This window comes from Cervus elaphus, chromosome 10 (genome assembly GCF_910594005.1).
Source record: "Cervus elaphus chromosome 10, mCerEla1.1, whole genome shotgun sequence".
Taxonomy (NCBI): Eukaryota; Metazoa; Chordata; class Mammalia; order Artiodactyla; family Cervidae; genus Cervus; species Cervus elaphus.
The window spans coordinates 17,295,965-17,361,503 of NC_057824.1; the positions used below are offsets into that span (position 1 = coordinate 17,295,965).

At 55.4% G+C, this 65,539-nt stretch overlaps 3 protein-coding genes across 3 annotated transcripts; 2 read left to right on the plus strand and 1 right to left on the minus strand.

Moving 5' to 3' along the window:
- The first annotated feature begins 8,276 nt into the window (after positions 1–8,276).
- Positions 8,277–12,750, plus strand: LOC122701304. The gene is made up of 7 exons (XM_043914110.1): positions 8,277–8,406; positions 8,526–8,567; positions 10,152–10,190; positions 10,333–10,389; positions 10,745–10,771; positions 10,947–11,006; positions 11,486–12,750. Exons 2-7 carry the CDS (start codon positions 8,553–8,555, stop codon positions 11,654–11,656), a joined length of 369 nt encoding a protein of 122 aa, XP_043770045.1. The 5' UTR covers positions 8,277–8,406; positions 8,526–8,552; the 3' UTR covers positions 11,657–12,750.
- Positions 12,751–20,873: 8,123 nt separating this feature from the next.
- LOC122701306 lies at positions 20,874–49,100 on the plus strand. Its single transcript, XM_043914112.1, has 16 exons — positions 20,874–20,916; positions 21,050–21,081; positions 21,640–21,697; positions 22,426–22,464; positions 32,487–32,543; positions 32,899–32,925; positions 33,100–33,159; positions 45,278–45,316; positions 45,443–45,496; positions 46,324–46,350; positions 46,528–46,584; positions 46,881–46,919; positions 47,061–47,117; positions 47,480–47,506; positions 47,682–47,741; positions 48,438–49,100. The coding sequence occupies exons 4-16, from the start codon at positions 22,462–22,464 to the stop codon at positions 48,603–48,605; spliced, it is 675 nt and encodes a 224-aa protein (XP_043770047.1). The 5' UTR covers positions 20,874–20,916; positions 21,050–21,081; positions 21,640–21,697; positions 22,426–22,461; the 3' UTR covers positions 48,606–49,100.
- Positions 49,101–51,665: 2,565 nt separating this feature from the next.
- Positions 51,666–55,847, minus strand: ZSCAN10 (zinc finger and SCAN domain containing 10). Its single transcript, XM_043915615.1, has 5 exons — positions 55,617–55,847; positions 55,036–55,303; positions 54,753–54,817; positions 54,516–54,573; positions 51,666–53,345 (listed from the first exon to the last, which is right to left on the minus strand). Exons 1-5 carry the CDS (start codon positions 55,845–55,847, stop codon positions 51,775–51,777), a joined length of 2,193 nt encoding a protein of 730 aa, XP_043771550.1. The 3' UTR covers positions 51,666–51,774.
- Positions 55,848–65,539: the final 9,692 nt, after the last annotated feature.

The window sequence follows — 65,539 nt, forward strand, 5'->3', positions numbered from 1 at the left end:
ACCGGAGGTAAGACCTGGAAATGAGGTGTGCAGCTGAAGCAAGTGAAAACCGCTCCGCCGTGTCTGACTCTGTGACCCCATCCATGGACGATGCAGTCCGTGGGATTCTCCGGGCCAAGATCCTGGAGTGGGTTTCTTTCTCCAGGGGGATATTCCCGACCCAGGGATCGAACCCAGATCTCCCTCATTGTAGGTGGATCCTCTACCCTCTGAGCCACCAGGGAAGCCTGCAGCTGAAGCAAGAGCGGCTCTGTGGTCTCCCTCCTACCCTGGAGTTCTGAGCTGGCTCAGGGAAGGATCTGGACCTCCTGGGTGTGGGAAGGGAGGTTCAGACAACTGAACGGGCTCCTAAGGGGCAGGGGATGCCGGCTGGGGTCTGGTGGACCCAAGAGAGACTTTCCCTGAGGAGTGGGATTCGTAGGTTTGTCCCCATGGGGTGCACACAGGTGGCCCATCAGGAGGGCGGTTCCTCTTCAAGAATATGAGACACTGAATCGTGTTGTCCTAAATTCACACAATGAAGTCCTAACCACCAGCATCTGGAGGTGGTCTTTACAGGGAATCAGGTTAGCATGAGGTGGTTAGGGTGGGCCCTAATCCATTATGACTGGTGACCTGATGAAAATGGGGAATTAGGAGACAGATACTTGTCTAGGGAGGGTGCCATGTAGACCTGGAGACAGCCGTCTGCACGCCTAGGAGAGAAGCCTGGGACACATGCTTCCCTCAGGGCTCTCAGAGCAACCACTAGTTGCTGACGCCTTGATTTCAATTTCTAGGCTCCACTGTGAGAATAAATGTGTGTGGCTGAGACCGGGTCTGTGGCTCTTTGTTATGGCGGCCCTGGGTCTCTAAGACAGAGGCAAGGCCATGGCTGTGTTGGGCTGTGAGGGGCTGTGGTCTCAGGGGAGGTGGGCCAGGCTGTGAGAGTCAGGCCCTGTGGGGATGGCCAGGGCCAGGGAGACCCCTGCCATGGTGCCTGAGGACTGGGGGCCCGAGCAGGGCTCAGGAGACCCTGGTGAGCGGGGCCCAGACGGTCAGCAAGGCTCGCTTCAGCGCCTTCAGAGGGGACACATCCTGTGTGTCAGGCACACAGGCCCGGCCCCTGCCCTGGGTGCCGGGGCCCCGCGGAGAGTCTCCAGCTCAGGCTCCCTGCAGGTCCTGTGACTTCCTGAGGGCAGGGCGGCTACAGAAGCTTCTCTGGATGTGGAGTGGGGTGCAGTCTGATCCAGGGCCCTGGTCGGCTCCCCCTGAAGCTTCCTCAAACTATGGTCCCAATTCTGGACACTGCCCCGTCCCTCCCTGCACTCAAGCTGATGGTGGGGGGATGCGGCCCAAATTGGGCTCAGGGCTCCCAAAACAGCTCAGGGAGGAGGGCCCTGACCTGGGACTCCGAGTGTAAGGGACACGCCCTCCCCGCCGTGGCCCCTCAGACCTCTGGCTCCATGTCTTCCCCTCCTTCTGTCTCCCCCGCCCCCGTTTCTGCTTCAGTTTCTGTCTCACTTTCTGTCTCAAACAGACACAGCTGACCCTGGCTCCTCCCTAGCAGGGATTCACCCTCTCCGCCCCTCCCTGGCCAGTTTTTAAGTCGCTGGCTCTCAGGAACAGCGGGCAGTGCTCAGCCAGAGCTCTGGGTGCAGGATCTCAGGTGAGGGGCTCTGGGGAGTGGGGCGTGGGGGTGCGGGAGACCTGCAGGTGGAGGACAGTCCAGGGCGGTGGGCGAGCCTGCTTCTCTGAAGCACTGTTCCTCCCACTCTTCCTCCACCAGGTCCCAGAGGGAGGACCCTAAGCCACCATGTGCTTCGCTAAGGTGAGTGACTACGAGGGATGAGGGGAGAGTGGGCCTGGGGTCTCATTTGCAGTCTGTCCCTGCTCCCAGCAGCTCAGCCCCAGCCCTGCTGACTGCTCTGCGAACAGCAGATGTGTCCTAGGCTCCCTGGGTGCTGGGGTGGTCCCTGGGGAAAGTGAAAGTGTGAGTCACTCAGACTCTTTGCGAACCCGGGGACTATAGCCCACCAGGCTCCCCGGTCCGTGGGATTCAGGCAGAGATGCTGGAGCGGGTTGCCACTTCCTTCCCACTGGGGAAGAAGAGGGTCAGAACATGCGACCTGTGCCAGCAAAGCACCCAGTCTCACAATGTTCCTGGTCGAACGCTCTGCTGTCACCATCCTGAATATCTGGATAATTGGTGGCAAACACGCTAGTTTCCTGTTGTTCTGAGCCACTTCCTTCTGTAGCCCGTCCTGGCTGTGGGGCTGGGGCTCCTGCTGGGAGGTCGGTTTTGGGGGCAGCTCAGTGTGGGGGCCTCTGTTGGGACCGAGGAAGGAGCAATGGACCAGGGTGAGTGTAGGAATTAGAGTCGTCATGCCCATGGGGCAGTTAGACATGGAGCGTATGCGGTGTCAGAGTTTTCAGCCATCCTCAGCCTCTTTCTAATGCTTATTCGTATTTATTGAATTTCTTTTGTCTCAGGGATCTTAGTTGCAGGGTGTGGGGTCTAGTTCCCTGGCCAGGGTTGGAACGAACCCCCCTACACTGAGTGCTGGGAGCCTTGGCCACTGGACCACAAGGGAAAACACCCCAACCCCACCCCGATCCTTAGGATAGCCTGGAAACCCCCGTGTGGCGGGGCCTGACCACATGTTCCTGGACACTGAAAGCATTTCTCTCAGGGCCCGGATCAGCAGCTGAAGCCATGCTGAGCTCAGAGTCTATTCGTTCCCTTTGGGGTGCCCTCCGCCCTCTGTACCAATCCCCCGTCTCAATTCTGAGGGTGACCAGATGCTCAGGGGCTCTGGGCCATGGAACACCGGGATCTGGGATTGGTCATCACGGGTGACCCAGGCCGAGTGCTCGGGCGCAGTGAGAGGACGATGCTGGCAGCTGAGTGTCCCCCGGACCCGCGAGGTGTTTCCCTGCCCAGTCACATGTGATGCGGGGCTGACAGGTTGGGCCCCCGGACACAGGGTGTGCAGATGGGAGCCCTGCACGCACTGTGAGCCGGACTGACCCCCAAGGTCCAAGTGGGCAGCGGGGACATGCCAGATTCCCGCCGTTATGTGGAGTCTCCCGAGGGGTCAGTGGGGCATCTCCATGATTCATCAAGTGTATGGAGGGGAAGGGGCTGGGGCCGGGGGTCTGCAGGGTCAGAGGTCGGGAAGACTGGCCGCTGTCACCGTCAGCGGCTCAGACAGGACAGGACAGTGCCAGCTCCTCCCTGGTGAGGTCTCAGCGGGGCCACGGAGGGCTGGGCATCTGGGCACCATGTTGACCCGCCTACTCCAGGGCAAGGGGCATCCTTGGGTGAGTGTGTGTGCGTGTAAAACAGGTCTCAGTGGTTACAAGGTCAGAAGCCTGAGTTTCACTGTTTCCTCCACAGGGAGTCCCAAATGACGTGGCTTCTCTCAGGAAACAAATGGTAAGAAGCTCATCTCCACATATAGCTGGGGGCTCGGGAGGCCTGGGTTCTTCTGGGCGAAGCCGAGAACGTCCTTGCCCACTTGGGATCCAGCAGGGAGAAGAATCGAGCTTCTTTTACTCAAATCCCTCTGTGTTCACAGCACACCAATTTGGATCAGTTCTGTGATTTGCTGGAAAATCAACCAGAAGAAGCACAGGTGGGTCAGTGTGGCCCACCCCCGAACCCTCCCCAGGTTGAGGGAGGTGGGGTGGGGTCACAGTCACGGTGATGATGAGGGTCACAGCTCAGCACCCAGTCCTTTCACTGGACAAACGCACACCTGTGTGGCAGGTGAGTGCACAGGGAGTGGATACGGAGGCCCAGGGATGCTGAGGGAGGTGTCCGGACCACAGGGCAACGAGGGCAGGGCAGGAATGCCAGACGCATGGTCCCCGGGTTGAGGGTTAGGTATTGGGGTGACTGGGCAGAGATGAGAACCAGCTGGGGCTTGGGGTTCAGGTGAAAGTGAGACAGGGTGGGGGTGTTTTAAACAGAGTGCTTTTATCTCAACAGGTGGAGGCAGCCCAAGGAGAGATGGAGGTGAGTTTGGCCCTTGCCCCCTGCTAAGGGTAGTCCTCAGAGTTGGATCAGCCAGGGTATGGGGTCTGGGGCCCTGGCCCCCTTCAGACTCACCCGGATGCACAGGGGTCGGCAGTAGGGACCCCTGACCTCAGCAGCGGGGCGGGAGTACAGACTGCATACCTCCTCTCCCCAGGAGGCACTCATCAAGGACGTCGTGGAATACCTGGAAGGTCACATTCAAGAGAACCTTCCAGTGAGTTGGAGCCACTGTCTCAGCGCCTTCCTTCCCGTCCCCTCTGGCTTCTCTTGTCCTTGGTGCTGGCACGTGTGCACAGAGCTCCCTGGAGTGGGGGGTGAAGGGGGTCCCTGAAATCTCAGGTGGTGCAGCCTTGCTGGCATTGGCCTCCCCACTCAGCGCACGGGGGCCAGAGCCCTGGACTCAGCTTCCTGCCTGATGAGCCCCGTGGGCCTGGTGCTGGGTTCAGAGGCCAACCACCTACAGGCAGGTACAACCAAGCATCAGGGTTTGTTCTTCGAAGGGAACCGAGGGGCCAGGCCCAGTCTCTGGGAGGAGTCCTTGTATCTGCGGAGCTGTTGGCTGGAAATCAGGCAGTTTCCTTTCCTGGGTTTCTGAATCTCTGTGTCTCCCAAGGACTGGGAGGCCTCGGTCAGGGCAGGATCAGAGTCTGCCTTGCCCGAGGTGGGTTCCTGAACAGCCCCCCATCCCTGCAGGAATCCCAGCAGGAGTCCAGTGCCTTGCTTCTGGAAGTACGGCAAGAAGTACGCCACAGAATCCAGAGACCCTCGGTCTCTGCCTCCCTGGAGGTCCAGAATCCGGAAGAGAGCATCTGGGCCAGAGCCTGGCGGCGGTTCCTGGGCTTTCTGCAGAGTCTGCGGCAATGGTGTTGGGATGTGCTGACCTGGCTGTGGGAGAAGGCGGCGGCCATCCTAGAGGCCATCTGCTGTGCGGTGGAGGCCGTCTGGGGATTGCTGAGTGGTTTCAGCTCCTCTGTGGGGCAGCTCTTCGGAAACCTCATCCAGGTCTAGGAGCCCCAGGTCGTTCTGGAGGAGCCCCACCTCATCCAGAAGGCCTTGCTCGTTCCCCTTCCTGCAAACCATCTTCTGAAGAGACCTTTACCCTCCTGCTCACCCTTGACCCTGACCCGTCCTTTAACTGCCCTCATTGCCTGTCCTGCAGGGAGGACACCACAGCATCAGGCCAGGTTTTCCTTCTCCAGGGCTGACCTGCTGTCAGGGAGGCGGTTGCTCTGCTGACCCGGGGCTGTGGGAGAGGCTTGGAAGCCAGGAGGCCCCAAGGACCACGGTGGCTTCCGTGGGTCAGCCTCCCTCAGTGTCTCTGCCTGTCGCTCCAGACCTGTCAGGTGGGGCGGTGAGCTGATTCTCGGTGAGGGGGACCTCTGAGGGCTGGCTATGGGTCCAGCAGGAGGAGGCATGGTGGACCCTGACCCTGATGTTAGTATCTTGGTGCCCTCAGCATCCTAAGGGACCCAGCTTGCTGTCAGCTCAGGCCCCAGCAGGCAGGAGACCAGGAGGAAGGCTGTCCCTGTCTCCTGGGCCTGCCCCTTCCTGTCTGAGGAGGACAGCAGCCTGTCTGGCCTTCCTTGTGGCAGAGCCCCATTCCGGCCACACCCTTTCCCCTTCACATCCAGGGGGTCCCTCTGACAGGCCTGAGGCTGGATCGCCTCCCTCTGGCCTGAGATCCCCACTGCAAGGAGCCGCCCCCTGCCAGGCCCTGAGCAGCCTTGACTTCCTGGCCCTATCCTTGCCTCACCTCCCCATCAGTATGCGAGTCTCTCAGACTTTCCCCTGCGTCCTCCAGTGAGCCTGTGCTCAACCTCCACTTGCCTATTTTCATGTTTTCTTTTCCATAATGACCTTACATCTGATATACTACTTCTCACGATGGAGATGTTGCTCCATGTAATAAGGTTTTTTTGGTTTGACATTAAATTTATTCCCCATTTAATGTCCATATGAGCTTGTTTGTTGTAGTTTTTTTCACCTTAAATCTTTTCTCCATTTCAATGCAAGTTACATGAAATACATTTTCTAAACATATCCCCTCCCAAAGAAATGTTTCAGTTTTAGACCGATGATACTGGATATGTGCATGTACAATATAAACTCGGGAGATAACAGAACAAAATCCAATAATAATATGGAGGAAACAGTCCTCCACGGTATAGGAGGGAGTGATTTTAATGCAATGGGTTTAATTTCCCAGGATTCTGGGCACAAGTTTCTTTCTTCCTATGGAAAATTCTGAAACAATGAAATATTACTTATATAAATGTCAGTCATCTCACTTCTTTGACCTTTTAACTAGCACATGCAAATTAGAGACAGCAGTTTTCAGTGGTTATTTGCTGTAAAGAAGAGGTTTTGTACTCCATTTAGCATAGGATATCCATTTGAAAGCGCTAGGTGGTGTTTCATGGGACCCGAGGAACTCTGGTCCTTTATGTCTCAGCTCAGAAAGAATTCAGGGAGAGGCAAAAGGAGGCTGGCAGGCTACAGTCCATGGGGTGGCCCAGAGTCGGACACAGCTGAGTAACTGACACTCACTGACCTGTGAGACCCCATCTAATCAGCAGGACGCTGCTCTGCATCACCACGCCTGCACAATAGTCCTTGGCTGCTGGCCAAGCTCCTCTCCCCCTAGGGTCTCTGCACAGGCTGCTCCTATTGCCTGGGATGCCGTTGTTTTTCTTCCAGGGCAGCCCTGCCCCTCTATTTCAAGCCAGGCCCCCTCAATGCCCCACCACACTGCCTGGCACATGGATAGGGCTCAGGAAGCGATAACACCTTGATATGCTGTGTGCTGTGGCTCAATCGTGTTCCCCTCTGCAGCCCCGTGGACTGTGGCCCACCAGGTCCCTCTGTCCCAGGGATTTCCCAGGCAAGGATACTGGAGTGGCGTGTCATTTCCTTCTCCAAGGGATCTTCCGAGCCCAGGGATTGAACCCAGGACTCTTGCATCTCCTTCATTAGCAGTCTGACCCTTGACCACCTGTGCCACCCATGCTGGGGTTTCTCCCAGTTCCTCAGGCTCATAGCTGACCTATCCTTTCTCCCGGAAACGTTCTTCCTAGGAGTCTTGCAGGAGTCCTAAACCCAAACCTGTGACATGTGGTGACTCCTGTAGCCCTGTCTTCCTCCCAACACCTAAACGACTGAACCTCCCAGCCGCAGGCTGAGAGCTTTCCCTGCCAGATGTGCCCTAGAAACACCTCTATTTTCCAAATCCAGTTGCCCCCCAAATTCCTATGCTGAGGTCCTCTGAATGCCACGTCATCTGGAGGTGGTCTTTACAAGGAATCAAGGTAAATGAGGTCCTTAGGGTGGGCCCTAATCTATTATGACTGGTGACCAAATAAAAATGGGGAATTAGGAGACAGATACTTGTCTAGGGAGGGTGCCATGTAGACCTGGAGACAGCCATCTACATGCCTAGGAGTGAAGCCTGGAGCACATGCTTCCCTCAGGGCTCTCAGAGCAACCACTACCTGCTGATGCCTTGATTTCAATTTCTAGGCTCCACTGTGAGAATAAACGTGTGTGGCTGAGACCCGGGTCTGTGGCTCTTTGTTGCTGCGGCCCTGGGTCTCTAAGACGGAGGCAAGGCCATGGCTGTGTTGGGCTGTGAGGGGCTGTGGTCTCAGGGGAGGTGGGCCAGGCTGTGAGAGTCAGGCCCTGTGGGGATGGCCAGGGCCAGGGAGACCCCTGCCATGGTGCCTGAGGACTGGGGGCCCGAGCAGGGCTCAGGAGACCCTGGTGAGCGGGGCCCAGACGGTCAGCAAGGCTCGCTTCAGCCCCTTCTGAGGGGACACATCCTGTGTGTCAGGCACACAGGCCCGGCCCCTGCCCTGGGTGCCGGGGCCCCGCGGAGAGTCTCCAGCTCAGGCTCCCTGCAGGTCCTGTGACTTCCTGAGGGCAGGGCGGCTACAGAAGCTTCTCTGGATGTGGAGTGGGGTGCAGTCTGATCCAGGGCCCTGATCGGCTCCCCCTGAAGCTTCCTCAAACTATGGTCCCAAGTCTGGACTTTCCCCCATCCCTCCCTTCGCTCGAGCTGATGGTGGGGGACGCGGCCCAAACTGGGCTCAGGGATCCCGATCCAGCTCAGGGAGGGGGGCCCTGACCCCGGACCCCGAGCGTAAGGGACGCGTCCTCCCCGCCCCGACCCCTCAGACCACTGCCTCCATGTCTTCCCCTCTTTCTGTCTCCCCCACCCCCGTTTCTGCTTCAGTTTCTGTCTCAGTTTCTGTTTCAAACACACACAACCTCTTTCCCAGCAGGGCTGGATGTGCTGGGAGGGGCTCCGCCCCTCCCTGGCCGCTCTTAAGTTGCTGGCTCTCAGGGCAGCGGTGCAGTGCTCAGCCAGAGCTCTGGGTGCAGGATCTCAGGTGAGGGGCTCTGGGGAGCCCGGCGTGGGGGTGGGGGAGACCTGCAGGTGGAGAACCGTCCAAGGGGTGGGCGAGCCTGCTTCTCTGAAGCACTCTTCCTCCCACTCTTCCTCCACCAGGTCCCAGAGGGAGGACCCTAAGCCACCATGCGCTACACTAGGGTGAGTGACTATGAGGGATGAGGGGAGAGTGGGCCTGGGGTCTCTTTTGCAGTCTGTCCCTGCTCCCAGCCGCTCAGCCCCAGCCCTGCTGACTGCTCCGCGCACAGCAGATCTGTACCACCCTCCCTGGGTCCTAGGGTGGCTGCTGGGGTGGCCGCTGGGGAAAGTGAAAGTGTGAGTCACTCAGTGGTGTCCAACTCTTTGTGAACCCGGGGACTGTAGCCCCTGTCCATGGGACTCTCCAGGCAGAGATGCTGGAGCGGGTTGCCATTTCCTTCCCACTGGGGAAGCACAGGGTCCACACATGGGACCTGTGCCATCAAAGCGCCCAGTCTCACAATGACCCTGGTCGAACACTCTGCTGTCACCATCCTGAAATTCTGGGTAATCGTTGGCAAACATGCTTTGGTTTCCTGTTGCTCTGAGCCCTTTCCTTCTGAAGCAGGTCCTGGCTGTGGGGCTGGGGCTCCTGCTGGGAGGTCGGTTTGGGGGGCAGCTCAGTGTGGGGGCCTCTGTTGGGACCGAGGAAGGAACGATGGACCAGGTTGCATGTAGGAATTAGAGTCGTCATGCTCCTGGGGGAGTCAGACATGGAGCATCTGCGGTGTCAGAGGAATGAGCCATCCTTGGGGCTCCTTCTAAAGCGTGTTCATGTTTATTGAATTTCTTTTGTCTCAGGGATCTTAGTTGTAACATGTGGGGTCTAGTTCCCTGGCCAGGGTTCCAACCGAACCCCCTATACAGAGTCCTGAGAGCCTTGGCCCCTGGACCACAAGGGAAGATACCCCACCCCGATCCTTTCCACATCCTGGAAACCCCTGAGTGGCGGGGCCTGACCACATGTTCCTGGAAACTGAAAGCATTTCTCTCAGGGCCCAGATCAGCAGCTGAAGCCACACTGAGCTCAGAGTCTATTTGTTCCCTTTGGGGTGCCCTCTGCCCTCTGTACCAATCCCTCATCTCAATTCTGAAGGTGACCAGATGCTCAGGGGCTCTGGGCCATGGAACCCCAGGATCTGGGAGTGGTCCTCAGGGGTGACCCAGGCTGAGTGCTCAGGCCCAGTGAGAGGACGATGCGAGCAGCTGCGTGTCCCCAGGACCCGCGAGGTGTTTCCCTGCCCAGTCACGTGTGATGCGGGGCTGACAGGATGGGCCCCCGGACACAGGGTGTGCAGACGGGAGCCCTGCACGTGCTCTGAGCCGCACTGACCCCCAGGTCCAAGTGGGCAGCGGGGACACGCCAGATTCCCGCCGTTATGTGGAGTCTCCTGAGGGGTCAGTGGGGCACCTCCATGACGCATCAAGTGTCTGGAGTCTGGAGGGGAAGGGGCTGGGGCCGGGGGTCTGCAGGCTCAGAGGTCGGGAAGACTGGCCGCTGTCACCGTCAGCGGCTCAGACAGGACAGGACAGCGCCAGTTCCTCCCTGGTCAGCTCTCAGCGGGGCCACGGAGGGCTGGGCATCTGGGCACCATGCTGACCCGCCTACTCCAGGGCAAGGGGCATCCTTGGGTGAGTGTGTGTGCGTGTGAAACAGGTTCGGTGGTTACAAGGGCAGAAGCCTGAGTTTCACTGTTTTCTCCACAGGGAGTCCCACGTAACCTGGCTTCTCTCAGGGTCCGAATGGTAAGAAGCTCATCTCCACGTATATCTGTGGGCTCGGGAGGCCTGGGTTCTGCTGGATGAATCCGAGAGCGTTCTGGCCCACTTGGGACCCAGCAGGGAGAAGAACCGAACTTCTTTTACTCAAATCCCTCTCTGTTCACAGCACAGCCGTGTGGATTATTTCTGTGATATGATGGGAAATCAACCAGAAGAAGCACAGGTGGGTCAGTGTGGCCTACCCCCGAACCCTCCCCAGGTTGAGGGAGGTGGGGTGGGGTCACAGTCACGGTGATGATGAGGGTCACAGCTCAGTGCCCAGTCCTTTCACTGGACAAACGCACACCTGTGTGGCAGGTGAGTTCACAGGAAGGGATACGGAGGCCCAGGGATGCTGAGGGAGGTGTCCGGACCACAGGGCAACGAGGGCAGGGCAGGCATGCCAGACGCATGGTCCCCAGGTTGAGGGTTAGTTATTGGGGTGACTGGGCAGAGATGAGAACTAGCTGGGGCTTGGGGTTCAGGTAAAAGTGAGAGAGGGTGGGGGTGTTTTAAACAGAGTGCTTTTTTCTCAACAGATGGAGGCAGCCCTATTCGAGATGGAGGTAAGTTTGGACCTTGTCCCCTGCTAAGGGGTGTCCTCAGAGCTGGATCAGCCAGGGTATGGGGTCTGGGGCCCTGGCCCCCTTCAGACTCACCTGGATGCAAGGGGGGCGGCAGTGGGGACCCCTGACCTCAGCAGCGGGGCGGGAGTGCAGACGGCACACTTCCTCTCCCCAGGAGGCACTCAGCGAGGACATCGTGGAGTACCTGGAAGATCACATTCAAGAGAACCTTCCAGTGAGTTGGAGCCACTGTCTCAGCGCCTTCCTTCCCCTCCCCTCTGGCCTCTCTTGTCCTTGGTGCTGGCACGTGTGCACAGAGCTCCCTGGAGTTGGGGGTGAAGGGGGTCCCTGAAATCTCAGGTGGTGCAGCCTTGCTGGTATCAGCCTCCCCACTCAGCGCACGGGGGCCAGAGCCCTGGACTCAGCTTCCTGCCTGATGAGCCCTGTGGGCATGGTGCTGGGTTCAGAGGCCAACCACCTACAGGCAGGTACAACCAAGCATCAGGGTTTGTTCTTCGAAGGGAACCGAGGGGCCAGGCCCAGTCTCTGGGAGAAGTCCTTGTGTCTGTGGAGCTGTTGGCAGGAAGGCACGCAGTTTCCTTTCGAGGGTTTCTGAATCCCAGCGTCTCCCAAGGACTGGGAGGCCTCAGTCAGGGCAGGATCAGAGTCTGCCTTGCCAGGGGCGGGTTCCTGAACAGCCCCCCATCCCTGCAGGAATCCCAGCAGGAGTCCAGTGCCTTGCTTCTGGAAGTACTGCAAGAAGTACGCCGCAGAATCCAGAGACCCTCGGTCTCTGCCTCCCTGGAGGTCCAGAATCCGGAAGAGAGCATCTGGGCCAGAGCCCGGCGGCGGTTCCTGGGCTTTCTGCAGAGTCTGCGGCAATGATGTTGGGATGTGCTGACCTGGCTGTGGGAGAAGGCGGCGGCCATCCTAGAGGCCATCTGCTGTGCGGTGGAGGCCGTCTGGGGATTGCTGAGTGGTTTCAGCTTCTCTGCAGGGCAACTCTTCGGAAACCTCATCCAGGTCTAGGAGCCCCAGGTCGTTCTGGAGGAGCCCCACCTCATCCAGAAGGCCTTGCATGTTCCCCTTCCTGGAAACCATCTTCTCAAGCGGCCTTTACCCTCCTGCTCACCCTTGACCCTGACCCGTCCTTTAACTGCCCTCACCGCCTGTCCTGCAGGGAGGACACCACAGCATCAGGCCAGGTTTTCCTTCTCCAGGGCTGACCTGCTGTCAGGGAGGCGGTTGCTCTGCTGACCCGGGGCTGTGGGAGAGGCTTGGAAGCCAGGAGGCCCCAAGGACCACGGTGGCTTCCGTGGGTCAGCCTCCCTCAGTGTCTCTGCCTGTCGCTCCAGACCTGTCAGATGGGGCGGTGAGCTGATTCTCGGTGAGGGGGACCTCTGAGGGCTGGCTATGGGTCCAGCAGGAGGAGGCATGGTGGACCCTGACCCTGATGTTAGTATCTTGGTGCCCTCAGCATCCTAAGGGACCCAGCTTGCTGTCAGCTCAGGCCCCAGCAGGCAAGAGACCAGGAGGAAGGCTGTCCCTGTCTCCTGGGCCTGCCCCTTCCTGTCTGAGGAGGACAGCAGCCTGTCTGGCCTTCCTTGTGGCAGAGCCCCATTCCGGCCACACCCTTCCCCCTTCACATCCAGGGGGTCCCTCTGACAGGCCTGAGGCTGGACGGCCTCCCTCTGGCCTGAGTTCCCCGCTGCAAGGAGCCACCCCTGCCAGGCCCTGAGCAGCCTTGACTTCCTGGCCCTGTCCTTGCCTCACCTCCCCATCAGTATGCAAGTCTCTGACTTTCCCCTGCGTCCTCCAGTGAGCCTGTGCTCAACCTCCACTTGCCTATTCCCATGTTTTCTTTTCCATAATGACCTTACATCTGATATACTACTTCTCACGCTGGAGATGTTACTCAGTTGATATAAGTAGTAAGGTTTTTTGGTTTGGCATTAAATTTATTCCCCGTTTCAACATCACTATGAGTTTGTTTTTTGTTGTTGTTTTTAGATTAAATCAGTTCTCATTTCAATGCAAGTTACATGAAATACACTTTCTAAACATTTCCCCTCTCAAAGAAATGTTTCAGTTTTTGACCAATGATATTTGATATGTGCATGTACAATATAAACTGGGGAGGTAACAGAACAAAATCCAAGAAAAATATGGAGGAAACAGTCCTCCATGGTGCAGGAGGGAGTGATTTTGATGCAATGGGTTTAATTTCCCAGGATTCTGGGCACAAGTTTCTTTCTTCCTATGGAAAATTCTGAAACAAAGAAATATTACTTATGTAAATGTCAGTCATCTCACTTCTTTGACCTTTTAACTAGCACATGCAAATTAGAGACAGCAGTTTTCAGTGGTTATTTGCTGTAAAGAAGAGGTTTTGTACTCCATTTAGCATAGGATATCCATTTGAAAGCGCTAGGTGGTGTTTCATGGGACCCGAGGAACTCTGGTCCTTTATGTCTCAGCTCAGAAAGAATTCAGGGAGAGGCAAAAGGAGGCTGGCAGGCTACAGTCCTTGGGGTGGCCCAGAGTCGGACACAGCTGAGTAACTGACACTCACTGACCTGTGAGACCCCATCTAATCAGCAGGACACTGCTCTGCATCACCACGCCTGCACCATAGTCCTTGGCTGCCGGCCAAGCTCCTCCCCCCTCCCCCCCTACCCTGGGGTCTCTGCACAGGCTGCTCCTATTGCCTGGGATGCCCTTGTTTTTCTTCCAGGGCAGCCCTGCCCCTCTATTTCAAGCCAGGCCCCCTCAATGCCCCACCACACTGCCTGGCACATAGGTGGGGCTCAGGAAGCGATAACGCCTTGATATGCTGTGTGCTGTGGCTCAATTGTGTTCGCCCCTGCAGCCCCATGTGGCCCACCAGGTCCCTCTGTCCCTGGGATTTCCCAGGCAAGGATACTGGAGTGGCGTGTCATTTCCTTCTCCAAGGGATCTTCCGAGCCCAGGGATTGAACCCAGGTCTCCTGCATCTCCTTCATTAGCAGTCAGACCCTTGGCCACCAGTGACATCCATGCTGGAGGTTCTCCCAGTTCCGCAGTCTCGTAGCTGACCTATCCTTTCTCCCAGAAACGTTCTTCCCAGGAGTTTTGCAGGAGTCGTAAACCTAAACCTGTGACATGTGGCGACTCCCGTAGCCCTGTGTTCCAACACGTAAACGACTAAAGCTCCCAGCCCCAGGCTCAGAGCTTTCCCTTCCAGCTGTGCCCGAGAAACACCTCTACTTTCCAAATCCAGCTGCCCCCCAAATTCCTATCCTGAAGTCCTCTGAATGGAGGATGTCATCTAGAGGTGGTCTTTACAAGGAATCAAGGTAAACGAGGTCCTCAGGGTGGGCCCTAATCCATTGTGACTGCTGACCTTATGAAAATGGGGGATTAGGAGACACATGTCTGGAGAGGACGCTGTGTCGACGTGGAGATGCCTATCTACCAGCCTAGGAGAGGCCTGGAAGACAGCCTTCCCTCAGGGCTCTCAGGGGAACCATACCTGCTGACACCTTGACTTCCACTTCTAGGCTGCACTGTGAGAGAAGAAATGTCTGTTGTTGATACACGGGTCTGGGGTTCTTTGTTATGGTGGCCCTGGGCCTGGAAGACATACGAGAAGGCCATGGAGGTGCTGGGCTGTGCGAGGCTGTTGCCCCAGCAAGGAGGCTGGCCAGGCTGTGAGCGACAAGCCCTGTGGGGCCGGCCAGGGCAGGAGACACCAGCCAGTTCGCTTAGGATCGAGGGGCCAGAGGGCTCAGCGCCCAGACGGCCTTCATTCCCTCCTGAAGGCCCCGGCTGTGCGCCAGGCAGCCCAGGCCCCTCCTGTCAACAGCCGTGCCAAGCTGTTTGGGTCTTTAGGGACGGGCCCCACCGCCCACCCCGGGATGCTGAACCCCAGCCTGACTCTCCAGGCCCTCTGTGATGTTTGTCTCCCTGTTCTGCGTCTGTGAAATCCCAAGCACCCCACATTGCTGGGGACCCCACATCAGCCCTGAGACCACCCCTGGTCGCCCGGCCCCACGTCCTGGGCGGCATCACTGGTCACACGTAGATGATGCTCCACAGTCGGCCTCGTGCACCTTCTCTCCGGTCAGCACACTGGATCCAGAACCGCCCAGTCTCAGGGGGACGCCCTCCTGCACCTGAAACACCTTTCCCCCCTCCACACCTGAGCCCCTGCCGCCCTCTTGGGAACTGCTTGGCTCCCATCAGCTCATGCTGGTGGGATGACAGTGGACTGGTCTCCTCTCTGTCTGGGGTCACTGCTTCCTCAATGTTCCTGGGTGATGAGTGCGTGGAGCCACCTCATTGACCATCCCGCACCCCAGACTCATCACAGAATTCAGGAACTAAAAATCAGTGCCTCTGCAAATCTGCTTCTGGAACATCCACACAGGATGACCCATGAAGGGCGTTGTCTGGTGGTCCACTGGTTAGAATCAGGCACTTTCACTGTCATGGCCTGAGTGAAATTTCTAGTCCCAGAACTAAGATCCCTCAAGTTGCTTGATGTTGCCAAAAAGAGAGAGCGAAAAACCTGGGGAATTTAAAAATGCAGATTTCATGTCCTCACTCTGAATCTACATACAGTGGGGGTTGGGGACAGAAATCTGCATTTGAAGAAGCTGGAGTGGTGGGGGAGGGGAGTGGTCCTCCTGTGCAAGGGAGCTGGGCCAGCAGTTGCATTTCTTTGTCTTGTGGCTTTTCTGTGTCTCTGCCAAGTTCTCCACCCAGGGGCCCACCTTTTCCTGTTTTCTACAGAGCACAGCTCATGGCCTGGGTGAGAGAGTTTCACCCCGCATGGGTGGAGTCATACTCTCCATTTCTGAATCTGTCACACAGCCTCAGCAGGCCCACAAGTGCTACACAGAGGTGACCCAGGGGGCTTGGAACCCAGCGTGGTCACGACCAGACCAGAAAGAGGATGACACCCAAGTGTCTTCAACCAGCCATGGACCTGGGAATTCAAAGGCCCCAGAAGCCATGTGGGCCTCTGTCAGGACCCTTTCTAAGTAAGAGGAGGAGGAAACTTGTATTCGCAAAGCTTGTCAGCTCTGAAACAGGACAATAAAAATAACAGGAGAGAAAAGCCTTCATTTCCTCGGAGCAGTGATGGAGCCAGGCTGAAGTTTGGTGGCAGGAACATGACAGACGCGGATCACTGTTTTACAGAAGAGGCTGGAATCCAGTATTGATGGTGGACAGGGTGGCTGAGAATGAATTGGGAGAGCAACCAAAGTTGGTTGGAGGGGCCCAGAGAGGGATGTCCCATGTGACATCTGAGGCTCCTTTCACTGCAACAGTGGACACTTCTCCAGCCTCTCAGAGTTCATGAAGCCTGCTTCACAAAAATGCCACATCGCAAAAAAAAAAAAAAATGCCACATCGCATTGAATTATGTTACTTAAAGAATAGTACAGCTCTAGGAGTTGGTGATGGACAGGGAAGCCTGGCATGCTGCAGTCCATGGGGCTGCAAATAATCAGACATGACTGAGCGACTGAACTGAATCAAACAGTAATGTTTGATTAAAAATGTAAAAGCTTTTGTGTTTCAAAAGACACCATCAGAAAAATGAAAAGACAACCCACCAAACGGGGACAAAAATTTTGCAAATGGTATATACTGTCGGGAGCCGCCAGGACATGCCCAGGCCATGACAAGGTCACGAGAAGAGAAAGGAACCTGCAAGGCAGCTCTTCCCCTCGAGGTTGTCCTGGGGGCCCGGTATGTCCCTTTGCTCCTTCTGTCTCACTGTTGTTGGGCTTTATATTAATTTTTGGAAATATAATATATAGTAATAGGCCTCCCTGGAAAAGTCCAAGCCTTTTTGGAAATGCTCATGATTGCTCTGGCTCAGGACACGACCATAAACATCAAGTTAAAGAAGAAAAGGCCACAGGCATAGTTTGGCTGCTTGCTTAAAAGATTATAATGTTCTAGAATAGAAAAGAGTAGAGGCATTTAGATTGAGAAGTAGATATACTGCTTCAGTTTACTTGCTCGTTGGTTGAGAGGGTTTTCGTTATTGCTATTTCCTTGCTGCTATTTGTCCATTGTTTCCCTTTCTTTAAACAACATGGAAGATCATGGGTATTTTTGTAGAGTTAGGAAAGGGGGTACATAGGATTTCAATAGAAGATTTATATTTACCAGCTTCACTGCCATTATCTCACTATTAATAGAGGTGTTCTGCTGTTTTAGAGGTGTTTTTGCTGTTTAATAGTTAATCATTGTAAATTGAGATTTTGTGGTTTCAGGTAAAGAAAAATATCAGGTTTTTCTCATGGTACTATTCTCAGAAATGTCAAACATGTTACTGTGACCCTTCCCATGTATTGTTTTATTGTCCAAAGAATTTACACTATACCTGAGATTTGTAGGACATTGTTTTTGTTAGAGTGAAAATGTTAGGCCATTGAGGCAAGAAGACTATGTCCGAGACATTTAAGAATAAACCCTGTAATCGGAAACGTTCTAGATGAATGTATAGGGGAAAAACATGGGAAGGAAAAATATTGACAGGAGCACAAAACAATATCTGATGTAATATGTGGTGACTTAAGGGGGAGGTAATGTTCATTGTATAAAAACTGAGCTGTCCTAAAAATAAACAAAAAGTTACCTCTTGTACACAACCGTCTGTGTGTGTGTGTCTGTCTTCTTCCTTGCCGACGCCACTCATCCCTTGGGTATTCCTGGTCCTGCCGGGGCTGGACCTCGGCAATATTTGATAAGGGATTGGTATCCAGAACATAAAACTCTCCTGACAACTTATAATAAAAAGACAAATAACCCAGTTTAAAAACGTGCTAAGGATCAAAGTATACATTTCTCCAAGAAATACATGAAAGGATGCTCAACATCATTCGTCTCTGGGGAATTGCAAATAAAAATCAGAGTGAGATACCACTTCATGCCCACTAGGATGCCCAGAATTAAAAAGTTGTGATAGTAAATGTTGATGAGGATGTAAAGAAATTAGAACTTTGATATACTGTTGCTGGCAATGTGAAGTGGTTTTATGACCTTGGGCAATAGTCCAGTGGTACCTCAAAAAGTTCAAAGCAGACTTAGGGGTTGCCTGGTAGTGGGCCCTGAAGGATGATGGCTTAGGGGTGCAGAATGGCTGCTTGAGGTTGTTAGGTAGTTAGAATAGGAAACAGGAGTCCAGAATGGTGGTAGCTAAAAGACAAGGAAGGGAAAAGCCCGCAAAAATGGTCCGAGGACTGGAGTGAGGACCTCAGGTAGAACAAACAGCACTCCTGGCTAGCTCAATTTACATAGGGCAGGCCTGGGGGGAGGACAACACATATAAAAGAGGACAAGACGTAAAAAAAAAGAAGACATATAAAAGACATATAAAAAAGGTCTCTCTCTCTCTCTCCCGCGCGCTGGTGCGCTGCTCCATTCTCTTCTCTTCACTTCTTCGTGTCGGCATGCTACCACGCCTCGGGGATGGATTTTCCTGCTATTTTCTAAATAAAATAGAGCTGTAACACTGATCTAAGAGCTATAACACGGTCTGTCCAAGACCCAAGAGCTGTGCCGCACCGAGGGCTTTAATGTCCGTCACTCCAAATCTTTGTTGTGATGAGACAGAACCGAGAAACACACGCTCGCCTGACAAGGTGATGAAAAGTGTTCTGAGATTGATTGTGGTGATGGCTGAATAGGTTTCTGCATTGAACTGGGCACCTTGCTGGGTGAATTGTATGGTATGTGAATTATATGTCAACTAAAACTCTGAAGAAAACGGCTCAGTCTGCAATGAAACATAAAATGCCTTCAGATGATTGTACTCTGGAGAAAGGCATGGAGAGGCTGAGCACCCCATCTTAGGGGCCAGGTGTCTGGAAATGAGACCTGGAAATGTGACTTGCAGCTGAAACAGGATCAGCTCCCTGTCTGCCTCCTGCCCTGGAATTCATAGGAGGCTCAGGGAAGGGTCTGGTCTTCCTGGGTGTGGAAAGGGGGTCTCAGACAATTGAATGGGCTCCAAAGGGGCAGAGGATGCTGGGTGGGGTCTGGTGAACCCAAGAGAGACTTTCCCTGAGGAGTGGGTTTTGTAGGTCTGTCCCTCTGGGGCCCACCCTGAGAGCCCCTTACAGAGCCTGGTTCCTCTGCAAGGATATTAGAGGTTGACTTGTCTTCCCCCAAATTCCTATGCTGAAGTCCAAACCACCAGTACCTTGGAATGTCACCTTTCCTGGAGGTGGGTCTTTTCGGGGAATCAAGTTAAAATGAGGTCTTCAGGGTGGGCCCTAATCCATTATGACTGGTGACCTTATGAACATGGGGAATTAGATACTTGTCTAGGGTTGGCACCAGGTGGACATGGAGACAGCTATCTACACGCCTAGGAGAGAAGCCTGGAACACATGCTTCCCTCAGGGCTCTTGGAGGAACCAAAAGTTTAGTTGCTAAAAGTTTAGCAAGTGCTGACACCTTGATTTCACTTCTAGGCTCCACTGCGCTGTGCGTACTTAGTCGCTCAGTCATGTCTGACTCTTGGCAACCCCATGATTGTAGCCCACCAGGCTCCTCTATTCATGGGGATTCTCCAGGCAAGAATACTGGAGTGGGTTGCCATTCCCTTCTCCAGAGGATCTGCCCAACCCAGGAACTGAATCCAAGTCTCCTGTATAGGCGGGAGCCACCGACTGCACCACCAGGGAAGCCCAAGAATACTGGAGCGGGTAGCCTATCCCTTCTCCAGGGGGTCTTCACAACCAAGGAATCCAAGCCGGGTCTCATGCATTGCAGGCAGATTCTTTACCAACTGAGCTACCAGGGAAGCTCCTATGGGTGGTTAGGGGTCCTCAACGGTCAACCCAACTTACCTGTAGGCAGGTTTAGTTTTTCAGTTTCAATTATCAGCTGCTAGCATTTTCAGGGTGAATTAGTTACCAACATTCCACAGGAACAGCTTTCCTGTATTAATCTAACATCTGGGATTTTAAGTTTTATTCAATTTTAATTAAACAGGCGAATACACTGGAGGATATTGTACTGAACACGCGGGTAGACTCGAGAGGAGAAATCACTCCAGGGTGAGACTCGTTGACCTTGCCCACAGTTGGCTCTAATAGCTGCCTTTCCCCCACAACATACACACACACACCCCCCGACAGACAGACAGACAGACACACACAGACACACACACCCTGACAGACACACACACCCTGACACACAGTGAGCCTTGGATCCGCCGGGAGAGAACAAACGTGTGTTGCTGAGACCCGGGTCTTGGCTCTTTGTTATGGAGGCCCTGGGATCTCTAAGACAGATGCAAGGCCATGGCTGTGTTGGGCTGTGAGGGGCTGTAGTCTCAGAGGGAGGTGGGCCAGGCTGTGAGAGTCAGGCCCTTTGGGGATGGCCAGGGCCAGAGAGACCCCACAACTGGAGCTTGGGATTGAAGGGCCCCCCATGGGGCTCAGGAGACCCTGGTCATTGGGGTCAGTTGGTCCGTAAGGCTCCCTTCAGACCCTCCTGGGCTCCATCCTGCGTGTCAGGCCCACAGGCCCGGCCCCTGCCCTGGGTGCCGGGGCCCCAGGGAGAGTCTCCACCTCAGGGCCCTTGCAGGTCCTGTGACTTCCTGAGGGCAGGGCGGCTACAGAAGCTTCTCTGGATGTGGAGTGGGGTGCAGACTGTTCGAGAGCCCTGGTCGCCTTCCCCTTTATCTTAACTCCCAGCTGGTTGACATCCTTTTCTGGAGCTCCGCAACCTTCCTCAACGTGCTGTCCCAAGTCTGGACTTTCCCCGGCCCTCCCTGCCCTCAGGTTGACGGGTGGGGCTGAGGCCCTAGCTGGGCTCAGAGATCCCGTCCCAGCTCAGGGAGGAGGGGCCTGACCAGGGATCCTGAGTGTAAGGGACACACCCTCCCCACCCTGGCCCCTCAGAACTCTCGTCACCCCATCTTGCCTTCCTTCTGTCTTGGCCCTGCTCTAGTTCTATTTCTGTCAAACACACACAAACACAAACCCCCGCCCAGCCCGCTTTCTCTGCTCTGCGATGGTTCCACCCTCCCCACCCCTCCCTCCTCTGCCCTGAAGTCTCTGACTCTCGGGGGACACTGAGTCCGGGCGGCTCAGCAGTGGACTGCTAGCTGGGGCTCTGCCGCAGGGTCTCAGGTGAGGGGCTGCGGGGCGCCTGGGCTGAGGGAAGAGGGGAGACCTGCAGGCAGAACATGCTCCAGGGTGGTGGGCGACCCTGCTTCTCCAGAACACTTTTCCTCACACCCTTCCTCCCACTGCGTTACAGTAGCCGAACCCTGGAGCAGCATGGCTAACGCCAGGGTGAGTGAGGGCAGGAGACGGGGGAAGGTTGGGCCCTGGCGTCTCCTATTTCCCCTGTCCCCTCTTCCATCAGGCCATCCTCCACCCCTGCTGACTGGGCCACTTGCACTTCCCTCTGTCCCACCCTCCCTGGGCTGAAGTGAGGGACCTTCCCGGGAGACTTGGGCTTGAAGGCCTGTGACCCATGCAGCCGACAGGGTCCTCTCTCACAGCGATCCGGGGCGGAGGGGTGTGCTCTGCTGTCTCTAACCCGACATTCCAAACAGTTACTGACACAGACCATATAGACGCCTGTTGCTCTGAGCCCTCTCCTTTATTTCTTTTGGAAAGTTCTCAGCTGGACTTCAACTATTTATTGTCTCTCCATTTCTAAAAGGGTTTGTGCACAAAGATTTCTCTCTCTCTGTCTCGTTCTCTCTCGCTCTCTCTATTTTAACTTTTAATTTTGTGTGGGAATAGAGATGATTAACACAGCTGTGATAGTCTCAGGTGGTCAGCGAAGGGACTCAGCCATACATACACATGTACCCATTCTCCCCCACACTCCCCCCGTCCTAGATCCCGTTCCTCACGCAGCGGGTCCTGGCTCTGGGGCGGCGTTCCTGCTAGAGGACAGGTATGGCAGCAGCTCTGTGGAGGTCCTAGTGGGCCATTCTGGGCTGAGAGGACTGAGGAACCAGAGTCATGGACAGAGGAGTCACTTTAGGAATTAGAGTCGACATTCTGGTGAGGGAGCTGCACATGGAGGGTGTCCGGGTCAGAGGAATCAGTCGTCCCTGGGGACCCTTTCTACAGCCTGGAAACCCGGGGGTAGAGGCGTGTGGTGTTTTTCTGGAAACTGAAGGCATTGCTCTCAGGGCCTGGATCAGGAGCTGAAGCCACGCTGAGCTGAGTCTATTCTTTCCCTTTGGGGAGCCCTCTGCCCTCTGCCCCACTCCCCCACCTGAGTTCTGAGGGTGACCAGATGCTCAGGGGCTCTGGGCCATGGAACACCGGGATCCAAGAGTGGTCATCAGGGGTGACCCAGGCTGAGTGCTCAGGCGCAGTGAGAGGACGATGCGGGCAGCTGAGTGTCCCCCAGACCCGCAAGGTGTTTCCCTGCCCAGTCGTGTGTGATGCGGGGATGACAGGATGGGCCCCCGGACACAGGGTGTGCAGATGGGAGCCCTGCATGCACTGTGAGCCGCACTGACCCCCCAGGGCCACGGAGGGCTGGGCATCTGGGCACCATGCTGACCCGCCTACTCCAGGGCAAGGGGCATCCTTGGGTGAGTGTGTGTGCGTGTAAAACAGGTCTCGGTGGTTACAAGGTCCGAAGCCTGAGATTCATGGTTTCCTCCACAGGGAGTCCCAAATGACGTGGCTTCTCTCAGGGCCCAAATGGTAAGAAGCTCATCTCCACGTATATCTGTGGGCTCGGGAGGCCTGGGTTCTGCTGGGTGAAGAAGAGAACATTCTGGCCAACTTGGGACCCAGCAGGGAGAAGAACCGAGCTTCTTTTACTCAAATCCCTCTCTGTTCACAGCACAGCCATGTGGATTATTTCTGTCCTGAGATGAGAAATCAACCAGAAGAAGCACAGGTAGGTCAGTGTGGCCCACCCCCGAACCCTCCCCAGGTTGAGGGAGGTGGGGTGGGGTCACAGTCACGGTGATGATGAGGGTCACAGCTCAGCGCCCAGTCCTTTCACTGGACAAACGCACACCTGTGTGGCAGGTGAGTGCACAGGAAGGGATACGGAGGCCCAGGGATGCTGAGGGAGGTGTCCGGACCCCAGGGCAACGAGGGCAGGGCAGGCATGCCAGACGCATGGTCCCCGGGTTGAGGGTTAGTTATTGGGGTGACTGGGCAGAGATGAGAACTAGCTGGGGCTTGGGGTTCAGGTGAAAGTGAGACAGGGTGGGGGTGTTTTAAACAGAGTGCTTTTTTCTCAACAGGTGGAGGCAGCCCAAGGAGAGATGGAGGTGAGTTTGGACCTTGCCCCCTGCTAAGAGTACTCCTCAGAGTTTGATCAGCCAGGGTATGGGGTCTGGGGCCCTGGCTCCCTTCAGACTCACCTGGATGCACGGGGGGTGGCAGTGGGGACCCCTGACCTCAGCAGCGAGGCGGGAGTACAGACTGCACACCTCCTCTCCCCAGGAGGCACTCAGCGAGGACATCGTGGAATACCTGGGAGATCACATTCAAGAGAACCTTCCAGTGAGTTGGAGCCACTGTCTCAGCGCCTTCCTTCCCCTCCCCTCTGGCCTCTCTTGTCCTTGGTGCTGGCACGTGTGCACAGAGCTCCCTGGAGTTGGGGGTGAAGGGGGTCCCTGAAATCTCAGGTGGTGCAGCCTTGCTGGTATCAGCCTCCCCACTCAGCGCACGGGGGCCAGAGCCCTGGACTCAGCTTCCTGCCTGATGAGCCCTGTGGGCATGGTGCTGGGTTCAGAGGCCAACCACCTACAGGCAGGTACAACCAAGCATCAGGGTTTGTTCTTCGAAGGGAACCGAGGGGCCAGGCCCAGTCTCTGGGAGAAGTCCTTGTGTCTGTGGAGCTGTTGGCAGGAAGGCACGCAGTTTCCTTTCGAGGGTTTCTGAATCCCAGCGTCTCCCAAGGACTGGGAGGCCTCAGTCAGGGCAGGATCAGAGTCTGCCTTGCCAGGGGCGGGTTCCTGAACAGCCCCCCATCCCTGCAGGAATCCCAGCAGGAGTCCAGTGCCTTGCTTCTGGAAGCAAGGCAAGAAGTACGCCGCAGAATCCAGAGACGCTCGGTCTCTGCCTCCCTGGAGGTCCAGAATCCGGAAGAGAGCATCTGGGCCAGAGCCCTGCGGCGGTTCCTGGGCTTTCTGCAGAGTCTGAAGCAGCGGTGTTGGGATGTGCTGACCTGGCTGCGGGAGACGGCAGCGGCCATCCTAGAGGCCATCTGCAGTGCGGTGGAGGCCGTCTGGGGATTGCTGAGTGGTTTCAGCTTCTCTGTGGGGCAGCTCTTCGGAAACCTCATCCAGGTCTAGGAGCCCCAGGTCGTTCTGGAGGAGCCCCACCTCATCCAGAAGGCCTTGCACGTTCCCCTTCCTGGAAAACATCTTCTCAAGCGACCTTTACCCTCCTGCTCACCCTTGACCCTGACCCGTCCTTTAACTGCCCTCACCGCCTGTCCTGCAGGGAGGACACCACAGCATCAGGCCAGGTTTTCCTTCTCCAGGGCTGACCTGCTGTCAGGGAGGCGGTTGCTCTGCTGACCCGGGGCTGTGGGAGAGGCTTGGAAGCCAGGAGGCCCCAAGGACCACGTGGTCAGCCCCGCTCAGTGTCTCTGCCTGTCGCTCCAGACCTGTCAGATGGGGCGGTGAGCTGATTCTCGGTGAGGGGGACCCCTGAGGGCCGGCTGTGGGTCCAGCAGGAGGAGGCAGTGGTGGACCTTGACCCTGACGTTAGTATTTTGGTGCCCTCAGCATTTTAAGGGATGCAGCTTGCTGTCAGCTCCCGCCCCAGCAGGCAGGAGACCAGGAGGAAGGCTGTCCCTGTCTCCTGGGCCTGCCCCTTCCTGTCTGAGGAGGACAGCAGCCTGTCTGGGTGTTCCTTGTGACAGAGCCCCATTCCGGCCACACCCTTCCCCCTTCACATCCAGGGGGTCCCTCTGACAGGCCTGAGGCTGGACCGCCTCCCTCTGGCCTGAGATCCCCACTGCAAGGAGCCGCCCCTGCCAGGCCCTGAGCAGCCTTGACTTCCTGGCCCTGTCCTTGCCTCACCTCCCCATCAGTATGCGAGTCTCTCAGACTTTCCCCTGCATCCTCCAGTGAGCCTGTGCTCAACCTCCACTTGCCTATTTCCATGTTTTCTTTTCCATAATGACCTTACATCTGATATACTACTTCTCTCGCTGGAGATGTTACTCAGTTGATATAAGTAGTAAGGTTTTTTGGTTTGACATTAAATTTCTTCCCCATTTCAACATCAACATGAGTTTGTTTTTGTTGTTGTTTTTAGATTAAATCATTTCTCATTTCAATGCAAGTTACATGAAATACACTTTCTAAACATTTCCCCTCTCAAAGAAATGTTTCAGGGTTTGACCAATGATATTTGATATGTGCATGTACAATATAAACTCGGGAGATAACAGAACATAATCCAAGAAAAATATGGAGGAAACAGTCCTCCATGGTGCAGGAGGAAGTGATTTTAATTCAATGGGTGTAATTTCCCAAGATTCTGGGCACAAGTTTCTTTCTTCCTATGGAAAATTCTGAAACAAAGAAATATTACTTATGTAAATGTCAGTCATCTCACTTCTTTGACCTTTTAACTAGCACATGCAAATTAGAGACAGCAGTTTTCAGTGGTTATTTGCTGTAAAGAAGAGGTTTTGTACTCCATTTAGCATAGGATATCCATTTGAAACTGCTAGGTGGTGTTTCATGGGACCCGAGGAACTCTGGTCCTTTATGTCTCAGCTCAGAAAGAATTCACGGAGAGGCAAAAGGAGGCTGGCAGGCTACAGTCCAGGGCAGCCCTGCCCCTCTATTTCAAGCCAGGGCCCCTCAATGCCCCACCACACTGCCTGGCACATGGGTGGGGCTCAGGAAGCGATAACGCCTTGATATGCTGTGTGCTGTGGCTCAAATGTGTTCGCCCCTGCAGCCCCATGGACTGTGCCCACCAGGTCCCTCTGTCCCTGGGATTTCCTAGGCAAGGATACTGGAGTGGCGTGTCATTTCCTTCTCCAAGGGATCTTCCGAGCCCAGGGATTGAACCCAGGTCTCCTGCATCTCCTTCATTAGCAGTCAGACCCTTGGCCACCAGTGCCATCCATGCTGGGGATTCTCCCAGTTACGCAGTCTTGTAACTGACCTATCCTTTCTCCCAGAAACGCTCTTCCCAGGAGTTTTGCAGGAGTCGTAAACTTAAACCTGTGACATGTGGGGACTCCCGTAGCTCTGTGTTCCAACACGTAGATGACTAAAGCTCCCAGCCCCAGGCTCAGAGCTTTCCCTTCCAGCTGTGCCCGAGAAACACCTCTACTTTCCAAATCCAGCTGCCCCCCAAATTCCTATCCTGAAGTCCTCTGAATGGAGGATGTCATCTAGAGGTGGTCTTTACAAGGAATCAAGGTAAACGAGGTCCTCAGGGTGGGCCCTAATCCATTGTGACTGCTGACCTTATGAAAATGGGGGATTAGGAGACACATACATGTCTGGAGAGGATGCCGTGTTGACGTGGAGATGGCGATCTACCAGCCTAGCAGAGACCTGGAAGACAGGCTTCCCTCAGGGCTCTCAGGGGAACCATACCTGCTGACACCTTGACTTCCACTTCTAGGCTGCACTGTGAGAGAAGAAATGTCTGTTGTTGATACACGGGTCTGGGGTTCTTTGTTATGGTGGCCCTGGGCCTGGAAGACGTACGAGAAGGCCATGGAGGTGCTGGGCTGTGCGAGGCTGTTGCCTCAGCAAGGAGGCTGGCCAGGCTGTGAGCGACAAGCCCTGTGGGGCCGGCCAGGGCAGGAGACACCAGCCAGTTCGCTTAGGATCGAGGGGCCAGAGGGCTCAGCGCCCAGACGGCCTTCATTCCCTCCTGAAGGCCCCGGCTGTGCGCCAGGCAGCCCAGGCCCCTCCTGTCAACAGCCGTGCCAAGCTGTTTGGGTCTTTAGAGACGGGCCCCACTGCCCATGCCGGGACGCTGAACCCCAGCCTGACTCTCCAGGCCCTCTGTGATGTTTGTCTCCCTGTTCTGCGTCTGTGAAATCCCAAGCACCCCACATTGCTGGGGACCCCACATCAGCCCTGAGACCACCCCTGATCGCCCGGCCCCACGTCCTGGGTGGTATCACTGGTCACACGTAGATGATGCTCCACAGTCGGCCTCGTGCACCTTCTCTCCGTTCAGCACACTGGAACCAGAACTGCCCAGTCTCAGGGGGACGCCCTCCTGCACCTGAAACACCTCTCCCCCCCATCCACACCTGAGCCCCTGCCGCCCACTCGGGAACTGCTTGGCTCCCATCAGCTCATGCGGGTGGGACGACAGGGGACTGGTCCCTTCTCTGTCCGGGGTCACTGCTTCCTCAATGTTCCTGGGTGATGTGTGCGTGGAACGTGAGCCACCTCATTGACCATTCCCGACCCCAGGCTCATCACAGAATTCAGCATCTAAAAACCAGTGCCTCTGCAAATCTGCTAATGGAATACCCACATAGGATGACCCATGAAGGGTGTTGCCTGGTGGTCCACTAGTTAGAATCAGGTGCTTTCACTTTCATGGCCTGAGTGAAATTTCTAGTCTCAGAGATAAGATCCCTCAAGTCGCCTGATCTTGCCAAAAAAAAGCAAAAAGAGAGAGAGAGAATGACCGTGGAAACTTTAAAGTGCAGATTCCATGTCCTCACTCTGAATCTACACTAGGGTCTGGGGACAGGAATCTGCATTTGAACAACCTGGGGTGGTGGGAGTGGGGAGTGGTCCTCCTGTGCAAGGGAGCCGGGCCAGCAGATGCATCTGTCTTGTGGCTTTTCTGTGTCTCTGCCAAGTTCTGTAACCTCTTCCTGTGTTTACAGAGCCCAGCTCATGGCCTGGGTGAGAGAGGTTCAACCCCCATGGGTGGAGTCACATACCCACCATTTCTTAATGTGTCACCCAGGCTCAGCGGGCCCACAGTGCTGCCCAGAGCTGACCCAGGGGGCATGGAGCCCAGCGTGGTCACAACCAGTCCAGAAGGAGGATGACAGCCAGGTGTCTTCAACCAGCCAGGGACCTGGGAATTCAAAGGCACCAGAAGCCCTCTGGGCCTCTGTCAGGACCCTTTCTAAGTATGAGGAGGAGGAAACCTGTATTCACAAAGCTTGTCAGCCCTGAAGCAGGACAATAAAAATAACAGGAGAGAAAAGCCTTTCTTGGAGCAGTGATGGAGCCAGAGACTGAAGTTTGGTGGCAGGAATGGGACAGACCCGAATCACTACTTTACAGAAGAGGCTGGAATCCATCATTGATGGGGGACAGGGTGGTTGAGAATGAGCTGGGGGAGCAACCAAAAGTTGGTTGGAGGGGCCCAGAGAGGGATGTCCCATGTGACATTTGAGGTTCCTCTCACTGCAACAGTGGACACTTCTCCAGCCTCTCAGACTTCATGAAGCCTGCTTCACAAAAATGCCACATCGCATTGATATGTTATTAAAAGAATCGGAAATAAATGATACAAATTATTAAAATATATAGACATAAAACTTTGTATTTCAAAGGGCAGCACCAGAAAAAAAAAGACAACCCACAGAATGGGGGCAAAAAAATTGCAAATGATTCATGTGGTAAGGGCATGGAGCCAGAAAACATTTACTACCCTTGTGTGTGTGCGTGCACGCTCAATGCTGTCTCCATGGCCCCATAGACTAGAGCCCTCCAGGCTCCCCTGTCCATGGGGTTTTCCAGGCAAGAATATTGGAGTGGGTTGCCATGTCCTCCTCCCGGGGATCTTTCCTGACTCATGGATTGAACCTGGATCTCTTGCATTGCAGGCGGACTCTACCGCTGAGCTACCGGGAAAGCCTCGGGAAATCGTCTAGTGGTAACTCAGAAAGTTAAAAACAGACTTAGGGATTGCCTGGTGGTGGGCCCTGGAGGATGCTGGCTTAGGGGTGCAGGATGGTTTCTTGAGATGATAAAAGTGTTCTGAAATTTTCGGTGGTGATGCTTGAGTAGTACTGTGCATTGAATTAGGCACTTTCCTGGGTGAATTGTATGACATGTGAATTATATCTCACCAAAACTCCATAAAGAAAAGGGTTCAGCCCACAGTGAGACACGAAAGGCCTTTCAGGAGGTGGCCTTCCTGAGACAGATGTGGAGGTGCCCGGTGTCACCTCTCAGGGAGCCGGATCACCGGAGGTAAGACCTGGAAATGAGGTGTGCAGCTGAAGCAAGTGAAAACCACTCCGCCGTGTCTGACTCTGTGACCCTCTCCATGGACGATGCAGTCCGTGGGATTCTCCGGGCCAAGATCCTGGAGTGGGTTTCTTTCTCCAGGGGGATATTCCCGACCCAGGGATCGAACCCAGATCTCCCTCATTGTAGGTGGATCCTCTACCCTCTGAGCCACCAGGGAAGCCTGCAGCTGAGCAAGAGCGGCTCTGTGGTCTCCCTCCTACCCTGGAGTTCTGAGCTGGCTCAGGGAAGGATCTGGACCTCCTGGGTGTGGGAAGGGAGGTTCAGACAACTGAACGGGCTCCTAAGGGGCAGGGGATGCCGGCTGGGGTCTGGTGGACCCAAGAGAGACTTTCCCTGAGGAGTGGGATTCGTAGGTTTGTCCCCATGGGGTGCACACAGGTGGCCCATCAGGAGGGCGGTTCCTCTTCAAGAATATGAGACACTGAATCGTGTTGTCCTAAATTCACACAATGAAGTCCTAACCACCAGCATCTGGAGGTGGTCTTTACAGGGAATCAGGTTAGCATGAGGTGGTTAGGGTGGGCCCTAATCCATTATGACTGGTGACCTGATGAAAATGGGGAATTAGGAGACAGATACTTGTCTAGGGAGGGTGCCATGTAGACCTGGAGACAGCCGTCTGCACGCCTAGGAGAGAAGCCTGGGACACATGCTTCCCTCAGGGCTCTCAGAGCAACCACTAGTTGCTGACGCCTTGATTTCAATTTCTAGGCTCCACTGTGAGAATAAATGTGTGTGGCTGAGACCGGGTCTGTGGCTCTTTGTTATGGCGGCCCTGGGTCTCTAAGACAGAGGCAAGGCCATGGCTGTGTTGGGCTGTGAGGGGCTGTGGTCTCAGGGGAGGTGGGCCAGGCTGTGAGAGTCAGGCCCTGTGGGGATGGCCAGGGCCAGGGAGACCCCTGCCATGGTGCCTGAGGACTGGGGGCCCGAGCAGGGCTCAGGAGACCCTGGTGAGCGGGGCCCAGACGGTCAGCAAGGCTCGCTTCAGCGCCTTCAGAGGGGACACATCCTGTGTGTCAGGCACACAGGCCCGGCCCCTGCCCTGGGTGCCGGGGCCCCGCGGAGAGTCTCCAGCTCAGGCTCCCTGCAGGTCCTGTGACTTCCTGAGGGCAGGGCGGCTACAGAAGCTTCTCTGGATGTGGAGTGGGGTGCAGTCTGATCCAGGGCCCTGGTCGGCTCCCCCTGAAGCTTCCTCAAACTATGGTCCCAATTCTGGACACTGCCCCGTCCCTCCCTGCACTCAAGCTGATGGTGGGGGGATGCGGCCCAAATTGGGCTCAGGGCTCCCAAAACAGCTCAGGGAGGAGGGCCCTGACCTGGGACTCCGAGTGTAAGGGACACGCCCTCCCCGCCGTGGCCCCTCAGACCTCTGGCTCCATGTCTTCCCCTCCTTCTGTCTCCCCCGCCCCCGTTTCTGCTTCAGTTTCTGTCTCACTTTCTGTCTCAAACAGACACAGCTGACCCTGGCTCCTCCCTAGCAGGGATTCACCCTCTCCGCCCCTCCCTGGCCAGTTTTTAAGTCGCTGGCTCTCAGGAACAGCGGGCAGTGCTCAGCCAGAGCTCTGGGTGCAGGATCTCAGGTGAGGGGCTCTGGGGAGTGGGGCGTGGGGGTGCGGGAGACCTGCAGGTGGAGGACAGTCCAGGGCGGTGGGCGAGCCTGCTTCTCTGAAGCACTGTTCCTCCACTCTTCCTCCACCAGGTCCCAGAGGGAGGACCCTAAGCCACCATGTGCTTCGCTAAGGTGAGTGACTACGAGGGATGAGGGGAGAGTGGGCCTGGGGTCTCATTTGCAGTCTGTCCCTGCTCCCAGCAGCTCAGCCCCAGCCCTGCTGACTGCTCTGCGAACAGCAGATGTGTCCTAGGCTCCCTGGGTGCTGGGGTGGCCCCTGGGGAAAGTGAAAGTGTAAGTCACTCAGACTCTTTGCGAACCCGGGGACTATAGCCCACCAGGCTCCCCAGTCCGTGGGATTCAGGCAGAGATGCTGGAGCGGGTTGCCACTTCCTTCCCACTGGGGAAGAAGAGGGTCAGAACATGCGACCTGTGCCATCAAAGCACCCAGTCTCACAATGTCCCTGGTCGAATGCTCTGCTGTCACCATCCTGAATATCTGGATAATTGGTGGCAAACACGCTAGTTTCCTGTTGTTCTGAGCCACTTCCTTCTGTAGCCCGTCCTGGCTGTGGGGCTGGGGCTCCTGCTGGGAGGTCGGTTTGGGGGGCAGCTCAGTGTGGGGGCCTCTGTTGGGACCGAGGAAGGAGCAATGGACCAGGGTGAGTGTAGGAATTAGAGTCGTCATGCCCATGGGGCAGTTAGACATGGAGCGTATGCGGTGTCAGAGTTTTCAGCCATCCTCAGCCTCTTTCTAATGCTTATTCATATTTATTGAATTTCTTTTGTCTCAGGAATCTTAGTTGCAGGGTGTGGGGTCTAGTTCCCTGGCCAGGGTTGGAACGAACCCCCCTACACTGAGTGCTGGGAGCCTTGGCCACTGGACCACAAGGGAATACACCCCAACCCCACCCCGATCCTTAGGATAGCCTGGAAACCCCCGTGTGGCGGGGCCTGACCACATGTTCCTGGACACTGAAAGCATTTCTCTCAGGGCCCGGATCAGGAGCTGAAGCCACACTGAGCTCAGAGTCTATTGGTTCCCTTTGGGGTGCCCTCTGCCCTCTGTACCAATCCCCTGTCTCAATTCTGAGGGTGACCAGATGCTCAGGGGCTCTGGGCCATGGAACACCAGGATCTGGGATTGGTCATCAGGGGTGACCCAGGCTGAGTGCTCAGGCCCAGTGAGAGGACGATGCTGGCAGCTGGGTGTCCCCCGGACCCGCAAGGTGTTTCACTACCGAGTCACGTGTGATGCGGGGCTGACAGGATGGGCCCCCGGACACAGGGTGTGCAGACGGGAGCCCTGCACGTGCTCTGAGCCGCACTGACCCCCAGGGCCAGGAGGGCAGCGGGGACACGCCAGACTCCCGGGTTATGTGGAGTCTCTTGAGGGGTCAGTGGGGCACCTCCGTGACGCATCAAGTGTCTGGAGGGGAAGGGGCTGGGGCCGGGGGTCTGCAGGGTCAGAGGTCAGGAAGACTGGCCGCTGTCACCGTCAGCGGCTCAGACAGGACAGGACAGTGCCAGTTCCTCCCTGGTCAGCTCTCAGCGGGGCCACGGAGGGCTGGGCATCTGGGCACCATGCTGACCCGCCTACTCCAGGGCAAGGGGCATCCTTGGGTGAGTGTGTGTGCGTGTAAAACAGGTCTCAGTGGTTACAAGGGCAGAAGCCTGAGTTTCACTGTTTCCTCCACAGGGAGTCCCACATGACGTGGCTTCTCTCAGGAAACAAATGGTAAGAAGCTCATCTCCATTTATAGCTGGGGGCTCGGGAAGCCTGGGTTCTTCTGGGTGAAGCCGACAATGTTCTTGCCCACTTGGGATCCAGCACGGAGAAGAACCGAGCTTCTTTTACTCAAATCCCTCTGTGTTCACAGCTCAAACATGTGAATCAGTTCTGTGATTTGCTGGAAAAGAAACCAGAAGAAACACAGGTGGGTCAGTATGGCCCACCCCCGAACCCTCCCCAGGTTGAGGGAGGTGGGGTGGGGTCACAGTTACGGTGATGATGAGGGTCACAGCTCAGCGTCCAGTCCTTTCACTGGACAAACGCACACCTGTATGGCAGGTGAGTGCACAGGAAGGGATACGGAGGCCCAGGGATGCTGAGGGAGGTGTCCGGACCACAGGGCAACCAGAGCAGGGCAGGGATGCCAGACGCATGGTCCCCGTGTTGAGGGTTAGTTATTGGGGTGACTGGGCAGAGATGAAAACTAGCTGGGGCTTGGGGTTCAGGTGAAAGTGAGACAGGGTGGGGGTGTTTTAAACAGAGTGCTTTTTTCTCAACAGGTGGAGGAAGCCCAAGGAGAGATGGAGGTGAGTTGGACCTTGACCCCTGCTAAGGGTAGTCCTCAGAGCTGGATCAGCCAGGGTATGGCGTCTGGGGCCCTGGCTCCCTTCAGACTCACCTGGATGCACGGAGGGCGGCAGTGGGGACCCCTGACCTCAGCAGCGAGGCGGGAGTACAGACTGCACACCTCCTCTCCCCAGGAGGCACTCAGCGAGGACATCGTGGAATACCTGGAAGATCACATTCAAGAGAACCTTCCAGTGAGTTGGAGCCACTGTCTCAGCGCCTTCCTTCCCCTCCCCTCTGGCCTCTCTTGTCCTTGGTGCTGGCACGTGTGCACAGAGCTCCCTGGAGTGGGGGGTGAAGGGGGTCCCTGAAATCTCAGGTGGGGCATTGAGAGGGCCTTGCTGGTATCGGCCTCCCCACTCAGCGCACGGGGGCCAGATCCCTGGACTCAGCTTCCTGCCTGATGAGCCCCGTGGGCCTGGTGCTGGGTTCAGAGGCCAACCACCTACAGGCAGGTACAACCAAGCATCAGGGTTTGTTCTCGAAGGGAACGGAGGGGCCAGGCCCAGTCTCTGGGAGAAGTCCTTGTGTCTGCGGAGCTGTTCGCAGGAAGGCACGCAGTTTCCTTTCGTGGGTTTCTGAATCCCAGCGTCTCCCAAGGACTGGGAGGCCTCGGTCAGGTCAGCACCAGAGTCTGCCTTGCCCCGGGCGGGTCCCTGAACAGCCCCCACTCCCTGCAGGAATCCCAGCAGGAGTCCAGTGCCTTGCTTCTGGAAGTACTGCAAAAAGTACGCCGCAGAATCCAGAGACCCTCGGTCTCTGCCTCTCTGGAGGTCCAGAATCCGGAAGAGAGCATCTGGGCCAGAGCCCTGCGGCGGTTCCTGGGCTTTCTGCAGAGTCTGAAGCAGCGGTGTTGGGATGTGCTGACCTGGCTGCGGGAGCCGGCGGAGGCCATCCTAGAGGCCATCTGCAGTGCGGTGGAGGCCGTCTGGGGATTGCTGAGTGGTTTCAGCTTCTCTGTGGGGCAGCTCTTCGGAAACCTCATCCAGGTCTAGGAGCCCCAGGTCGTTCTGGAGGAGCCCCACCTCATCCAGAAGGCCTTGCACGTTCCCCTTCCTGGAAACCATCTTCTGAAGAGACCTTTACCCTCCTGCTCACCCTTGACCCTGACCCGTCCTTTAACTGCCCTCACCGCCTGTCCTGCAGGGAGGACACCACAGCATCAGGCCAGGTTTTCCTTCTCCCGGTCTGACCTGCTGTCAGGGAAGGGGTTGCTCTGCTGACCCGGGGCTGTGGGAGAGGCTTGGAAGGAAGGAGGCCCCAAGGACCACGGTGGCTTCCGTGGGTCAGCCTCCCTCAGTGTCTCTGCCTGTCGCTCCAGACCTGTCAGGTGGGGCGGTGAGCTGATTCTCAGTGAGGGGCACCCCTGAGGGCTGGCTGTGGGTCCAGCAGGAGGAGGCATGGTGGACCCTGACCCTGATGTTAGTATCTTGGTGCCCTCAGCATCCTAAGGGACCCAGCTTGCTGTCAGCTCAGGCCCCAGCAGGCAGGAGACCAGGAGGAAGGCTGTCCCTGTCTCCTGGGCCTGCCCCTTCCTGTCTGAGGAGGACAGCAGTCTGTCTGGCCTTCCTTGTGGCAGAGCCCCATTCCGGCCACACCCTTCCCCCTTCACATCCAGGGGGTCCCTCTGACAGGCCTGAGGCTGGACCGCCTCCCTCTGGCCTGAGTTCCCCGCTGCAAGGAGCCGCCCCCTGCCAGGCCCTGAGCAGCCTTGACTTCCTGGCCCTGTCCTTGCCTCACCTCCCCATCAGTATGCAAGTCTCTCAGACTTTCCCCTGCATCCTCCAGGGAGCCTGTGCTCAACCTCCACTTGCCTATTTCCATGTTTTCTTTTCCATAATGACCTTACATCTGATATACTACTTCTCACGATGGAGATGTTACTCAGTTGATATAAGTAGTAAGGTTTTTTGGTTGGCATTAAATTTCTTCCCCATTTCAACATCAAGATGAGTTTGTTTTTTGTTGTTGTTTTTAGATTAAATCATTTCTCATTTCAATGCAATTTACATGAAATACATTTTCTAAACCTTTCCCCTCTCAAAGAAATGTTTCAGTTTTTGACCAATGATATTTGATATGTGCATGTACAATATAAACTGGGGAGGTAACAGAACAAAATCCAATAATAATATGGAGGAAACAGTCCTCCATGGTGCAGGAGGGAGTGATTTTAATGCAATGGGTGTAATTTCCCAGGATTCTGGGCACAAGTTTCTTTCTTCCTATGGAGAATTCTGAAACAAAGAAATATTACTTACGTAAATGTCAGTCACCTCACTTCTTTGACCTTTTAACTAGCACATGCAAATTAGAGACAGCAGTTTTCAGTGGGTTATTTGCTGTAAAGAAGAGGTTTTGTACTCCATTTAGCATAGGATATCCATTTGAAAGCGCTAGGTGGTGTTTCATGGGACCCGAGGAACTCTGGTCCTTTATGTCTCAGCTCAGAGAGAATTCAGGAAGAGGCAAAAAGTGGCTGGCAGGCTACAGTCCATGGGGTGGCCCAAGGTAGGACACAGCTGAGTAACTGACACTCACTGACCTGTGAGACCCCGTCTAAACAGTAGGACGCTGCTCTGCATCCCCGGGCCTGCAAAATAGTCCTTGGCTGCCGGCCAAGCTCCTCCCCCCTTCCCCCCCACCCTGGGGTCTCTGCACAGGCTGCTCCTTTGGCCTGGGATGCCCTCCTTTCTCTTCCGGGGCAGCCCTGCCCCTCTATTTCAGGCCAGGCCCCCTCAATGCCCCACCACAGGCCTGGCACATGGGTGGGGCTCAGGAAGCGATAACGTCTTGATATGCTGTGTGTGTGGCTCAGTCGTGTTCGCCCCTGCAGCCCCGTGGACTGTGCCCACCAGGTCCCTCTGTCCCTGGGATTTCCCAGGCAAGGATACTGGAGTGGCGTGTCATTTCCTTCTCCAAGGGATCTTCCGAGCCCAGGGATTGAACCCAGGTCTCCTGCATCTCCTTCTTTAGCAGTCAGACCTCTGACCACCATGCCATCCATGCTGGGGGTTCTCCCAGTTCCGCAGTCTCGTAACTGACCTATCCTTTCTCCCAGAAACGTTCTTCCCAGGAGTTCTGCAGGAGTCTTAAACCTAAACCTGTGACATGTGGGGACTCCCATAGCCCTGTGTTCCAACACGTAAACGACTAAAGCTCCCAGCCCCAGGCTCAGAGCTTTCCCTTCCAGCTGTGCCCGAGAAACACCTCTACTTTCCAAATCCAGCTGCCCCCCAAATTCCTATGCTGAAGTCCTCTGAATGCCACGTCATCTAGAGGTGGCCTTTACAAGGAATCAAGGTAAACGAGGTCCTCAGGGTGGGCCCTAATCCATTGTGACTGCTGACCTTATGAAAATGGGGGATTAGGAGACACATGTCTGGAGAGGACGCTGTGTCGACGTGGAGATGGCGATCTACCAGCCTAGGAGAGGCCTGGAAGACAGGCTTCCCTCAGGGCTCTCAGGGGAACCATACCTGCTGACACCTTGACTTCCACTTCTAGGCTGCACTGTGAGAGAAGAAATGTGTGTTGTTGATACACGGGTCTGGGGTTCTTTGTTATGGTGGTCCTGGGCCTGGAAGACATACGAGAAGGCCATGGAGGTGCTGGGCTGTGCGAGGCTGTTGCCTCAGCAAGGAGGCTGGCCAGGCTGTGAGCGACAAGCCCTGTGGGGCCGGCCAGGGCAGGAGACACCAGCCAGTTCGCTTAGGATCGAGGGGCCAGAGGGCTCAGCGCCCAGACGGCCTTCATTCCCTCCTGAAGGCCCCGGCTGTGCGCCAGGCAGCCCAGGCCCCTCCTGTCAACAGCCGTGCCAAGCTGTTTGGGTCTTTAGAGACGGGCCCCACTGCCCATGCCGGGACGCTGAACCCCAGCCTGACTCTCAAGGCCCTCTGTGATGTTTGTCTTTCTGTTCTGCGTCTGTGAAATCCCAAGCACCCCACATTGCTGGGGACCCGACATCAGCCCTGAGACCACCCCTGATCGCCCGGCCCCACGTCCTGGGCGGCATCACTGGTCACACGTAGATGATGCTCCACAGTCGGCCTCGTGCACCTTCTCTCCAGTCAGCACACTGGATCCAGAACTGCCCAGTCTCAGGGGGACGCCCTCCTGCACCTGAAACACTTCTTCCCCCCTCGACACCTGAGCCCCTGCCGCCCACTCGGGAACTGCTTGGCTGCCATCAGCTCATGCAGGTGGGACGACAGTGGACTGGTCCCCTCTCTGTCTGGGGTCACTGCTTCCTCAATGTTCCTGGATGATGAGTGCATGGAGCCACCTCATTGACCATCCCGCACCCCAGACTCATCACAGAATTCAGGATCTAAAAACCAGTGCCTCTGCAAATCTGCTACTGGAATACCCACATAGGATGACCCACGAAGGGCGTTGCCTGGTGGTCTACTAGTTAGAATCAGGCGCTTTCACTGTCATGGCCTGAGTGAAATTTCTAGTCTCAGAGCTAAGATCCCTCAACTCGCTTGATCTTGCCAAAAAGAAGAAAAAACAGAGAGAGAGAATGACCGTGGAAACTTTAAAGTGCAGATTTCATGTCCTCACTCTGAATCTACACTAGGGTCTGGGGACAGGAATCTGCATTTGAACAACCTGCGGTGGTGGGAGTGGGGCGTGGTCCTCCTGGGCAAGGGAGCCGGGCCAGCAGCTGCATCTCTGTCTTGTGGCTTTTCTGTGTCTCTGCCAAGTTCTGTAACCTCTTCCTGTGTTTACAGAGCCCAGCTCATGGCCTGGGTGAGAGAGGTTCAACCCCCATGGGTGGAGTCACATACCCACCATTTCTTAATGTGTCACCCAGGCTCAGCAGGCCCACAGTGCTGCCCAGAGCTGACCCAGGGGGCATGGAGCCCAGCGTGGTCACAACCAGAGCAGAAGGAGGATGACAGCCAGGTGTCTTCAACCAGCCAGGGACCTGAGAATTCAAAGGCACCAGAAGCCCTCTGGGCCTCTGTCAGGACCCTTTCTAAGTATGAGGAAGAGGCAACTTGTATTCACAAAGCTTGTCAGCCCTGACGCAGGACAATAAAAATAACAGGAGAGAAAAGCCTTTCTTGGAGCAGTGATGGAGCCAGGCTGATGTTTGGTGGCAGGAATGGGACAGACTCGAATCACTGTTTTACAGAAGAGGCTGGAATCCATCATTGATGGGGGACAGGGCGGCTGAGATTGAGCTGGGAGAGCAACCAAAAGTTGGTTGGAGGGGCCCAGACAGGGATGTCCCATGTGACATCTGAGGCTCCTTTCACTGCAACAGTGGACACTTCTCCAGCCTCTCAGACTTCATGAAGCCTGCTTCACAAAAATGCCACATCGCATTGAATTATGTTGTTAAAAGAATCGGAAATAAATGATACAAATTATTAAAATATAAAGACTTAAAACTTCTGTATTTCAAAGGGCAACACCAGAAAAGTAAAAAGACAACCCACAGAGTGGGGACAAAAAATTGCAAATGTTACATGTGGTAAGGGCATGGAGCCAGAAAACATTTACTACCCTTGTGTGTGACAGCACGCTCAATGCTGTCTCCATGGCCCCATAGACTAGAGCCCTCCAGGCTCCCCTGTCCATGGGGTTTTCCAGGCAAGAATATTGGAGTGGGTTGCCATGTCCTCCTCCCGGGGATCTTCCCTGACTCACGGATTGAACCTGGATCTCTCGCATTGCAGGCGGACTCTACCACTCAGCTACCAGGAAAGCCTCGGGAAATCGTCTAGTGGTAGCTCAGAAAGTTAAAAACAGACTTAGGGATTGCCTGGTGGTGGGCCCTGGAGGATGCTGGCTTAGGGGTGCAGGATGGTTTCTTGAGATGATAAAAGTGTTCTGAAATTGACGGTGGTGATGCTTGAGTAGTACTGTGCATTGAATTAGGCACTTTCCTGGGTGAATTGTATGACATGTGAATTATATCTCACCAAAACTCCATAAAGAAAAGGGTTCAGCCCACAGTGAGACACGAAAGGCCTTTCAGGAGGTGGCCTTCCTGAGACAGATGTGGAGGTGCCCGGTGTCACCTCTCAGGGAGCCGGATCACCGGAGGTAAGACCTGGAAATGAGGTGTGCAGCTGAAGCAAGTGAAAACCACTCAGCCCTGTCTGACTCTGTGACCCTCTCCATGGAGGATGCAGTCCGTGGGATTCTCCGGGCCAAGATCCTGGAGTGGGTTTCTTTCTCCAGGGGGATGTTCCTGACCCAGGGATCGAATGCAGGTCTCCCTCATTGCAGGTGGAATCTCTACCCTCTGAGCCACCAGGGAAGCCTGCAGCTGAGCAAGAGCGGCTCTGTGGTCTCCCTCCTACCCTGGAGTTCTGAGCTGGCTCAGGGAAGGATCTGGACCTCCGGGGTGTGGGAAGGGAGGTTCAGACAACTGAACGGGCTCCTAAGGGGCAGGGGATGCCGGCTGGGGTCTGGTGGACCCAAGAGAGACTTTTCCTGAGAGGTGGGATTCGTAGGTTTGTCCCCATGGGGTGCACACAGGTGGCCCATCAGGAGGCCGGTTCCTCTTCAAGAATATGAGACACTGAATCGTGTTGTCCTAAATTCACAGTGAAGTCCTAACCACCAGCATCTGGAGGAGGTCTTTACAGGGAATCAAGTTACCATGAGGTGGTTAGGGTGGGCCCTAATCCGTTATGACTGGTGACCTGATGAATATGGGGAATTAGGAGACAGATACTTGTCTAGGGAGGGTGCCATGTAGACCTGGAGACAGCCGTCTGCACGCCTAGGAGAGAAGCCTGGAACACATGCTTCCCTCAGGGCTCTCAGAGCAACCACTACCTGCTGACGCCTTGATTTCAATTTCTAGGCTCCACCGTGAGAATAAACGTGTGTGGCTGACACCCGGGTCTGTGGCTCTTTGTTGCGGCCGCCCTGGGTCTCTAAGACAGAGGCAAGGCCATGGCTGTGTTGGGCTGTGAGGGGCTGTGGTCTCAGGGGAGGTGGGCCAGGCTGTGAGAGTCAGGCCCTGTGGGGATGGCCAGGGCCAGGGAGACCCCTGCCATGGTGCCTGAGGACTGGGGGCCCGAGCAGGGCTCAGGAGACCCTGGTGAGCGGGGCCCAGACGGTCAGCAAGGCTCGCTTCAGCGCCTTCAGAGGGGACACATCCTGTGTGTCAGGCACACAGGCCCGGCCCCTGCCCTGGGTGCCGGGGCCCCGCGGAGAGTCTCCAGCTCAGGCTCCCTGCAGGTCCTGTGACTTCCTGAGGGCAGGGTGGCTACAGAAGCTTCTCTGGATGTGGAGTGGGGTGCAGTCTGATCCACGGCCCTGGTCGGCTCCTCCTGAAGCTTCCTCAAACTATGGTCCCAAGTCTGGACTTGCCCCCCATCCCTCCCTTCGCTCGGGCTGATGGTGGGGGGACGCGCCCCAAACTGTGCTCAGGGATCCTGATCCAGCTCAGGGAGGGGGGCCCTGACCCAGGACCCAGAGTGTAAGGGACACGCCCTCCCCGCCCCAGCCCCTCAGACCTCTGGCTCCATGTCTTCCCCTCCTTCTGTCTCCCCCGCCCCCGTATCTGCTTCTATTTCTGTCTCAGTTTCTGTTTCAAACACACACAACCTCTTTCCCAGCAGGGATTCACCCTCTCCGCCCCTCCCTGGCCAGTTCTTAAGTTGCTGGTCTCAGGGGCAGCAGGGCAGTGCTCAGCCAGAGCTCTGGGTGCAGGATCTCAGGTGAGGGGCTCTGGGGAGTCGGGTGGGGGGGGTGGGGGAGACCTGCAGGCGGAGGGCCGTCCAGGGTGGTGGGCGAGCCCGCTTCCTGATGCACTTTTCCTCCCACTCTTTCTCCACCAGGTCCCAGAGGGAGGACCCTAAGCCACCATGAGCTTGGCTAGGGTGAGTGACTACGAGGGATGAGGGGAGAGTGGGCCTGGGGTCTCATTTGCAGTCTGTCCCTGCTCCCAGCAGCTCAGCCCCAGCCCTGCTGACTGCTCTGCGAACAGCAGATCTGTACCACCCTCCCTGGGTGCTGGGGTGGCCCCTGGGGAAAGTAAAAGTGTGAGTCACTCAGACTCTTTGCGAACCAGGGACTGTAGCCCACCAGGATCCCCGGTCCATGGGATTCTCCAGGCAGAGATGCTGGAGCGGGTTGCCATTTCCTTCCCACTGGGGAAGCACAGGGTCCACACATGGGACCTGTGCCATCAAAGCGCCCAGTCTCACAATGACCCTGGTCGAACACTCTGCTGTCACCATCCTGAAATTCTGGATAATCGTTGGCAAACATGCTTTGGTTTCCTGTTGCTCTGAGCCCTTTCCTTCTGAAGCAGGTCCTGGCTGTGGGGCTGGGGCTCCTGCTGGGAGGTCGGTTTGGGGGGCAGCTCAGTGTGGGGGCCTCTGTTGGGACCGAGGAAGGAACGATGGACCAGGTTGCATGTAGGAATTAGAGTCGTCATGCTCCTGGGGGAGTCAGACATGGAGCATCTGCGGTGTCAGAGGAATGAGCCATCCTTGGGGCTCCTTCTAAAGCGTGTTCATGTTTATTGAATTTCTTTTGTCTCAGGGATCTTAGTTGCAGCATGTGGGGTCTAGTTCCCTGGCCAGGGTTCCAACCGAACCCCCTACACTGAGTACTGGGAGGCTTGGCCCCTGGACCACAAGGGAAGATCCCCCAACCCCATCCAGATCCCTTCTACAGCCTGAAAACCCCCGAGTTGCGGGGCCTGACCACGTGTTCCTGGAAACTGAAAGCATTTCTCTCAGGGCCCGGATCAGTAGCTGAAGGCACGCTGAGCTCAGAGTATATTCGTTCCCTTTGGGGAGCCCTCCGCCCTCTGTACCAATCCCTCATCTCAATTCTGAAGGTGACCAGATGCTCAGGGGCTTTGGGCCATGGAACACCAGGATCTGGGAGTGGTCATCAGTGGTGACCCAGGCTGAGCGCTCAGGCCCTGTGGGAGGACGATGCGGGCAGCAGAGTGTTCCCAGGACCCGCAAGGTGTTTCCCTGCCCAGTCACGTGTGATGCGGGCCTGACAGGATGGGCCCCCCGGACACAGGGTGTGCAGACGGGAGCCCTGCACGTGCTCTGAGTCGCACTGACCCCCCCAGGGCCAGGAGGGCAGCAGGGACACGCCAGATTCCCGCCGTTATGTGGAGTCTCACAAGGGGTCAGTGGGGCAGCTCCATGACGCATCAAGTGTCTGGAGTCTGGAGGGGAAGGGGCTGGGGCCAGGGGTCTGCAGGGTCAGAGGTCGGGAAGACTGGCCGCTGTCACCGTCAGTGCCTCAGACAGGACAGGACAGCGCCAGTTCCTCCCTGGTCAGCTCTCAGCGGGGCCACGTAGGGCTGGGCATCTGGGCACCATGCTGACCTCCCTACTCCAGGGCAAGGGGCATCCTGGGGTGAGTGTGTGTGCGTGTAAAACAGGTTCGGTGGTTTCAAGGTCAGAAGCCTAAGTTTCACTGTTTCCTCCACAGCGAGTCCTAAGTCACCTGGCTTTACTCAGGGTCCGAATGGTAAGAAGCTCATCTCCACGTATAGCTGGAGGCTTGGGAGGCCTGGGTTCTGCTGGGTAAAGTCAAGAACATCTCACCCACTTGGGACCCAGCAGGGAGAAGGATCGAGCTTCTTTTACTCAAGTCCCTCTCTGTTCACAGCACAGGTGTGTGGATTATTTCCGTAATAATATAGGAAATCCACGAGAAGAAGCACAGGTGGGTCAGTATGGCCCACCCCCGAACCCTCCCCAGGTTGAGGGAGGTGGGGTGGGGTCACAGTCACGGTGATGATGAGGGTCACAGCTCAGCGTCCAGTCCTTTCACTGGACAAACGCACACCTGTGTGGCAGGTGAGTGCACAGGAAGGGATACGGAGGCCCGGGGATGCTGAGGGAGGTGTCCAGACCACAGGGCAACAACGGCAGGGCAGGAATGCCAGACGCATGGTCCCCGGGTTGAGGGTTAGTTATTGGCGTGACTGGGCAGAGATGAGAACTAGCTGGGGCTTGGGGTTCAGGGTGTAAGTGAGACAGGGTGGGGGTGTTTTAAACAGAGTGCTTTTATCTCAACAGGTGGAGGCAGCCCAAGGAGAGATGGAGGTGAGTTTGGCCCTTGTCCCCTGCTAAGGGTAGTCCTCAGAGCTGGATCAGGCAGGGTATGGGGTCTGGGGCCCTGGCCCCCTTCAGACTCACCTGGATGCACGGGGGGCGGCAGTGGGGACCCCTGACCTCAGCAGCGGGGTGGGAGTGCAGACTGCACACCTCCTCTCCCCAGGAGGCACTCAGCGAGGACGTCGTGGAATACCTGGGAGATCACATTCAAGAGAAGCTTCCAGTGAGTTGGAGCCACTGTCTCAGCGCCTTCCTTCCTGTTCCCTCTGGCCTCTCTTGTCCTTGGTGCTGGCACGTGTGCACAGAGCTCCCTGGAGTGGGGGGTGAAGGGGGTCCCTGAAATCTCAGGTGGTGCAGCCTTGCTGGCATCGGCCTCCCCACTCAGCACACGGGGGTCAGAGCCTGGACTCAGCTTCCTGCCTGATGAGCCCCGTGGGCCTGGTGCTGGGTTCCGAGGCCAACCACCTACAGGCAGGTACAACCAAGCATCAGGGTTTGTTCTTTGCGGGGAATTGAGGGGCCAGGCCCAGTCTCTGGGAGAAGTCCTTGTGTCTGTGGAGCTGTTGGCCAGAAGGCAGGCAGTTTCCTTTTGTGTGTTTCTGAGTCCCAGCGTCTCGCAAGGGCTGGGAGGCCTCGGTCAGGGCAGGATCAGAGTCTGCCTCTCCCGGGGTGGGTCCCTGAACAGCCCCCCATCCCTGCAGGAATCCCAGCAGGAGTCCAGTCCCTTCCTTCTGGAAGTGCAGCAAGGACTATGCCATATATTCCAGAGACCCTCGGTCTCCGCCTGTCTGGAGGTTCCGAATCTGGAAGAGAGCATCTGGGTCAGCGCCGTGTGCCGGTTCCTGGGCGTGCGGCTGCGTTGTCGCTCACAGCGATCCGGGGCGGAGGGGGGTGCTCTGCTGTCTCTAACCCGACATTCCAAACAGTTACTGACACAGACCATATAGACGCCTGTTGCTCTGAGCCCTCTCCTTTATTTCTTTTGGAAAGTTCTCAGCTGGACTTCAACTATTTATTGTCTCTCCATTTCTAAAAGGGTTTGTGCACAAAGATTTCTCTCTCTCTGTCTCGTTCTCTCTCGCTCTCTCTATTTTAACTTTTAATTTTGTGTGGGAATAGAGATGATTAACACAGCTGTGATAGTCTCAGGTGGTCAGCGAAGGGACTCAGCCATACATACACATGTACCCATTCTCCCCCACACTCCCCCCGTCCTAGATCCCGTTCCTCACGCAGCAGGTCCTGGCTCTGGGGCGGCATTCCTGCTAGAGGACAGGTATGGCAGCAGCTCTGTGGAGGTCCCAGGGGGCCGTTCTGGGCTGAGAGGACTGAGGAACCAGAGTCAAGGGACAGAGGAGTCACTTTAGGAATTAGAGTCGACATTCTGGTGAGGGAGCTGCACATGGAGGGTGTCCGGGTCAGAGGAATCAGTCGTCCCTGGGGACCCTTTCTACAGCCTGGAAACCCGGGGGTAGAGGCGTGTGGTGTTTTTCTGGAAACTGAAGGCATTGCTCTCAGGGCCTGGATCAGGAGCTGAAGCCACGCTGAGCTGAGTCTATTCTTTCCCTTTGGGGAGCCCTCCGCCCTCTGTCCCACTCCCCCACCTGAGTTCTGAGGGTGACCAGATGCTCAGGGGCTCTGGGCCATGGAACACCGGAATCTGGGAAATCATCAGGGGTGACCCAGGCTGAGCGCTCAGGCCCAGTGAGAGGACGATGAGGGCAGCAGAGTGTTCCCAGGACCCGCGAGGTGTCTCCTTGCCCAGTCGTGTGTGATGCGGGGCTGACAGGATGGGCCCCCGGACACAGGGTGTGCAGATGGGAGCCCTGCACGTGCTGTGAGCCACACTGACCCCCCAGGGCCAGGAGGGCAGCGGGGACACGCCAGATTCCCGCGGTTATGTGGAGTCTCGGGAGGATTCGGTGGGGCACCTCCCACCTCTGAGATGGAGTCAAGTGTCTGAAGGGGAAGGGGCTAGGGTCCACGGGTCTGCAGGGTCAGTGGTCAGGAAGACACCCAAGGGCCACTGTCACCGTCAGCGCCTGAGACAGGAGAAGACAGCACCAGTTCCTCCCTGGTCAGCTTTCAGCGGGACCACGGAGGGCTGGGCATCTGGGAACCAGGTTGGCATCTGGGAACCTGGACCTGCCACTCCAGGGCAATCGTCCTCCTTGTGTGAGTGTGTAACAGATCCGCAATGGTTGGTGAGGTCTCATCAGCCTCATTGTCGCTGTCATCTCCACAGGACTTCGAAGATCCCATCGATATCCTGCAAGGCAGAATGGTAAGCAGTTCATCCCCATGGATGGTTGGGAGGATCGGTAGCTGAACCTGAGGGTGTCCTGACCCACCTGGGCCCCAGGAGGGAAAGGACCAGGCCTCTTCGTCCCAACTCTGTCTCTCTTCACAGCACCAACTTGTTGACAACTTCTGTGAAACCCTTGTATGGAAATCTAAAGATGAGGTGGGTCAGTGAACTCCCCCGTCTCCAGTGTAAGTGGAATGGGGTGGCTTTGTTGCAGGAAGGAAGAACTTTTCCAGTGCCTGAGAGTGGGCTCTTGTCTAACACTTGGAAATAATTATCTGTGGAGATGGCATGCTGACAAAGCAAGAGAGTTTATTGAGAAAGGGCGCCCAGGCGGAGAGCAGGAGGGTAAGGGAAGCCAGGAGGACTGCTCTGTCTGCTGGCTCGCAGTCTTGGGCTTTATGGTGATGGGATTAGTTTCTGGGTTGTCTTTGGCCAGTCAGTCTGACTCGGGGTCCTTCCTGGTGGTGCATGCCTTGCTCAGCCAAGATGGATGCCAGTGAGAAGGATCCTGGGAGGTGGTCAGACACGTCGCGTCTCCTTTTGACCTTTCCCCAACTCTTCCAGTTACTGGTGGCTTGTTAGTTGCCTGTTCCTCACTAGGACCTCCTGTCCTAAAGTTACTCATGCAGATGGTTATGGTGGTGCCTGGCCAGGGTGCGCAGTTTCAGTCACTGTGCCTCCCCTAACAATTTCATGATGATGGTGATGATGAAGGTGATAGCTCAGAGCCCAGTCCTTACACTGCACAAAATTCACCTGTGTATCCAGTGACCGCACAGGTGGGGGATACGGAGGCCCAGGGCTGCTGGGGAGGTGTGCAAGTCACAGGGCAGAACGACAGAACAGCAGTGTCAGATGCCTGGTCCCCAGCCACCAGGGGAAGAGGGGACACCAGTGAGCACAGACTCGGGCTTGGGATTGAGACTCAAAGTGAGAGAGGGCAGGGCAGGGGAATTTTAAACTGAGTGATATTTTCCCAATAGGTCTGCTCGGATCTTACTGAATTGGAGGTGAGTTTGGGTCTTGCCCTTCCCCTGAAGTTGAGTCCCCACAGTTGGGATCAGCCAGGGTACTGGGTCTGGATGTCTGTCTTCCTTCTGACTCCTCTGGACCTGTGGGAGGCCCAGTGGGGCCCACAGACCTCAGCTGCAAGCCCCGTGGGCAGTCTCCACATTCTCTTTCCCCAGAGCACATGCAGCGCAGATGTGGCTGACGCTGTGGATGCTCAAGTTAAAAACAACTCCGTGAGTTTGAGCTGAAATCTCAGCTCCTCTTGATTCCCTTCCTCACTGGTCTGTCTTGTCATTGGTCCTGCCACAAATGCACAGAGCTCCCCGGAGCGGGGGGGGGGGGGGGGGGCCCTGAGAGCTCCAGAGGGGCAGCCTTGGGGCATCAGCCTCCCCACTCAGTGCTCGGTGACCAGAGCCCTACTCCAGGGCAAGGGTCCTCCTTGGGTGTGAGAGTGTGTGTGTGTGTGTGTGTGAAACAGGTCTCGGTGGTTACAAGGTCAGAAGACCGACTTTCACTGTTTCCTCCACAGGGAGTCCCATGCAACCTGGATTCTCTCAGGGCCCAAATTGTAAGAAGCTCATCTCCATGTATAGCTGGGGGCTCGGGAGGCCTGGGTTCTGCTGGGTAAAGCCAAGAACATCTGGCCCACTTGGGACCCAGCAGGGAGAAGGATCGAGCTTCTTTTACTCAAGTCCCTCTCTGTTCACAGCACCGCCGTGTGGATTATTTCTGTGATATGATGGGAAATCAACCAGAAAAAGCACAGGTGGGTCAGTGTGGCCCACCCCCGAACCCTCCCCAGGTTGAGGGAGGTGGGGTGGGGTCACAGTCACAGTCATGGTGATGATGAGGGTCACAGCTCAGCGTCCAGTCCTTACACTGGACAAACGCACACCTGTGTGGCAGGTGAGTGCACAGGAAGGGATACGGAGGCCCAGGGATGCTGAGGGAGGTGTCCGGACCACAGGGCAACGAGGGCAGGGCAGGCATGCCAGACGCATGGTCCCCAGGTTGAGGGTTAGTTATTGGGGTGACTGGGCAGAGATGAGAACTAGTTGGAACTTGGGGTCCAGGGTGAAAGTGAGAGAGGACGGGGGTGTTTTAAACAGAGTGTTTTTTTCCCAACAGATGGAGGCAGCCCTAGCCGAGATGGAGGTGAGTTTGGCCCTTGTCCCCTGCTAAGGGTAGTCCTCAGAGTTTGATCAGGCAGGGTATGGGGTCTGGGGCCCTGGCCCCCTTCAGACTCACCTGGATGCACGGGGGGCGGCAGTGGGGACCCCTGACCTCAGCAGCGGGGCAGGAGTACAGACCGCACACCTCCTCTCCCCAGGAGGCACTCATGAGGGACATCCTTGAATTCGTTGAAGATCACATTCAAGAGAAGCTTCCAGTGAGTTGGAGCCACTGTCTCAGCGCCTTCCTTCCCGTCCCCTCTGGCTTCTCTTGTCCTTGGTGCTGGCACGTGTGCACAGAGCTCCCTGGAGTGGGGGGTGAAGGGGGTCCCTGAAATCTCAGGTGGTGCAGCCTTGCTGGCATCGGCCTCCCCACTCAGCGCACGTGGGGCCAGAGCCCTGGACTCAGCTTCCTGCCTGATAAGCCCCGTGGGCCTGGTGCTGGGTTCAGAGGCCAACCACCTACAGGCAGGTACAACCAAGCATCAGGGTTCGTTTGAGCTGACATCTCAGCTCCTCTTGATTCCCTTCCCCACTGGTCTGTCTTGTCATTGGTCCTGCCACAAATGCACAGAGCTCCCCGGAGCGGGGGTGGGGGTCCCTGAGAGCTCCGGAGGGGCAGCCTTGGGGCATCAGCTTCCCCACTCAGTGCTCGGTGACCAGAGCCCCGCTGTGCGGCTGGAGCAGGGTTCAGAGGTCAGTCCACCTTCAGGTACAATAAACCACCAGGGTTTATTATTTGAGGGGAACCAAGAGGCCAGGCTCAGGTTTTGGGAAAAGTCTTTGTGTCTGTGGAGCTGTTGGCAGGAAGGCAGGCAGTTTTCATTCATGGGCTTCTGGGTCCCAGAGTCTCCTAAAGGTTGGGAGGCCTCGGCTCGGTCAGGACATTGCCCCATTGCCTCCCATCCCTGCAGGAATCCAGTCCCTTGCTTTGTGAAACACAGCAAGAGGTTCGTCGCAGAGTCTGTGAGCCCTCCGGCTCCTACAGTCCCCCAGGCCCGAACCAGCCCTTTGACTCCTCCACTTCAAGGAGTTGGTACGCCTGGATACTTGAACGATTTTATTATTTTAATTTTTTTTAGTTCTACTAGTTTATTGCTGCCAACCCCTCTCCCTCCACCCTCGTGCACACACGCTCAGTCATGTAACCCCATGGACTGCAGCCCGCCAGGCTCCTCTGTCCATGGACATTTCCAGGCAAGAGTACTGGAGTGGGCTGCCATTTCCTTCTCCAAGTGGGTTGCCATTTTCTTCTCCATACTTGAGCGATTTAAAGAGCTCCTGCAGTGACTGCAGCAGACGTTTCGGAAAGCCCTGAACTGGATTAAGCGGATAGCAGCTGCCTGCCTACCAGGCTTGCACAAAGCGGCTGAGGCCATCTGGAGAGTGTTAAAGGGTTTTTGTTCCTCTCTGGAGCAGTTCTTCAAGAGCCTCATCCAGGTCTAGAAGCCCCAAGGGGTCCCCAGGGAGCTTGGCCTCTCATCTAGAAGCCTCGATTTTCCCTTCTCACAGGGCATCTTCTGATGCACCCTTTACCCTCCTGCTCACCCTTGACCCATCCTCACAGGCTGCCTCACCTCCTCCCCTTTAGGGAGGAGTGCTGCCTCACCTCCTCCCCTTCAGGGAGGGCCCCACCCAGCCCGTCTAACTCTCCCCGCCTGGATTCTCCTGCACCAGGTCTGACCTGCCTGCCACTGTAGTGCTGACGTCCTAATAAAAGTCAGTTGACCGAAATGGAGTGTCTGTGGGGATGGGAGGCTGGGGGTCCGATAGCTACAGGCAGAGGTGGTGGCTCAGATGGACCCAGGTGGGGGTCCTGGTACTGGGTGAACAACACAAGCCACTGGACCCTCTGATCTGTAACTGGGAATGAAGGAGGAAACAGACAGAACAGGCTCTGTCTTGAAAGCAGGACTCCGTCTTGGGCCAGACTGAGCTGTGCCCACTATCTATGGAATCAACATACCAACTGGAAAGCCAGACCCCCCCTCCCCCATGGAACAGCCCAGGACTCATACCTAGACTCTCCAGTCACCTAAAAGAATACCCTAATTATCTGTGTAACCAAATAGAATCGTAAATTCTATTATGCTTATTGGGGTGTGACCACAGGCCTATTGATAATTGTCCACTGTTAACTGCCTGGGCTTAAGGCTTATGGGTTTAAGGCATACGAATCACAGGTTAACTTTGACTGTATCTTTCTTTTCCTTTGTTCAGACTAGTTTCAGAGAATTTGGGGAGGTGGGTTTGAGCACGTACATTTAGGGTATATAAGGTTTTCACAAAAACTGGTTGGGGTCCTTGGCTAAGAGGAGACTCTGCCTTGGGCCCGCCGGTGTAATAAGCTGCACTCCACTATCTGCATCGTCCTTCTGAGTGAGTTTGTTTCCCGGAACGCGTGTCTACAACAGGAACGCTGGTCCTGGACTGACTGGTGGGGAGGACTGGACCATCACACTCCTACAGCTCAGGGAGCTCAGGGGAGGGGCTTTGACCCCTCTTGTCTTCTCCTGACCTCTCTCTCCTGGCCTTCAGTACCCCAGCTGGGGCCTCGGTAGCTCTTTGGTCTTTTTCCAAGATCAGAGCCCCAGGAGCCGGGGAGGGGAAGGGAGGGCGCCCAAACCTGGGCCAGGAGGGAAAGCAGGGTAGGAGGGTGGGAGTGGGCCTCTGGGCCTGTGGTCTCCCTCACCTGGGCCTCAAGGCAGAGACTGGGGGGCCCAGGAGCAAGGCCTGAGGGCCAGCCTGGCTCACATCCCCCTCCCCCAGGACACTACCCCACCTCCCCAGCCCTGACTTCCTGCCTCAGGGAGGTACACACAGAGCAGCTTTCAGGGTTTCTCTTTAGCCCAGTCTTCCTCCCAACCCCAAAGGGCTGCACCCCCCCCTCCAGGCTCAGAGCTCTCCCTCCCAGCTGTGCCCAGGAATCACCTCCACTTTCCCCAGATTCGGGACTGGTTCTCCTTCAGCCACTTGAGCTCTGGTTGATGAGTTCACTTCCTTTCCACAAGTATTTGCTAAGGAACTTGTCAGGTTGATGGAGGGGCAGTAATTTACCAGAAGTCATGTGATTTGAAATCTGTGCACCAGAGGAAGAGGCCAACCAAGTGGGCCTGATAGGCAGGAAGAAGGTGAGGAAACTTAGAGAGAGCAGCTTTGCTCTTTAAAGATTATGGGTGGTTGTGCTGTTCTGTGTTTAGTCACTCAAGTCATGTCTGACTCTTTGCGACCCCATGGACTGTAGCCCACCAAGCCCCTCTGTCCATGGAGATTCTCCAGGCAAGAATAATGGAGTGGGTTGCCACGTTCTCCTCCAGGAGATCAAACCCAGGTCTCCTGCATTGCAGGTGGATTCTTCACCGCCTGAGCCACCAGGAAAGCCCAAGAATACTGGAGTGGGTAGCCTATCCCATCTCCAGAGGGTCTTCCTGAGCCAGGAATCCAACCCGGGTCTCCTGCATTGCAGGCAGATTCTTTACCAGTTGAGCTACAAGGGAAGCCCCTATGCGTGGCTAGGGGTCCCCCAACAGTCAACCCAACTTACCTGCAGGCAGGTTTAGTTTTTCAGTTTGAATTAATCACCCGCTAAGTGCTAGCATTTTGTTTGAATTAGTTACCAACCTTCCACAAGAACAGGTTTCCCGTATTAATCTAACACCTGGGGTTTTAAGTTTTATTCAATTTTAATTAAACAGCCAAATACACTGGAGGGTATTGTACTGAACATGGGGGTTAGTGGTGGACTCCAGAGAAGAAATCACTCCAGGGTGAGACTGGTTGGCTTTGCCCACAGTTGGCTCTAAGAGCTGTCTTCTCCCCCCGCCCCCCCCAATGCACACACACACACACACACACACACACACCCTGACAGACATACACACAGTCACAGTGAGCCTTTTCAAGGGGGAGGAACTCTCCCTGGATCTGCTCCCACTCAGCCTACTCTTGAAGGGGTGGGGGAAGCAGAGGGCATCACCACAGACCCAGTGGAGAGGGTAACAGGTGGCACTTAAGAAAAACATAAAGAGGGGCCATGTTCAGAAGGCTGTTTTACTTTGGGTATTTTAAAATACATTCCTGAGGTCTGGACGAGATGCTTCTGTGCAAGGGAAGAATTACCATGCAGGGTCAGTGGAGCCAGAGGGAGGTGACTGGGTGGGGTGGGGGTGGGGTGGGAGCAGGGCGCATGCGCGGCAGCCGGGAGCAGCCCAGGGAGATGCGCCAGGATCGGCCCCGCCGAAGCGGGAGGAGCTAGTACAGAGTCTCTCGGGCGTGGGTTCTCAGGTGGCGCAGCAGATGGGAGTTGCGGCTGAAGCTGCGGCCGCACTGTGCGCACGAGTAGGGCCGGGCCCCGGTGTGCACCAGCATGTGCCGCAGCAGGTTGCAGCTGCGGCTGAAGACCTTGCCACACTCCGGGCACTCCTGGGGGGGCTCCGCCGGCCCAGATGCGGCCTCGTCCCCCGCCCCGGCGTGGGTGGCCAGGTGCCGCTGCAGGTGGGCGTTGCGCCGGAAGCTCCGGCCGCACTGCTCGCAGCTGTAGGGCCGCTCGCCCGTGTGGCTGCGGCGGTGGCGGGCCAGGTTGGAGCTGTTCCGGAAGCGGTGCCCGCAGGTGTCGCAGACGTGGGGTTTCTCCCCGGTGTGGATGCGCTGGTGGCGGGCCAGGTGGGCGCTCTGGCTGAAGCCCTCGCCGCACTCACTGCAGCGGCAGGGCTTCTCGCCGGTGTGGCTGCGCCGGTGGCGGGTGAGGTCCTGGGTCTGGCTGAAGCTCTTGCCACACTGGGCACAGTGGTGGGGCCTCGGGCCGCCGTGGGTCAGGAGGTGGCGGGCGAGGCCGGCGCGCCGCATGAAGCGCTTCCCGCAGTGGGGGCATCCGTAGGGCTTCTCGCCCGTGTGCACCCGCTGGTGACAGGCCAGCTGGGAGCTCTGACTGAAGCTGCGGCCGCACACCTGGCAAGAGAAGGGCCGCTCGCCCGTGTGCACGCGCCAGTGGGCCCCCAGGTGCTCGCTGCGCCGGAAAGCCTTGCCGCACTCGCTGCACACATAGGGCCGGCGCTCGGGCCCGGGGCGCAGGCTGCCGGAGCACTCGGAGCACTGGTGGCCCTTGTCCTTGGCGTGGATCCGCAGGTGGCGCTTGAGGCTGGAGCGGCGCTGGAAGGTCTGGCCGCAGTGGGAGCACAGCACCACGGTCAGCTCGGGGGGTGCCGGCGGCTTGGTCTCCGGGGCGCCGCCGGGGGCCTTCTGGTCCTGGGCGTGCGCCAGCAGGTGCTGCGTGAGGCGCGCGCGGCGCTGGAAGCCCTGGCCACACTCGGCGCACAGGAAGGCGGGCTCGGAGGAGTGCGTCTGCAGGTGTTTGTTCAGGTGTGAGCTCTGGCGGAAGCGGTGGCCGCACAAGTGGCAGGTGTGCGGCCGCTCGTCCGTGTGCGTGCGCATGTGCAGCTTGAGGATGGAGCTGCGGCCGAAGCCCTTCCCGCAGCACAGACACAGAAAGGACCGCGCGCCCGGGTGTGAGTGCAGCTGGTGCGCCTCCAGGCGGGCCAACTGCGGGAAACTGACGCCACAGTCTGTGCAGATGAACTTGACCTCCGGCTCCGACTTGGGGACGCCTTCGGCTACTTTGACCTTGAGAACGTCACTCCTGCCGGGAGGGGACATTTCTCCTCCGGGGCCGCTCGTCTCGGGGCCAGACCCTAGCAACTGGGCGTGGGGCTCTTCTGCCACCCTGGGGCTCTCTGCCTGAGCGTTTGCTGAGGCGGTCGAGGGCCAAGACACCCCTTTCGGCTCTTCTGCCTTAAACTCCTCTTCCAGGGTTCTGCCTCCAGTTCCTAAAAAAAGAAACAGAAAACAGGACAGGTCAGGCGTTCTCAGAGGGCCTTCTGGGAATCTCTAGAACCTCAGTGCCGGGAAGTGCAAAGAAACCCAGAATTCTGCAAAGTTTGTAGGTGGGCAGAGGGTGGGTAAAAAACCAAATAACATACAGTTTATCAGTTGTAAGGTGTATAATTCTGGTCCTTTAGGCCTGTTTATAATGTCAGGCAACCATACCACTGTGTCATTCTCCCAAATGGAGACCCATATCGGTTAGTAAGCCTTCACATGACCACTGATTTTATTTAATTAATTAAAATATTTATTTATGTATTTGGCTGTGTGGGGTCTTAATTGTGACACAGGGAATCTTCATTGCAGCACATGAACTCTTATTAATAGTTGCCACCTTGTGGGATCTAGTTCCCTGACCCAGGCCCTCTGTATTGGGAGTGCAGAGTCTTAGCCAGCAGACCACCAGAGAGGTCCCTTATTTTATTTAACTTTAGCTGTTGTAATTAATTTTATTGAAGTATAGTTGATTTACCATGTTGTGTTAATTTCTGTTGTACAGCAAACTCGTTCAGTTATATATATATATATTCTTTTCTCTTATGTTTTATTACAGGAGATCCAGTAGGACATTGCTGTTTCTCCATTCTATTAATATATGTAATAATTTGTATCTGCTAATCCCAAACTAACTTGCAATCTACTCCTCCCTCCCCCTTGGCAACCACGAGACTTCTCTCTCTCTGTGTATTTCATAGATCAGTTGATATGTGTCATAGTTTAGATTCCACATATAAGTAATACCATATAGTATTTGCCATGACCACCTTTTTTTTTCTTGGCCATGTCAAATAGCTTGGGGGATCTTAGTTCCTTGACAGGGAATTGAAGCAGGGCCCGTGGCAGTGAAAGCCTGGAGTCCAAACCACTGGACCACCAGGGAATTCCTGACCACTTATTTTAAAAGTTCAGAGTTGGGGGGGTTGATGCTTAGATGCAAAGAGCCTTAAAATTATATCTATATAGATACAGACATATCAATATAGATCTATATCAATATATATCACCTCATCAAAATAGCTCATTTTTAGCCAAAGAGGCCAAAAAGTCAGGGGCCACCTTGGGCATACAAAAAAGCCTTCAGTGGTCATAAACCCAGGAAAAAGCTGTCTCACCCAGAGGATGCACAGGCCAAGCCTTCTTTGCTGGGACGTCTTCAAAGGTCAGGGACTCCTGTGACAAAGGGATGGCAGAGATTGTCAGTGAGTGAGGAACAGGGCTCGGGGACCTAAGAGCGATGAAGGGCTCTCCAGGTTTAAATTAAGGAAGACAGGGGTGTGCTGAAACCACGGAGTTGGAGAACGTTCCAGGCCATGAGACAGACCTGGAGTGAGGGGACCCATCCAGCTCACCAGCACTGCTGCCAGCTCCTGGTCTCCCGAGTTCTCCTCCGGCCACAGCTCGGGGCCCTGGAGGGCTGACGGCAGTGAGGGAGGGAGAGAGAGAGCTGTGAGAAGGCAGTTCTACCGCCATGTGGCCTCGGGGTTGTGCACCCGTGGCCAGGGCCCTGGGACGCTCCGCCATTCCCATCAGCTAGGGAGGCCCCCCCCCTTTCCCTCCCTGCCCCCAGCCACCTGGCCCCGCAGCTGCCCCTGCACCCCAGGCCTCCATCTCCCTAGGGCCCCCGCTCCTCACCGCTCTCTTGCAGGGCCTGCAAAGTCCTCTTGGGACCTGGGCTCAGTGGCTGCCTTGAACTCAGGGAACGTCTCCAGTCCCCCATCTCAGCAGGCTTGGAGGGCCCCGACTGGGACGGTGGGAGTGCCTGCGATGGCTCCAGGGCTGGAGACCCTTCTGAGGGCGCTTCCTTCTTGGGACTGTGGCTGGAGACTTGGAAAGAGCCCCCCTGTTCCTCCAAGGTGCTGTCTGCATGGGGACAATTCTTGCCAGCATTAAAACTGAAATCCTGTTCAGAACACACCATGTCAGGGCACAGGCAGGACAGTAATCCATGTCCTACTAACTCCCAAGGGCAGTGGCACAGTGTAAAGGTGATGGTCAGACAGAGAGGGAGGGAGTTAGGAGGTCAAGAAGGAACTGGCAGAGGAAGACAAGTGGGACCTTGGTCCCCCAACCAGGGATCGAACTCCCTGCTGTGGAAGCACAGAGTCTTAACCACTGGACCACCAGCAAAGTTCTCAGCTCAGTGATTTCTTAACAGGGTGATAAAGTCCCCGCCTTTCCGCCTGCTGTCCAGCCCACCGGGCAGCCCCTCTTACCAGCGGCCCCACGTTGCTAGACTCCCTCCGGACACCCTCTAGCAGCAGTACCACCTCTTCACCATCCCTGAGCGGCTGGCCCTGCAGCCGGGCCAGGAGGTGTGGGGGCAGCACACTCAGGAACTGCTCCAGCACCAGCAGCTCCAGGATCTGCTTCTTGGTGTGCAGAGCCGGCCGCAGCCAGTGGTTACAGAGCTCCCGGAGCCGGCTCAGGGACGCCCTCGGCCCCATGTCCTCCTGGTACTGGAAGCACCTGAAGAGCTGATGAGCCACCTCGGGCCGGGGCCTGGCCTCTGGCCGCCCGGGGTCCTCCTGGATGGCAGCCTCCTCCTCTTCCTCCAGCTTGACTGCTCCGAGCTGCTCCGGCTCCCCCGCAGCTGGGCCGGGTTCTGCAAGCATCCTTCACCTTGGGGACTCCTCACCACGGTTGCTCTCGTGTTCAAGTCTCTCCCTCCCAGCTCCCACACCCGGGGTGTTAAGGGGTGCCTGCAGGTGTGGTCTCCAGAGGAATCTCTTCTCGAACGGGTCACAGGTAGTGCCTCAGCCTGACCAAACAAGGCAGAGAAATCGAATTGTTCAGTACTATCCATTCCTTCCTGAAGCACTTAGAACTTTACCTCGGTTTGCCCCAGGGACCAAAGTTGGCAACCCCGAAACAGGACAGTCTGGCTGTCCCTGCCTCTTGATATGGTGCCACAGGGAGTACCTGGCACCACTGAAGAGGGAGTCCTTGCCAAAAATGTTCCGTCACAATCCAATCCAGCCTTTAGACCCAACTTCCGGTTAAAGGGCATTGCAGGGAATAAGAACAAGTTGGCGGAAAGGCTAAGTGGGATAGTGTTCAAAGGTACAAACTTGGGGACGGAGGAGGAGAAAAAAATAAATAAATAAATAAAGGCACAAACTTGTAACGTGTAGTAAATAAGCCATAGTGATCTAATGCATAGTATAGTGAGAGGGTAACAGGCAGGAAGGCCAGGGGTCTCCAAACAGAGGAAATAGGCTGCAAGTGTCAAACATTTTTATCTCTCTTAAGCAGCAGGAGGAAACAAACTGGCGATATTTTTTTTTCCTTCTCTATACAAATTTAAAAGGAGGTTTCTCTTAAAATGCTCTGTTGCCATGATACCTGGTTTCACCTGAAGCTAACTATTCTCAAACTTATTTGAGAGCTATTATTATTGGATCTCATCTATGGCCCCGGATTAAATTCGTCTCCTCCGGAGGCCAAAAATCCCGGCATCTTATCGTTCAGCAACAACCTTTCGATAGCAAATACAGATAATAATGTTATACTGTAATACATTATGTAATATGATACACATTACTACATCAGTCATATTATAATATATAAATGAAATGCTGTTTAAAAGTTACTCAATGTTACATGTCACATTTATAAAACAGGGCCTTCCCTGGTCTAGGAACTAAGAGCCCACAGGCCACACAGCAACTAAGTCCCGGCTCTACAGCTAGACAGAAGCTTGCGCTCAGCAACTACTGAGCCCATGTGCCGCTACTAAGACCCAACACAGCCAAAAATAAATAAATAAAATATTTTAAAAACAATTATAAAACAAACAAGTCAAATGATCCATTGAGTAAACGACCAAACAGGTCCAAAAGACCGGACATGCCCAGAAACAACTGGTCCAAGTTCTTCTAAGTCTGTTATAAAAAAATAAGTGCCTGTAGGCACATTGCTGTAGAGAAGACTAACAGCTGATGTAAGGAAATGTGTGAACCTTGACTGGATCCTGACCTTTAAGAAAGGGGGTGGTGGTGCTAAAAGTTATTCTGGGGAAATAGCTTTGGGGAAATAGTTGGGGAAGTCTGAATCTGGTGGAGCCCTGGGGGATAAGGGAAAAGACTAGCAACTTTTGAGATGGGATTCCAGCCTTGCGCTATGTTGGAAGTGTCTTCATTCTTAGAAATTGTTGAGGATTTGGAAGTGAAGAGGCATGAGGTTTCAGCCACACTTATGGATCAACAAGGCAAAAGTGGCAAAATTATAGCAATTGTCTAATCCGGGAGGTGGGTGTATGGATGTTCATTGCATTGCTCTTTCAACTTCTCTGGAAGTTTGAGAATTTTAAAGATAAAAGGGTGGGCGGTGGGTGTAGTTCATATATATGATCACTCCTTAACCAGACGTCCTGATTCTCACTTTCTGGTGCTGGAGGTGGCTCTCAGTGGTCAAGGCCAAGGTCACCCAGCTGACCAGGGCAGGGCTGAGCTCCCACCTAGTGTCCCAGTCTCCTTCCCTGGGTTCCATCCCGGGAGACAGGCCAGGATGAGCCAGGGAGATGGGGTTGGTGGGTGGGTTTCCACATGAGAGACTAAGCTGACTGCCCGCAGAGGTTTGTGACACATGTGTCCCCGAGGCAGGCCAAAGCAGAGAGGCATCCAGTGGGTGCAGCCTGGGGAGCTGGGTGATGAGTGGAAGACACAGACATTTCCCTTTCTTCCCTAGTTTTTTTTTAAAATCCTGGATTCTTCCTTTGTCCACTGGGAAGTATCCATCACAACACCCCTGTGAGTCTAGCTAACAACAAAAAAAAGTGCTTCTAACTTGGCAACAGGGGGCACTGGTTCTGTAAGACTCTTCCTTCCTTTGGAGCTAGTGGAGACCTACCTAGGGGGAGCTGACCCAAGTTCAGCCCCACCCCCAGAGGACTCAGTTCAGTCCTTCAGCACAACGCAGCCAAGGAGGCTTACACTTCCAAACAAGCTTGTTCTTTTGTTCCAGAGCTTTGAGGCACTTTTATTTTATGTTTTGGCTCAGCCATGTGGCTTGCAGGAGCCTAGTTTCCTGACCAGGGATTGAACCTGCGCCCTTGGCAGTGAAAACGTGGAATCCTAAGTCACTGGACCACCCTGGAACTCCTGAGTCACTTTTATATTTCAATCCAGGCAGGGATTACTTTATGGATATGGAAACCCAAGTTCCAACATCTCTCTGCCCTCCCTGTTCTCCAGCCTCAGGGCTGCGAAAGAGCCTTTTCCTGTTCCCCTACCCTCACATGAACATCCAAGGCAGAGAGTTGGGCAGAAGCCCTCTTGCATCACTTCCCACCAGGTAAAGGCAGCAGAGCGGTGCCCCCACCTGCAGACAGTACACGCTGGGCACACGTCTAAGTGCTGGCTGTTCTCATTGAGTAAAAACACAAACAACCATGGCTAACAGCTCATCCTATCATGACCATGTTACAGCCCAGGACACCTAGACACAGAGGTACAGACATTCTTTCAAGAAGGCAACCCAGCCTTGGTGATGGAGACAGAGAGAGGTCGGCCTGGCCAAGAGCTTTAATAGTTTAAGCCTTCTTCATTAGGGGCTGAGGGATCTCTGAACCTCCTTTTCTGGTGGGATGAGTAGGGGCTGAATGTGGTTAAAGAGCACAGGAAACTGAGCCTAGCACTTCCCAGCTCAGAGGAGAGGGTCGTGATGCTAAAGCACAGACCCAGGCCCGTGTCCTGGCCACCTGACCAGCCCCCAAGCCTCAGCCTCCCTCCACCCCCTCCAGCATCTTCCCAGCTTCCCTTCCTCTCCCTCATCTTACCCACTCCTTCCTGCCACTCTCCAGGCTCCCTCAACCACTCCAGAATCTCCCAGCTTTCCCCACTTCCATCCTCTCCCCCAGAGCCTTGTTCAACCTCCGTTCTTTCCTGCACGTTGGCACACAGGGTTCCTTCCACTCATTGACACCTCTTTTCTGGGATGCCACATACACCGCCCACCTATCTACCTTGCAGTTGTAATTATTAGGAAGGCATGCAAACATGTCTGGGGCAGAAGAGGTCTTTACCTTTCAAGAAAATGGGTTTTTGTTTTCTTATGTTTTGGTAGCATGAGCAAAAAAGTGATAGAGCACCCATCACATGTGATCAGGAACGCAGTATTAACAGATGGCGTGTACCGAGAGCTTCTCCGCATGGGTTCTCTGCTTAGGGTCGCTTCATCTCACTCCATCCCAAGGGTAAACTATAATTTCTCCATTCGACAGGAGCGAAGAACATGCTCCGAGAGGATGGGTGACTTGCTCAAGGTCACAGCAGGGGAAGAGAAGATTTGCTTTAAGAAGAGAACACTGATCTTAAGGTGCAAAAGCTTAGAAACAGAAAAGGACCCAATTCCCCTCCCGCCGTGTGCAATCTGCCTAGCCTTAATCAGAATATTACAGCACAAATCTGAAAAATTAAGGGCATTCAAATTTCCAACCCTCAGGGCTTAACTCCTGGGACGCCACAAGCTTCAGGTGAGGTCTCACCAAAAGGTTTGAAAGAGATGGAATTCAAGGGACTTTGGCCTGAAGAGTCTCTCCCGCCCCCAAGTCTGCAGGACAAAAGCTCTGTGAATATGCGCATCTGTGGGGGGTGAGCTGGGTTGCTGGAGGCGGGGTGTGGGGCTCTTCAGCCATCCTCTGGTATTTGACCAACTTAACTTGGAGCCTAGAGTGGCAGAGAGGCTTAAGGTAGACCAGCTCGGGTGGAGGTGCAGTCACAAGACCCACCCAGACAATGGGGGTGCCCAGAGCCGGAGTCCATGGCCAGAAACTTTCCCTTGCTCCCTGGATCGCTAGTCTTTATTGGCTGTCCCCTCTAGTGCTGAGCTGAGGCGAGGAGCCCGGTCAGTCCACCTGAGGGAACGTGGAGCCTGCCTTCCGCTCCCCAGAAGGCATAGCAAGCCCACGTCACAGGAAGTCCTGCGACCCTCCCAAATGCCCCCACTGACACAGGCCCCCCGGTCTTCCCAACCCTGGACTCCCCAGCACTGGGCTCCCCAGCACAGACCAACCACATCCTCCCAAGACTCTTCCAGCACTCTAATGCCTCACCCCACCACCCCTCCAGAGGCCTGGAGCCCCCTTTCTCTCTCCAAGCTACAAGGAACCCCTTAAATCTGTCCTTGGCAGCCTGCACCCCAGGCCTCCCTGCAACTCACCACTCGTGGGGGTGTTCTCTGAGGGCCCCTAGGGCCAGAGTCAGCCTCAGCCAACCTGGAGAAGGACTCCGGGAAAATGGAACAGGAAGTCCCCTGCCCCAATCCCATCCAGGTGGTGAGGGGGGCTTCCTTGAGTTAACCCTTAACCTCCCAGTTTGGGAGTGGGGTGGGGAAAGGGCGGGGCCAGGGAAATAGACAAAGCAACCAGTTAGGATTCCAACCCTGGCCTGCATTTGAGAGTCTAACTACCCCTCCAAGTAAGAGCTGAGCCCCACCTAGTCAGGACTGGCTCTGTGCCCCTTGAGGGTCTGTCAGCCTGTATGTTTGGTGGGGGACAAGAGCTGCCATTTAAAAATGCCTGCTGGGGTTTCCGTGGCCATCCAGTGGTTAAGACCATGTGCTTCCACTGCAGGTGGGGCAGGTTCAAGCCTTAGTCTGGGAGGTTCCCCTTATCTCCAGGTATGGCCAGAAAAAAAAGCCTGCTATGTGTGTGGTTCTTTGGTCGGCATTTCATTCATGCAGCAAATATTTGCCAAAGGCCTGCTGTGTGTGTTGAGGATACTGAGCTAAATGTGAGGGACAGTTCCAGATTTCAGGGGGTTTACGTGCCAGGGCACAGGAGCAAACCACAGGTACTAAGAAGAAAACAGAGCAGGACCATGTGTTGGGGAAGAGAGGTCACAGGTGGACATTGCCACCTAAAACTCTCCCAAGAATCTTTAGGGGTGGCTTGTGTCCCCTCTTTATCAGTGACTAAGTGGGGCTCCCAGGAGCGCAAGAGGCCTCACCAACAGCCTTGAGTCCAACTCCAAAGTCAAGCCTTTCCCTTTGCTCTAGAGGGCCTTTTTGGGTCACGTCCTTGGCCCCAGCGGGACGGGCGCCTCCCTCTGGGGAGTCCGCGATGTCCAGCTGGGCGTTCAGGGCGTCTCCTGTTTGGGGGGTGCTGGGCCACGTTCTCAGTGGCCGACGCTGCTCTCGCTCTGGTTCCCCGGGTCGGGTCTAGTCTCCTGCACTTGCCAGCAGCTGGACTTCGTTCCTTTAACTGTCTAGTGTGGATCTCACAGGACGGCGGGCGGTATCCCTTCTCTGCTCCGCGCCTAGCGCCTGGCACAAGTGAGGATGGACGGAAGGCCTGGGGAACGGCCGGGCAGAGCCCCCGGTCCTGCGATGTTTACTGGCACCGCGCACCTGGCGCCCCGCGAGGCTAACTCCCCGCACCTCGCGGGTGGGCGGGGGTTGTCGCGCCCCCACCCGGGGCGGGGCCGTGAACCTCACCCGGGGCGGGACTATGAAAACCCACCCCGGACGTGGAAAGGAGGCCCCGCCCCTGGGCGTGACCGGGCGGTGGGGCGGAGGTGTGTCCCGCACCCCTCCACCTCGGCCGGGCCGCCACGCCCCCACCCCGCCCCGCCGCCCCGGCCCCGCCTCCAGGACCGACCCGCGCGCAGAGCGCTGCCGCCCTCGCTGACTAGGCCAGGTCCGAGCCCTGCGACCGGGAGCAGCGGGCCCCGTCCGGACGCGATGGGGCAGAGCTGCAGGAAGGACGTGGCCTCCTCGGGTAACGATCCCACGTGGTGGTCTCCGTGCCTGGAGCCTGGGTGAGAACCTCGGGGAACTGGCTGGGAGCGCAGAGGCCAGACTCGGTGATCGCTGCTGACAGTAACTTCCAGGCGCCCGACTCAGGTGCACACCTTCCCTGGAAATCTGTCAGAAAAGCAGAAATCGAGTTGACCCAACCACCAGAAACAGCGTCCCAGCAGCAAGGCAAGTGAGACAAGATCAACACTAGCTTTTGGCCTCCTCCACCCCTAACTCGCCGCCCAGGGATGGGCTCTGGCTAATATCCGTGCTCCTGGCCCACCTCGCGCGCGCGTCATTCATTCGGGAAAAATTTGCTTCCCTGAGTGCGTCCAGGCATGGTCCCTGACCTCAGGGACCCACTGCTGAATACAGACACGAGTGCTGCCCCCTTGAGGCTTACAATCCGGGCAGGACCAGATCACTGAGGCCAGGATTCCTTTTGACATTTATTAGTTCAAATTACTTTGCAGGAAAAAAATAGGGGAGGGGGGGTGCTTAGGGGAACTCTCTGGCTGTCCAGTGGTTAAGACTCCGCTTTCACTGCGGGGCGGAAATTCAGTCCCCAGTGGGGGAACTAAGATGCCGCAAGCCAAAAAAAAAGAGGCTTAATGCACATTTAAGTCCCTTCAAATTCGTCCTCATCTTTGAAAATACACTCTCCTGTCCCAGAATGTTAGCCGCTAAGAAAGGAAAACTCTTGTGAAGTTGCTGGCTTGTTACTTTACTCCATTTCGTAAACGATAAACGCATCCCGAAAGGATTTTTAATATACGTCTACCTGTTTAGTGTATATATCAATATCTTCTAAAATTATCTTGAAAGTGAACACAAACTATTCTAGTTGTTACCTTAGATTTGGGGGGAAAGTAAATGGTGTCTAAAAACAAACAAAACACAAGCGCCAACTTATCATTTATTTATAAAATATGAAAAAAAAAATGTCTAGTATTATCCAGGCCAGCAAAAGTCCTCGAAAATACTGACTGATGTGGTCTTCATCTTTTCTGTTATCTCTTCAGAGATTGCAAAAGAAAAACAAATTTCTTGTATTTTCAGTTTCCATAGGATTCCTCCATTTAGAATAATTCAGGGTAAAAGGAGAAAATCCTTCTCCAGCTCTGGGAAGAGCTACTGTTAAAAACACTATGATCCCTTGATTAGGCCCTGGCTTATCCAGGGGCTTGAGCTTCCCTTGTGGCTCAGCTGGTAAAAAATCCACCTGCAATGCAGGAGACCTAGGTTTGATCCCTAGGCTGAGAAGATCCCCTGGAGAAGGGAAAGGTTACCCACTCCAGTATTCTGGCTTGGAGAATTCCATGGCCTGTATGGGGTCGCAAAGAGTAGGAAACAGCTGAGTGACACTCAATATCCAGTGGTTTAAGTACGTTTCTAAACTGCATTAGTAACATCTTAGCATTTTCCTCTGGGCAGCTGCGATCTTGAAGGAGTAATTAGGAAAGTTTAAGGCACAGTCAGACCCCTCACTAAGGACCAGCCCTGGACAAAGGCACTGGGCATTCTGATGAGAGCAGGAGTGAGCCCTGCCTGTTCAGGTCTGTCTTGAGTGTCTGTAAACTAAAGCGTCCCCTGGGCTTTTCAGCTCGTGTCTTTGGCAGGAGCCAGCCGTTGGCTCTGCGAGCTCCAGCTGCAGTCAGCTCTGCCGATTGCTGCCATGTGACTTGGGCAGGTCATTTAATTGCATCCCTTCACTGTGCTGCTCAAAGCTCTTCCGTGGCTTTCTGTGGCGCTCAGAACTAAGTCCAGACAGCTCGGCCTGGGGTTCAGCCCAAAGCCCCTTCCTGCCTGGATCTCATCTTCTGTCCTCTTCTCCTTTGCCTTTCAGCTTCTGAACACGCCAAACTGATCCCACCTCACTACCCTGGCCTCATTATTTTTATATATATATAAGAAAGTTTGAGATACATCCTTTTATTTATTCTGGCCGTGCTGGGTCTTCCTCGTGGCATTCGGACTTCTTTTGTTGGGGCACACCGGCTCTTGAGAGGGGAGAGGGTGGGGAGGGGAGCAGTGCTCAGCAGGGCAGGCTCAGTTGCCCTAGGGCATGTGGAATCTTAGTTTCCTCACCGAGGATTAAACTCCACGTCCCCTGCATTGGAAGGTGGATTCTTAACCACTTGGACCAGCAGGGAAGTCCTCCTCTTCATTCTTTTTTTTTTTTTTTTTTAATGAGTTGGTTTAATTTCAGGTGGTACAGAAATCAGGACAGAACAAAGACTTTAGAACACACTTTGGCAGGAATCTGGGCTAGGTTTACTATGATCTCACAGCTAAAGCAGAAAAAACGGAGAAGAACTAAAGAGAAGGTGAGCCACTGTATGATTTATTTATTTTTAACAAGACTATTCTCTTAAAGGTACAATAGGTTCCAAGACAACACTTCATCCTAGCTATGTGTGTATTAGTCGCTCAGTCGTGTCCAACTCTGCAACCCCATAGACTGTAACCTGCCAGGCTCCTCTGTCCATGGAGTTTTTCAGGCAAGAATATTGGAGTGGGTAGCCATCCCCTTCTCCAGGGAATCTTCCTGACCCAGGGATCAAACCTTGGCCTTCTGTATTGCAGGCAGATTCTTTACCATCTGAGCCACCAGGGAAGCCCCTTCTTTCTAGGTGGTGACAGATGTTATGGCAGGGAATCCAGATGTTTAAACGTGCATGGGATTAAGGATCATCATTGCCTCAGACACTACTTTTTCCCAGATTTCTAAATTCCACCTGCGACCAGGGGGCCCTTAGCTTTTAGCTCCTCAAGTTTCTTCTGCTTTTTCTGTATCAGTCTGAATGCTTTATTTTCCTCATCTATCTTCTTGGCTTGCCTTTGTGGCTGCTACCCCTCCCCAATTTTATTTTAATTAATTAATTTATTTTGACCACAACATGCAGCTTGTGGGATCTTAGTTCCTTGACCAGGGATCGAACCTGTGCCCCCTGCAATGGAAGCATGGAGCCTTAGCCATCTCATCAGTCCCCAAGTTCCATAGGGCTGATAGCCTGAACATTGCTTACATCTGTGTTTCTCTACCTCCATGCCACTACCAAGTCCAGGTCACCATCATCTCTTGCCTGGATCATAGCAATGGCCTAACTGGCTTCTTTTCATTCACTTCCTTTTTTCATCTCCCCCACCCCATACACTGCACAGCATGTGGGATCTTAGTTCCCCAACCAAACCCTCACCCCCTGCACTGGAAGTGCAATCTTAACCACTGAACGACCAGGGAAGTCTCCCTCCTTTTTTCTTTCAAAGTGAACTTTTAGGTGAACTGCACAAACCTGTGCGCAAACACAAAATGAATCGCGTGATGAAATTCCACCAACTGCACACAGCCCTTGAGCCAGCATCCCAATCGAATCAGAATTCACTGGCACTCTGGTGC

What these genes read in the sequence shown, in the direction of transcription:
- LOC122701304 (XM_043914110.1), top strand. An exon ending in CTTCTCTCAGGGTCCGAATG is followed by an intron (nt 10,191 to 10,332) that starts GTAAGAAGCTCA and finishes CTCTGTTCACAG; the next exon opens with CACAGCCGTGTGGATTATTT. An exon ending in ATCAACCAGAAGAAGCACAG is followed by an intron (nt 10,390 to 10,744) that starts GTGGGTCAGTGT and finishes TTTTCTCAACAG; the next exon opens with ATGGAGGCAGCCCTATTCGA.
- ZSCAN10 (XM_043915615.1), bottom strand. Translation starts at nt 55,847, where the DNA reads ATGGGGCCGAGGGCGTCCCTGAGCCGGCTCCGGGAGCTCTGTAACCAC. An exon ending in CTAGCAACGTGGGGCCGCTG is followed by an intron (nt 55,304 to 55,616) that starts GTAAGAGGGGCT and finishes TGTTCTGAACAG; the next exon opens with GATTTCAGTTTTAATGCTGG. An exon ending in AGGAGCTGGCAGCAGTGCTG is followed by an intron (nt 54,574 to 54,752) that starts GTGAGCTGGATG and finishes CCTTTGTCACAG; the next exon opens with GAGTCCCTGACCTTTGAAGA.
- LOC122701306 (XM_043914112.1), top strand. An exon ending in ATATCCTGCAAGGCAGAATG is followed by an intron (nt 45,317 to 45,442) that starts GTAAGCAGTTCA and finishes CTCTCTTCACAG; the next exon opens with CACCAACTTGTTGACAACTT. An exon ending in ACATTCAAGAGAAGCTTCCA is followed by an intron (nt 47,742 to 48,437) that starts GTGAGTTGGAGC and finishes CCATCCCTGCAG; the next exon opens with GAATCCAGTCCCTTGCTTTG.